Source organism: Pogona vitticeps, chromosome 5 (assembly GCF_051106095.1).
Source record: "Pogona vitticeps strain Pit_001003342236 chromosome 5, PviZW2.1, whole genome shotgun sequence".
Taxonomy (NCBI): Eukaryota; Metazoa; Chordata; class Lepidosauria; order Squamata; family Agamidae; genus Pogona; species Pogona vitticeps.
Genome location: NC_135787.1, coordinates 136,689,284 through 136,761,372, shown reverse-complemented (window position 1 = coordinate 136,761,372; position 72,089 = coordinate 136,689,284). Strand labels below are relative to the sequence as shown.

The 72,089-nt window shown below is 40.2% G+C and overlaps 2 long non-coding RNA genes across 2 annotated transcripts; both read left to right on the top strand.

Annotated features, from left to right (window-relative positions):
- The first annotated feature begins 26,426 nt into the window (after nucleotides 1–26,426).
- Nucleotides 26,427–33,253, top strand: LOC144583301 (uncharacterized). Its single transcript, XR_013537013.1, has 2 exons — nucleotides 26,427–26,667; nucleotides 31,553–33,253. It is a non-coding gene; the product is annotated as an uncharacterized LOC144583301 (long non-coding RNA).
- Nucleotides 33,254–55,048: 21,795 nt separating this feature from the next.
- LOC140707384 (uncharacterized) lies at nucleotides 55,049–58,940 on the top strand. The gene is made up of 2 exons (XR_012087408.2): nucleotides 55,049–55,165; nucleotides 58,009–58,940. It is a non-coding gene; the product is annotated as an uncharacterized LOC140707384 (long non-coding RNA).
- The last annotated feature ends 13,149 nt before the right edge of the window (nucleotides 58,941–72,089 follow it).

Below are 72,089 nucleotides of genomic sequence, written 5' to 3'. Positions count from 1 at the left end.
TAGGTTGAAGCACCATTTCCCATTGAAATGCATTGGAATGTGATTAATCTGTTCCAGCCCCCCCCAAACCAATACAGTGGTGCCTCGCATAACGAGCGCATCGTTTAACTACGAATTCGCATAGCGATCTAATTTTTTAGATCGCTAATGCGATCGCATTGCGATGTTCTGTATAGGCAAAACATCGCATTGCGATGATCGGTAAGCATTTCACTTACCGATCTTCGCATTGCGATGTTCTTTTAAACAGCTGATTGGCAGTTCCAAAATGGCCACCGGGTGCCCAAAATGGCTGCTGCAAGTGTTTTCGCGCCCTGCCCTCGCTTACCAAGGGTGCGAAAATGGCGGCGCTATGGAGGAACATCGCTGAATGGTGAGTTTTGGAGTCATAGGAATGCATTAAACGAAGTTTAATGCATTCCTATGGCTTTTTAAGTTCCGTTTAGTGATGTTTTTGCATAGTGATGATTAATCCGGAATGGATTAATGTCGCTATGCAGGGCACCACTGTATATATATAAAGACCACAGCAACCCTGTCCAAGGGCACTGGGGCTTTAAAAACAAACAAAAACAAACAAACAAACAAACAAAAAACAGCACAACAGCCCCCCATGAAGGTGCTGGGGCTTTAAAAACAAAAACCCAAAAATAAACAGCACAGCAGCCCCATCCGAAGGCACTGGGGCTTTAAGAACAAGAAAACCCAAAAATAAACAGCACAGCAGCTCCCTCTGATGGCGCTGGGCCTTTAAAAACAAAAACAAACATCCAAAAATGAACAGCACAGCAGCCCCATCCAAAGGCACTGGGGCTTAAAAAACAAACAACCCCAAAAATAAACAGCACAGCAAGATGAAAAAATAAACACACCAAAACACAAAAAAATCACAGCACAGAAACATAACCTCCTGCCAGCCCAAACCCACCCTGCAAAACCCTGTAAATGTACTTACTCAGAACCAGAAAGCAGCATCAGGCAGTCCCAAGCCTCCAATGACAATGCACACTCTCTAACTGCTGGGGAACAGCCTCTTTCGCCACCTACAGTTAGCAATTTCAATTTCCCGCCTTTCCCCCCTTCCTTTTTCTGTTCCTAAGTGGAAGCTCCAGTTGCAAGTAGAAGCAAAACTTTGCAACCGGAGCTGATTGTAACTTGAAATGGTCATAAGTAGGGATGTTCGTAAGTTTAGGCACCACTGTACTAGTTTAAGTCAAACAAGTTCTGTTTTAGTTTTTTCTAGATAGGAAGCCTATAAAATCAATATTGGAAAGTCATCTGCGAAAACCTTTTCTACCAAGTTTTCGTAAATTACAGAGCTCTTTGCATATGCATTAACCTTACGCTTCTTATCATCCTGAAACATTGATGTGGATGAGATAACTCCCTTCAATCCTCTATTTAAGGCAGAGGTAAAGAACTAGAAGCCTTTCAGATACTGTTGAACTCCGGCTCCCATTGGCCCAACCAGCAGGGCCAATGGCAAAGGGTATTGAGAGAGACAACTTTCCACGCAGTCCAGAACCATGGTGAATCTACGTTGTGAACAAGCTTCATGCACAGAGGACACTTCCACTTTCTGACTAACTTTTCGTGAAGAGGGCGATGGAGTTAAGGCAGGGGTAACTGTTCCTCACACATTCAGATTATCTCTATCCTGAAAGGCTGGATAGGGTTGCAATTGTTCAGTGCTTCCTGATTTATCTTGGGTGTTGTCTGAAACTCTGCTCACACTTGCAAGAACATTACAAATCCTGTGGTTACAATGGCACTTCAAAGCTTAAAAGCATCAGTCCTGCTTTCAGATAAAGTGGAATGTGTTCCTGGGTATTTGCAACAAACATTTGCAAAACCTGGGAATTTATTGGAATGAGATGACTGCTTCATCTTTAAACATCTCTGTTCCCTAGTTAACTCATATTCATCCTCCATCAGGGTTGTTAATCTGGGGAGCAAGAAGTATGTTTATGTGCCTGGAGGCCAGTAATGTTTGATTTCCCATTGATTCTAACTGGAATGTTTTTAAAGTTATGCCATCTCTTGCAAGCATAAAATGGCAGCATTATGCTCTTCTGGGTGTAACCTCTGAGTGAGCAGAGCATTCCAATTTAAGGCCACACTTTTTCCATTATAGTCCATTATAGATACTCATTTCCTCCTTGCCCTGGTGCAGTGTTGTTGCTAACGCCAATTTTATTGCTGTAACAACACAGCATTTTTTAATCTGAAGAGAACAGGGCAGTGATCTGCTGGTATATGTAGGTGTAATCCTTTGGTGTAATCCAGGGACGATTTCAATGTTTACAGGTATGCTGTTAATCTCAAGTATACAGGTACTTAATCTCAAGTATACCTGAGCTCCCCAATTTTGGCATCTTCTCTTAACGCACACAACAATGACTCAAAACACAGCACCATGTCCTTTGTTTCTATTATACTTTCCTTATATTATACTTTCCTCATTTTATTCCTTAGCTTTTTGTAATCAACTTTCTTCCTTAGTGGATTAAAATATACTATGTCTATAAATACATACATGTGTTTATACAAACACACATACATCACACACACACACCATTTCATGCTGTCAGTTCATCCTTCACCAGTGGAGTAAGACTGATGACTACTAAATACCTTCTCAGTGGCTGTTTCTGCAGTTGTAGGATAGGATCTTGGGGTGGGGGGAAGAGAGATTCAATTAGCACCTTCTTTACCATCTTTCTAGGGACGTGGTGGCGCTGCGGGCTAAACCGCAGAAGCCTGTGCTGCAGGGTCAGAAGACCAAGTAGTCGTAAGATCGAATCCACGCAAGGGAGTGAGCTCCCGTTGCTTGTCTCAGCTCCCGCCAACCTAGCGGTTCGAAAGCATGCAAATGCAAGTAGATAAATAGGGACCACCGCGGTGGGAAGGTAACAGCGTTCTGTGTCTAAGTCGCACTGGCCATGTGACCATGGAAGATTGTCTTCAGACAAAATGCTGACTCTATGACTTGGAAACGGGGATGAGCACCACTCCCTAGAGTCGAACACGACTGGACAAAAATTGTCAAGGGGAACCTTTACCTTTACCTTTACCTTACCATCTTTCTGGAACCAGGGGAAGATTTGTATGTCTGTGGGTGGGTGTGCTGCATCCAGATATTTTAAACAACCTATATTTTAAACAAACAAAATCTCCCCATACTTCATAGGCTTCAGTGCAAATGATGTAGGCTGTTCGGGTAAGCTAACTTGGAACTTAAGCTGCTAGGTTATTTTATTTCTGGAGGGAAGACAATTTATGATGGATGGGGTGTGTGTGATATGTTTATTTAATATTTTCTTTTCATTTCCATTTGTTTTCTAAGAGGGCCAAGAAACATATGATGATGGATGTCCATAACAATAGCAACAACAAAAGCAACAACACACTCAGGCTGAGTCCTTCCAGTTTCTCTCAGAATGAAAAAAACCCTTACTCTTTCCCTCTTCTTCTTTTCTTTTGCTCTTTAATCATTAATATTGGAAGTGGTGGAACTCAATTCCTTCTCTTATTCATGATGCTTCATTGATATCATTAGTGCAGATCTTAAGATATGAATGGCTCCTTATTTGTACTCATGTCTAAAATATGTATCATGTACAAATGAATACACTAGGGCACCAGACTTCACTCCTGCCTTATCATGTTGGTGTACAGATCACAGTAATGGGGTGGGGGTGGGGGTGGAGAAAGACTGAAGAATGTTCTGAATCAGGCCACATCTTTTGATAGTATTATAAGACTCAAGGAAAAACAAGAGCCCGAAGTGTCATTTTGGCACCTGGGGCATTCGGTCTCTCACCCGCTCCACCACAAGGCATTGGCCAATCCTGCCCATGAAAAAGATGGGGTCTGTGCTTTGAAAACAGGGAACGTGAATAGGCAGGGACATGTCATTTATTTTCCTAGTGCTTATCAATAAATTCATCTCTATATTTCAGTGAACTCTAAAAGTGCAAAGCCCAGGTTGATCCACCCTAGTTACAGTCCTGGTGAGGGCAGATGATGGAAATTGGCAGAGAAGTAATGAGCAAAATAGAACACACAAATAAACATCACAAGGTGGCTGATCCCCCCCCCCACTACCCCATTCGTAATATTTAATGGAACAACAGCAACAGTGTTTCTAGGCAAATATACGGTACTTCCAAATGTTGAAATTCCAAATCCCATTATCTTAGTTGCCTTCTTCTTCTTCTTCTTCTTCTTCTTCTTCTTCTTCTTCTTCTTCTTCTTCTTCTTCTTCTTCTTCTTCTTCTTCTTCTTCTTCTTCTTCTTCTTCTTCTTTCTTAGTTTGACCCAAGCAAAGGCATAGGTAAGCCTTATTTGTATGCACAGTCTATTTTGGTACCTCTTCAGTATGAATTGGAAAGAAACAGAGAGGCCCTGACTTGGCTGTAGCTGGTTTGATAAGACCCCATGATGGGTAGTGTATTATGTGGCGTGAAGAATATTGCCTGGTGATGACAGATGGCTTTGAGACATTGTTCATCAGAGGGGAAGTGAAACGGAACATTACTCAGGGAAGAGCACAAATAAGGCTATAATCGGAACTCGGCAGCAAAATAATAAGGAGAAAACAGCCAAAGCACATATAATAGAAAAGATAAATGGGGATAAGAAAGCTTCTCAAAGGTTAGAAAAGTACCAGAGCAATCCCTTTTCCATAACAGGCATCCTCTTCAAGACCAGCATTTAGCAAACATTGTGGAAATGTAGAAGAGTAACAGATAGGAAAAAAAACCCTAAAGGAGCTATATGATATAAAGCACAGAAGGAGGTAGAGGCTAAGCTTATCATGGTCTGACAGTAACAGTTAAGATGACACTTAGCTGGAATCAATTTTCTTACATCTGAGCATCTTCCTGTCTGAAATCCTGCACTTTTCAGGTTGAAGATAATACAAAAAGTTTATTCTTTTTATTTTGAAACTCTTGAGATTTTGTAACATGTGGGATGAAAGATCGGCTTTCCACTCACTAGTTATGTTTCTTCCAGACTATGACACAAATTCAGAGTAGCGCCAAATCAGGAACAACTTTTTATTCTTTTCAGTAGTGGATGCTTTTGTTTCTTTGTTTGTTTGTTTATTAGCTATTTTTCCGAACTGAGCATACTTTTGTAATGAAGCCATACAGAGGAAGGAAGGAAGGATTTCATTTTTGTCCATGGACCCTTTGCTTGGAGTTTGACACATCAAACTTTCTGCAGAATTGTTTTATTGGTCTTTTCACTTTGTAGTCCTGAAGAGCTGTTTGAAATCTCCTGATGTTGGTGATCTCTGATAGAAAGATGTAAATTCTCTTCTCAAAATTCTCTTTGCACATAAAAAAGAGGGTGCTTTTGAGAAGTACTTTATGCATATCAAAATATAATATTACTCAGGGGGATGTGACATTTTACTTTTAAATCATACTTTTGAAACATACTTTGCTGTGTACGTGTCTTCAGATGCCATCAAGGAAGTTGCAAAGAATGTGTTAGAAGGAGAGGATTTCTTTGGGGTTGAGCCACGTAACAGGATTTCAGCCATTGGATCTTGTGTTTTATTTATTATTTATTTATTAAAAATATTTTTACTCTGCCTTTCTCCTTAAAAGGGCCCAAGGCATTTTGGTCTTGCTGTGAGTCATATCCAGTTCCATCTCTTCATGTGTACCAGTAGCATCAGTGCTGGTTCAGATACACTGTGAGGACAAATGTTCCAACTGGATAAGTCATTATCCCCTTGGCCTACTTTCTGGAACACTGGGGGTGGTTTGGGGCTAGGTGGTATTAGATGAAACTGGAGATGGGGATGGATATAAAAACGGATCAGTTTTTCCGACAAATATAGCCAATTCGTTAAATGTCAGTTGATCCGTATTTGTGGGTTCCAGAGACCCCTGCAAATATGAAGCGAAGAATATTTACCCGTTTTTATTCGTACTTCATATTAAAATAAACACATTCTTCCTACTGATCAGCAGCAGAAAGGCAGCCACCACCCCACTCAGCCACCCAATACCACTGCCTACCCCCACCCTCTTCCTTTCCCTACCTTAGCCCACTCCCATCGAGAGCCCCTTACCTTAATCGAAGCTGCCAAGGTCTATTGGCCTAGTCTGAGTCACGACACATAAAAGGGAGACTGGCTGACCTTTGCAAAAATGGCAGCTGCAGCTACCCTACCCTAAATGAAGCCACATCCGCCATCTTTGCAAAGGGCAGCCAGTTCACTTTTTTACACTTGGTGGCTGCCAAGGCCTGATGGAGACCTTGGCAGCAGCTATTAAGATAAGGGGGTGTCAGTGGGAGTGGGGTGGGGGCTAATGTAGGGAAAGGAAGGGGTGGCTGGGTAGGCTGTGGGGGTAGCTAGCTGTGGGGTGGTGGTGGCTGCCTATCGGCCTCTGATCAGTTGATCGGGGACCAGTAGACAGAGTAGGCTTCTGTGTAGTGTGGTAAACTCCCTGAGGGGACCCAGTTTGTGGGTAAATAACTCGGATGTCCGATATCCAATCTTCACCAAAGTTGGCAAGCATATTGGGGAAAGTTATAGGAAGCTCTGTTGTGATTCTGGACTCTCTAAGTGGGGAGCTTTCCTGGAGGGCTCCTCTTTGTGAATATATAACTCAGGGGTCTGTGATCCAATGTTCACCAAACCTTCAGTTGTAGAAAAGTGTCTGAGGATGCTTCACTGCAAATTTGGTGTCTGTAGGTGGTTGGGGTCCAGTTTTATAGCCATGTGAAGCAAAGACAGATCGACGGATCAATTTGTTGATTTGTCAAAGAACATTCGTATATTCGTATCCATTGATCCGTTAACCTTGATGGATCACAAATCAAAACAGATCACATTTTTTATTTGTCCCCATCTCTAGATGAAACTATGATACCATTGTTTTGGATCTGAAGATGCCTGTACAGGATATGTCAAATAATTAACACTATCCTGTGAACTGTTCTGTGAGCACTAATGCAAAACTTAACACAATAAAGAAGCTGGAAATGTGGCATACTATACAAGGAGGGCATATCACTGCATATTGAGGCAATGAGCACATGCTAAGTCTTATGTCCAGCAAGACCTAAGACAACCTGCAGCCTGCAGATTACATACCCCTCCTGGATGTGGAGTGAGTGGCTTTCCCAGATGCTTTTGGAGGCTGGTCCTTTAGGGCAAATGAGGCACTGGTTAGGGCCCCTGTATTCTGCCCTGCTGAATTTCTAGCGCCCCCCACCACTCTGTTTTTCTGTTTAAGGGACAAAACAGGAAAAGAAAATGTATGAAATTTCTTAAAACAAGAAAGTCAGGAAACACATACATGAGAATACTTGGTTTACATGTATTTACTTTTACTGAAAAGTTTATTTCTTCTTTTTGTGAAAAGGGTAATTTGTCAAGCCTAAAATACTATAGGCATATTAGATATTCCCAAAGTGTAGATGCAAATTTTAAATGATGAATAACAATAACTCTCTCTCTTTCTCTTTCTCTTTTTCTCTCAGCTAAAATGATAGTCCCCAAAAAATAACCTTAGTATTCTTTAAGATTTCTTTCTCTTGCACTCCAGTATTAAAAAGAAATTCTTGGTAAATTTTAACGGTGCCTGTGTGAATACATGTGCATAATACGACTTCATTCTATGATGACTTCATAATATTTAAAAATGGATATAGACCAAAGAGTGTGATTAAAGATAATTTATAGTTTTCATTAAAGCAGCTACATTTTTCTCAAAACTAAGTGCTATATTATTAATGGAAATTCATGATTGTTATTAATTGCACACTTTAGAACTGCCTTTCATTTAAGTCTGTCATCAATTTTCCATACCAAAATGATCTGTTCTGATTCCGAACACTCTGAACTCTCCATTCCTCTTAAATTTACTTAGGATTTTCTCTACTGGCTAGCCAAGCTAGACTTTGGTTTCATACTAACCTGCTTTCAATCTCCATCATGCACGCACCTGCTCCAGCTTCCATTTTACATAGCCTCTCCTCAGGTAAATACAATCACAGAGATATTGCTTTAAATGTTGTTCTTAAATAGTGAACCATTGTACTGACACCAGTGGTAGTACAAGCATTTCCTGATCAGTTTCTGCTTCTGCCCCAAAGAGATACCTGGAACCCAGTTTCCTTTCACTGACAGGAACTGTTTTGGGGTTCATGTATACACATTGGCTCAAGTCCTGTTGCTCAGTGTAGTAAGTCATGTTAGAGAAGCCCACTGAATTAGTGGAGATTTGGTGAGTCAATACTTCTTAGGTCCCATTGATTCGAGTGGGCCTACTCTAGTTAAAGCTTCCTTTAGCATAGCTACTTACATCTAATGTAGGCCCATTTGAATTAATGGAACTTACTGTGGAGCTGACTCACCAAATCTCCACTAGCTGAACAATTTAGGGTAACTTTACCACACTAAGCAAGATGATTTCAACCATTGAGTCAAGCAATCATAAAAAGAGTAGCCAAGTAGCACTAGTAGGTGCATATGATACCAGCTGGGTTATATGTTCCATAAGCCCACATTTCAATAACACCATTAGATCCAGTTAGGCATAACTACCTATTTAGCACTTGAAGGAGAGGCACCTAACACTGAAGTAGCTAGTACAACAAGGCCAGTGGAGGTGATGGCATTCCAGTTAAACTATTTAAAATCTTAAAAGATGAGGCTGTTAAAGTGCTACATTCAATATGCCAGCAAGTTTGGAAAACTCAACAGCGGCCAGAGGACTGGAAAAGATCAGTCTACATCCCAATCCCAAAAAAGGGCAGTGCCAAAGAATGCTCGAACTACTGTACAATTGCACTCATTTCCGATGCTAGCAAGGTTATGCATAAAATCCTCCAAGGTAGGCTTCAGCAGTATGTGGACTGAGAACTCCCAGAAGTACAAGATGGATTTCGAAGGGGCAGAGGAACTACAGACCAAATTGGTAACATGCACTGGATTATAGAGAAAGCCATAGAATTCCAGAAAAACATCTACTTCTGCTTCATTGACGATGTAAAAGCCTTTGACTGTGTGTACCACCTAGAGTCGAACACGACTGGACAAAAATTGTCAAGGGGAACCTTTACCTTTACCTTTACCACAACAAACTATGGCAAGTCCTTAAAGAAATGGGAGTGCTTGACCACCTTATCTATCTCCTGAGAAATCTATACATGGGACAGGAAGCAACAGTTAGAACTGGATATGGAACAACTGATTGATTCAAAATTGGGAAAGGAGAATGACAAGGCTGTATATTGTCCCCCTGCTTATTTAACATATGCAGAATACATCATGAGAAAGGCCAGAATGGAAGAATCCCAAACTGGAATTAAGACTGTCGGAAGAAATATCACCAACCTCTGATATGCAGATGATACCACTCTGATGGCAGAAAGTGAGGCGGAATTAAAGAACCTTGTAATGAGGGTGAAAGAGGAGAGTGAAAAAAACAGTCTGAAGCTCAACATCAAAAAAACTAAGATCATGGCCACTGGTCCCATCATCTCCTGGCAAACAGAAGGGGAAGATATGGAGGCAGTGACATATTTCACTTTCTTAGGCTCCATGATCACTGCAGATGGTGACAGCAGCCCTGAAATTAAAAGACGCCTGCTTCTTGGGAGGAAAGCGATGACAAACCTCGATAGCATCTTAAAAAGCAGAGACATCACCTTGCCAACAGTCCGAATAGTCAAAGCTATGGTTTTTCCTGTAGTGATGTACGGAAGTGAGAGCTGGACCATAAAGAAAGCTGACCGCTGAAGAATTGATGCTTTTGAATTGTGGTGCTAGAGGAGGCTTTTGAGAGTCCCCTGGACTGCAAGGAGAACAAACTTATCCATTCTAAAGGAAATCAACCCTGAGTGCTCACTGGAAGGACAGATCCTGAAGCTGAGGCTCCAATACTTTGGCCATCTCATGAGAAGAGAAGACTCCCTGGAAAAGATGCTGATGTTAGGAAAGTGTGACAGCAAGAGGAGAAGGGGATGACAGAGGATGAGATGGCTAAACAGTGCCATCGAAGCGACCAATATGAATTTGACCCAACTCTAGGAGGCAGTGGAAGACAGGAGGGCCTGGCGTGCTCTGGTCCATGGGATCACAAAGAGTCGGACATGACTAAATAACTAAACAACAACAGTATGTGTTGTGGGAAGGATTATTCTTACACATGGAGAGCCCAGAAACATTCTAGCTAAGTGATTCTGGCAGTTGGAGTCCAAAAAGGAGATTTTCCCCCCCAAGATCTGTACGTACGAGTATATTTTTAAAATAATTACATGGCTTAACACTGTCTTAAAAATGTTCCCAAGACATTTTGGCAGGCATAGTGTCACCAATATCTCTGTATAAGTCTATATAACTCCAAAATGAAATCTGATAGTTATGTTTTATAAATACTTTCAGCCATTCTAGCTCTTAAGAAGATGTTTATGTCAGCAGGTGATTGTTTGTTGGTTCCAGAAAAAGATAGCTATCAGGATAGAAGCTTATATATATATATTTAAAGAATGGATCCTGAGAATTCCATTTCTTTTTTTAAAGCAATGTTGCCTATCCTACACAGAAGGCAAGGGAATACTGTCTAAGTTCATGCAGTAAGAATTATTACATTAATTTAAAAAAACAAGTCCCAACAACACAAAATAAATGTCTTATCTTTTCTCTCTCTGTGTTTGTGAAGACTGTACCTTCATTCATAATAGAAGTTATGAATGAAAAACAACAGATGCTTTTTCAAAGGTTATCTCTTACTGTAAACTGGTACCTCTCTCTCTCTCTCTCTCTCTCTCACACACACACACACACACACACACACACACACACACACACACACACACACACACACACACACACACACACACACACACACACACACACACTGTATGTAAACCACCCAGAGTAGACCTGGTCTAGATGGACGGTATATAAATAAATAAATAAATAAATAAATAAATAAATAAATAAATAACAAGCATTGGTCTTTGGTTCTCATTATCTCACATCTGGTTAGTCAAAGGTCTACAACAGGGGTCCCCAACCCCTGGTCTACAGCCCGGCACTGGGCCATGGCTTTGGCAGGACTGGGCTGCAGAGACAGATCTCCCATTCCTCCGCCCCCTGCATGCACGCCCCCCCACATGCACACACAGATGTCCCGCTCCCCCCCCCCATGCATGCTAAACTGGTCCCTGGTGCCAAAAAGTTTAGGGAACACTGGTCTACACCACACATAGGGAACCTTTAGTGCAGGGTCTCTGAAATATTGAGGCTCTTGTGTAAAACTTTGTCTGACTCTTGGATGACCTGTTTTTGACTTCTTATAATAATCATGTTGTGTCAATTTGGAAGTGGTTTCCCATTCACTCCTTCTGGGAGTGCCCTAGGACAGTCCAGCTTGCCTATGGCTACACAGACTGGCTCTTCTTCCTGAAGGCACAGTGGGGAATCAAATTCCCAACCTCTGGCTCTGCAGCCAGATTTCTAAACCACTGAGCGAAGCTGTATGCAAATCTTCATCTTCTCTTTTTCCTATATCTGTTCACAAATGTTGATCTTTATAAGCCTTTGAACCTTCTTCATGCCTTTACAATTGTTCCATCTTCTCTGTCTTTTGCTTGTGATAGCCTGGAACTTAGAAATAATAAGTGATGACACTATAGTTATCTGTATTTATAACAAGGGTATAACTAAGCCGCATTTCAAAAGTATTTTAGTTATTAGTTATAAAGTTGCTTTTTTTGTAATGAGCTATTTTCAAAATTTACTTTATTGTGGCATTTAAGGACATTTTAGAAGATTTTGAGAAGATGGTTGTCGTGGCTCTTTGGCCGTATTCTGGCTCTTTGGCTGTGTTCTGAATAAATAAACGAACTATGATTCACATCATTTCAGAACACGGCCAAAGAGACCGAAAAGCCCACAGCAACCATCAGATTCCAGCTGTGAAAGCCTTTGAGAATACATTTTGAGAAGACTTTTCAAGTTTCATGAGATACTCTCATCAGTCCTGAGTGAAAAATGAGGTATTCTGTATTATATCCTTTTTTACATTTTTGTATTTTCAAGGTAGAAAGCAGAAAGCCCACTAGATGGAACTAGAGATTATTTCCTTGTATGCTTCTGACATGACAGTAATAGCAACACACATGGCAATAACACACAATGCTACAAAATAGAAGGATTAGTGTTAATGATAACAGTGGTCCAGGAGCTACCAAATAAAGAGTAATACAGTGAGTTCCTTAATTTTCCTAACTCTGGTGGTACCAAAAGTAATCAAGGAATTGGTTATAGCCAATTCCTGGGCAGTCCAGAAATCCACAGCCCATGTGGCATCTGGTAGACTGACATATTTCTGAAAGTATGTGTTTTTTGGCTATGAAAGTAGTGGAGTTGTACATTCTTGCCTTTCTTGTTCTCAGTATTTTATGGTATTCTAGAATCGTTCCTCTCATTTGCAAGAATGACCTTTGTGAGTGAGAACAAGGACAAGGCTGTGAGGTCGCTAAGATTACACAAATGCAAAACTGGTTGATACCTTTTATTGGGCTACTAAAAATTAAACAAACTACAAACTTTTTTTCTGCACTATCCTATATGGATAGTGCAAAAACAGAAAAGGAAAGCACAATTTTACTACAATTGTAATTTAGTACAATTGTACTATTTTTCTGCACTATCAGGAAGGGATTGTGGTAAGCCTGAGGAAATAGAATTTTCTCCGTGAAAGCTCACAATGTGTTTGATTATGTATATATATATATACATACATACATACATATATACATATACATATACATATACATATACATATACATATACATATACATATATATATATATATATATATATATATATACACATACATACATACATACATACATATACATATATACATATACATATACATATACATATACATATATATATATATATATATATATATATATATATATATATATATATATATATATATATATATATATATATATGTATATGTATATGTATATGTATATGTATATGTATATGTATATGTATATGTATTTATTTATTTATTTATTTATTTATTTATTTATTTTCATAGAGTAAGTCCCTCCCAGGGTAGACTCATTTGATCCAATTGAACATACAGATGAACGGACCACAAAATCCCCACTGATTTAATAGGTCTGCTTGAATGCAGTTTACTATGCTAGATGACAGGATTTCAGCCAGTGTTACATAGGGTGTGCTGGAAAGAGTTGTTTTGCTGGAAGCGATCTCCTTTAAATGATCACACCCACAGTGTCATTCATAGGGAGATACTATTGGTGTAACAAAAGCAACTTCATTGTCCTATGAACTACGGTTCGCATCAATTTCTAACAGCCATTCACCATTCGAAGGTCCTATTTTCCACATGCCATGGTATAAATACTAGTAGTACCGTAACTACCAAGCTACAGCACAAGCAATCAATTACTTATTCTGCGCATTCTGAAAACCATTTGTGAAGTGTAATCTATTATTTTAAAACTCACTGTTATATGGGGAATCTGAATTATGGTGGAGACCTCAAGTTGTAATAAAGGAGAACGTCATTAAAAAATTCAGCCATCTCTGAAACATAAGAGAACTAATTATTATTTTGTTCTTCCAACATGTTCTCAGACTCCTGCGGCTTCTAAATATTGAGCTACTGAGTGTCCCTTATTGTTTTTTCTCCCATTGACATCATATTAAGCCTAAAAAGCATTGAACAAGTTTTAGTCAAGGATCCCATCCTCTGCTGACTTGTATCTGAGCCAAAGTATGGAACCCTTTGAGGTTCCTCCATTAGTGGCCACCAAGACTCAGAAACAATTGCCTTGCCACTGTGCAAATTGCTTTTCTGAAACAATAAGCAGCAAATTTATTTTCACTGCACAGCAGAGTATCAGCAAATCGTCTTTCCATTTTATACAGAGTGTGGTGCATCAGAGTCCTTAGTCTATGTTCTACCATGCAGTGCCCTAGAGAAGGAAATAGGCATGAACACAGCCACTTGCATTCATGGCAGATATGTGTGGTGTTCATGGCAAATTCCTTAGCTTTACATGAATATATGTCTTCATATAATGAGACAGCCACAGAACTTCAGTGATGCTAATCCATTTGAATGTTAATTTCCCAGGGAAAATTCACTCACTCCTAATGGGTGGAAGAGAGTATTTCAGAAAATAATGAAAGAGAAGATTGACATGTGTGGTGTCTCTTATATAATAATGGAAAGCTCCAAATTAGAGGCACTTGAGGTAGGACAACATCCCAAAATAACCCACTGAATCTTTTGTTTATAGTGAAACACTTTTTGAAAAAAAGTTAGCATGGGAATCTCAGTACATTTTATTTCTAGCAAAGAAGGCAAAATACCATTTGAAAGCCCCACATGATTCCTTGGTCATTTAGGGAACGCTTTTGGAGAATTTCCTGATCAAAGAGTTTCCCTCGTAGCAGAGACTATAAAAGGAGAAGCTGTCAGAGAGCCTGGGAAGCCTGAGAAGAAGACAGAGAAGGGGCATTTTGCACTTGGTGCAGCTTCCAAACCACCTTCAAGGGCAGCCTCATGTAGCGAGCATTGCAATAGTCAATCCTCGAGATTACCACTGCATGAACCAGTGTTATTAGGGATCTTCTGTCGAGAAGGGGATGGAGGTGTGCAATCTGCCTCAGGTGGAAAAAGGCAGATTTGGCCATAGCCAGGACCTGTTTCTTCACCAAGAGGGCCGGGTCCAGAAGCACACCCAGATTTTGCCCCTGATCCTTCAAGGAGAGTGTGACCCCATCAAGATCAGGTAACAGACCTCTTAGCTGATCAGGATGCCCTCTCAACAACAGAATCTCCATCTTGCCAGGATTCAGTTTCAGCCAATTTGCTCTCGCCCAGTCCATAACTGTGGCCAGGCAACATTCTAGGGTCTGTACAGCTTCCCCTGCTGAAGAGGAAAAGGAGAGATGGAGTTGCGTATCATCAGCATACTCATGACAGCAAACTCCAAATCTCCAAATGACCTCTCCCAACGGCTTCAAGCAGATGTTAAACAGCAAGGGGAAGACGATCAACCCCTGTGGAACACCACATTGTAGTGTGCCCGGAGACAAAACAGCTTCCCCAAGCTGAACTCTCTGGCATTGCCATTGAGGAAGAAATGGAGGCAGCATAATGTTAGACCTCTGATCCCCAGTCTTGATAACCGATCCAGGAGGATACTGTGGTCGACAGTAGGAAAGGCGGCAGAGAGGTCTAGGAGGACCAACAGGGTCATCCTCCCCCGTCAGCCTCCTGTAATAGGTCATCTAGCAGGGTGACCTCAGAAGTGTCTCAGTCTCATGACATGGCCTGAACCCTTATCATTTGTGTTTGTTTCAGTAAAGAATCTTTACTGAAAGCGCTCAGGGCTGGGACAAATGATGTCACTGCTACTGTAAATTCCAGATACGTATGGACAGGTAGTGCTGAGACAACCAGTGACAAATACCTTCCCATGTGCGGACCGGGATGATCAGATTAGAATAGAATAGAATGACCCAGGACAGTCGCAGAATGACTGTGGACAACCCTTAAATAACGCTAGTAGGGTTGCTAGGTGAGCAGCTTCCCATTCCATGAGATGTCAGAACCATATCTGAGACAAGGGATAGCCCTTGTGACGTTACAGGACATTTGTTTTGTGTAATAATTGCAAAATAGTGTGATTGAAAGAGTGTCAAAATGTGCATTTTCTCCCTTATAGTCTAAGATGTCATGTATGCAACACACGTACACCTTCACACTAAGCCAAAGAGCCCTGGCAGCAGTTGGGCATGGGGAGGAGACGGGAGCCAAGCCGCTTCACACAATAACATCAGATTTTATCTTCTTCTAGCACCACATACCTTGAGATTTTTCTCCCCACCTGGTGCCTAGAGGAAGCACAGCAATCTTCTGAGACTTTAGTCAGTACCCTGACACTGGGCAACTCTAAACCCTAAGACTCTAGTCTGTTGACACCATTTACTGCTATGCAGTCATGGGTATGATTAAGGATAAATAAACTGCATAAAGATTTGGAGTATTCAGGCTCTAAATGAGTAATTTGTGTCTTCTGTTGCTTGTAAAACATAGCTCAACTTTCTAAATTACAAATGTAATAATGAATAAAACAGGTTGCTACCATTGCATGGCTGGTCATGAATTAATTGTTGTTTGGTATTTGTAAATTAGAGCTGGCAGAGTATTCAGTGCTTTGTTTATTTAATTTTTAAGTAGAGCAAAATAGATATCCTGGGGGCAAACTCCCACTTTCCCCATTTATTCAGCTTCATTGGCGTTGATCATAGATGAAGTCAGCAGATACAGAGGAGGAGAAGCAAGGGAACAAGTACAGCAAACAAGAAAGGGACTCTGCTTTGTGTGAAAAAAAAGTGAAATATGACTAGGGAACTTCAACCTGTAAAACAGGACAGTGTCCGTAAAGTTTAGTGTGTTAATATTATGGAAGCAGATCCAGTCCCATATAGTAATGAAAACTCATAAATAAACCCTAGTTAATGTGGTGACAGCATGAAAAGGGTTGATACTCTGGTGTAAAGAAAATAATCTTACACTTAACATTTAAAAAATTAAGAACTCATAATTGATTTTGGGAGGAAGAGAAATGTACATTTACCACTGTACATAAATGGTGAGGAAGTGGTGAGGGTTGGTAGTTTTAAATTTCTGGGCACTTACATCTCAGAGGACCTCTCATGGACTATAAATGCCAACATGCTAGTGAAGAAGGCACAGAAGAGGCTGTATTTCCTGAGAAAGGAGCATTTTGTGCAAAGATGGACATGATAAAGGACAAATATGGTAGGGACCTAACAAAAGCAGAAGACATCGAGAAGACAAGAAATCGGGCCTTCTCGGCGGTGGCTCCTCGCCTCTGGAACAACCTTCCCCCTGATATTCGCGCGGCCCCCTTGCTGGGTATTTTCAAAAAGCAACTAAAAACATTGATGTTTTGGCAGGCCTTCCCTCCTAGTTAATTCCTGATCCCCTCCTCTTTTCTTTCCTAATGTTTAACCCAATTGTTGAAAGTTTTCTTTTATGTAATTCTGTTGTTTTTATTGTTGTATCCCGTGTTGTAAGCCGCCTAGAGTGGTCTATCGACTAGATAGGTGGGATATAAATAAAATAAATAAAATAAATAAATAAGAGGTGGCAAGAATACACAGAGTAATTATACCAGGAAGATCTGGATGTCCCGGACGACCCAGATAGTGTGGTTGCTGACCTTGAGCCAGACATCCTGGAGAGTGAAGTCAGGTGGGCTGTAGAAAGCTTGGCTAACAACAAGGCCAGTGGAGGTGATGGCATTCCAGTTGAACTATTTAAAATCTAGAAAGTTTGGAAAACTCAGCAGTGGCCAGAGGACTGGAAAAGATCAGTCTACATCCCAATGCATCAAAGAAGGCCAATGCCAAAGAATGCTCCAATTACTGTACAATTGCACTCATTTCACACGTTAGCAAGGTCATGCTCAAAATCCTACAAGGTAGGCTTCAGCAGTATGTGGACCAAAAACTCCCAGAAGTACAAGCTGGATTTCGAAAGGGCAGAGGAACTAGAGACCAAATTGCTAACATGTGCTGGATTATGAAGAAAGCCAGAGAGTTCCAGAGAAACATCTACTTCTGCTTCATTGACTATGCAAAAGCCTTTGACTGTGTGGACCACAGCAAATTATGACAAGTTCTTAAAGAAATGGGACTGCCTGAACACATTATCTAATTCCTGAGAAATCTATATGTAGGACAGGAATCAACAGTTAGAACTGGATATGGAACAACTGATTGGTTAAAAATTGGGAAAGGAGTATAACAAGGCTGTATATTTTCACGAAGGCTTTCATGGCTGGGATCTAATGGTTGTTGTGGGTTTTTCGGGCTCTTTGGCTGTGTTCTGAAGGTGGTTCTTCCTAACGTTTCGCTAGTCTCTGTGGCCAGCTTCTTCAGAGGATAGCACTCTGTGCTCTGTTGTAGTTGGCTTTGGGAGTGCAGTATTTATGGCTGTGAGATAGGCTTTTGTCTTTTTCTGTAGATGGGTGATTAGTGTGTATTGTTGTGGGTGTATTGTTGTGCTAAGGAGAAGAGTTTAGCTGTTCCTGTGGTTGATGGGTGTTATTAGCTGGTCTTTTATGTGTAGTGATCCCTGTCCTTGTGGCTGGGTAGAGTTTGTTCACCTTTTGCACTCTGTATTTGAGAGCTGGGAGCCAAGTTTTGTTGAGCTTCACACTTTCCTCTCTTTTGTTGAAGTTTTGCTGGTGCTTGTGGATTTCAATGGCTTCCATGTGCAGTCTGACATAATGATTGCTGGTGTTGTCCAGTATTTCAGTATTTTGGAAAAGAATTTCATGTCCAGTTTGTTTCAGGGCATGTTCAGCTACTGCAGATTTTTCTGGTTGTTTTAGTCTGCAGTGCCTCTCATGTTCTTTGATTCTGGTGTGGATGCTTCGTTTTGTGGTTCCAATATATACCTGGCCACAACTGCAAGATATCCGATATACTCCTGCGGTGGTGAGGGGGTCCCTTCTGCCTTTTGCTGACTGTAACATTTGATGTATTTTTGTGGTGGGCTTGAATAGGTTTGTAGGTTGTGTTTTTTCAAAAGATTCCCCATGCAGTCTGTGACTCCTTTGATGTAGGGAATGCTCATCAAATTTGCAGATGACACCCCTTTGATGTATGGCAGAAATACTTTATTTGTGGCTATATATTGTCTCCCTGCTTATTTAACTTACCATATATGCAGAATACATCATGCGAAAGCCAGGACTGGATGAATCCCAAACCGGAATTAAGATTGCCGGAAGAAATATCAGCAACCTCAGATATGCAGATAATTCCACTCTGATGGCAGAAAGGGAGTAGGAATTAAAGAACCTCTTAATGAGGGTGAAAGAGGAGAGTGCAAAAAACAGTCTGAAGCTCAACATAAAAAAACTAAGATCATGGCCACTGGTCCCATCACCTCCTGGCAAATAGAAGGGGAAGATATGGAGGCAGTGACAGATTTTACTCTTTTGGGCTCCCTGATCACTGCAGATGGTGACAGCAGCCATGAAATTAAAAGATACCTGCTTCTTGGGAGGAAAGCGATGACAAACCTCGACAGCATCTTAATAAGCAGAGACATCACCTTGCCAATAAAGGTACGCATAGTCAAAGCTATGATTTTTCCAGTAGTGATGTATGGAATTCAGAGCTGGACCATAAAGATGGCTGACTTCCAAAGAATTGTTGCTTTTGAATTGTAGTGCTGGAGGCAGCTCTTGAGAATCCCCTGGACTGCAAGGAGAACAAACCTATCTATTTTGAAGGAAATCAACCCTGAGTGTTCACTGGAAGGACAGATCCTGAAGCTGAGGCTCCAATACTTTTGCCATCTCATGAGAAGAGAAAACTCCCTAGAAAAGACCCTGATGTTGGGAAAGTGTGAAGGCAGGAGGAGGAGAAGGGGATGACAGAGGATTAGATGGTTGGACAGTGTCATCGAAACTACCAACCTGAGTTTGACCAAACTCCAGGAGGCAGTGGAGGACAGCAGGGCCTGGAGTTCTCTGGTCCATGGGGACACGACTTAATGACTAAACAACAACAAAACTAAATGTCATCTCAATTGCACTCAGTTCATGACATACAGTATATTTACAGAATTTACTTGGTGTGTGTGTGTGCGCGCGCGCGCGCAAAATGAGGCATGTACATGTTTTCCCATATTTTCCATCATCAATGACAAATGTAACCCCTGTGTCTTGAAATGGTGGGTCACTGGAGGGAGCTCTAAGTGCATGATAAAATGAAATCTTTGTTTCCAATTGTTGTAAAGAGGCAGAGCAATCAAAACACAGCCACCCTGCGAAGCACCGTGCATGTCCAAGGGTAAATCTCTGAAGAATGCTTCATGTGTTTGTGGAATGACTGGATGCTAGGACGGCAGCTGGTAACATTAGAGGGTTCTGACTGTCTGTATTGCAATGGTCTGCGGAGAGTGGATTTATAGGATGCAGGCACCGAATAAACAAGCAACTGTTTATAATTGTAGTTTGTATGAAGGCTATTACTAACATGAATGGGGTTTGCATAATAATTATCTAGTAGGATTTAAAAAAGGCAAACTTTGTTTTATTGCTTTAAATGACTGGCTAGGAGACAGATACTATTGCTAATTTTAAGAAATAATTTGATCCAGGCCCTCTGCCATGTTTAACTCCCTTCACAATCTCAACATGTTCTCAAAGGAGGAGACAACTGTCAGCTATCGTCTTTTACCTCTCACATCCTAAAAGCCCTATCCAAACACCCATGCCACTGCATTTCTGATGTGAGCAATGTTTCTATTAGAGACACCCCTCCTCCCACTTTCAAGGCAGCCAGGAGGCAATCTCCTCCTGTAGGACAATAGCTAGCCATTTTTGGACTTATTATAGAACACAATTAGCATTTATTTCAATGGCCAAAGTGGATGCCTGTAAGCATAGAATTGTGTTTTATAATAAGAGACTCGAGGCCACCAGATAGTATGAAATGGAAATACAAGTGTTAGCCATGCACATTCTTTTGTTGTATGCATTTCATTGGAGATTAATTTCTCTACTTTTACATTGCCAGAGTAATTTTTATTAACTTTGCGCTGTGGATCTAGCAGATTTTTTCTATTGTACATTGATACAGATTATGAGAAAAAAAATATGAATTATGACTAGAACTTAATGAACTTATAAAACACACAGTGGAGCATTACTGCATTTGTTATATGTGCACTTTGTTAAATGTATTACATTCAATAAAGTTTGAGATGCCCTATTGTGTAATAAAATGCTTTATTATCTTCACTGAGTTGATAGGATTAAATACATGTTTGAGGGGAGGTGCTATCAGATTTGGCATCCTGTTGATTTCACAGGAATCCACTTTCAAAGAAGGGATACAATATTGAGACAGTGCTGATGAACCATTTTGTTTAACTATTTCTAGGTTGCATTTGCTGTCACTCACACAGTACTCAATCTAAGAGGCAGGGCAGAGCTGCCTTCAAAAATGTGAGGTCACAGATATACAGTATATATATGGCATGTGTATCTTGAAGTATTCATATGTGAAATTATTAGGGTGTTTCAAGGAGCAATGCAGTTATCAAAGCAGGATTTGAGAGCAAAGGACCAGGTCCACACTTGGCTTAAGGACCAAAGCAGCTTCCAGATTAGGGATGTGAATCTCGCATTTAGAGAGGAAATGGTGGCATCATTTCCCCCTCCTGTTACTGAGATTTCAGTGCAAAATATATTCCATTCTGAAAGCTTGTGTGGAATTTCATGGGATTTCTTGAAGGTTCTGTGGGGATTTTTTCCTGGAAGGAATACCAAGGTGTAGAGGGTTATTAAAAGTCATGTAATGAATGAAATCTCTTTTTACCATGAAAGGACAGAAAAAGCATCAAGCTGCGCAAAATTCTTGTACTTTCTCATCACTGCTGTTCAGGTTTATAAGAAACAGCATCAAATTGCATGGGATCTGGTATTTTTTTATATAGAGTAACAAGGGGAAATGAAAAACAATGTAAAGGGAAGAATGAGGTTGGGAGTTCATTTATGTGGGAAGTCAAGTGCAGAGAAAGGAGCCTCGAGGCTCAGTGGTTAAACTGCAGTACAGTGGTACCTCGCTAGATGACGACCTCGCAAAACAACGAATCTGCGTGACGATGAGGTTTTGCGATCACTATAGCAATTCGCAAAACAGTGATTCCAATGAGCGATTTTTGCTGGATGATGTTAGGGTCCCTGCTTCACAAACCGATTTTTGCAAGATGACAATTTTGCCACTGAGTGGGGCTTTGCAAAATTGGTGTTTTTGGGACCGATGCTTCGCAGGGTAGCCATTTTAACAGCTGATTGGGGCGGGTGGGGGGCAAGAAATCAGTGCACCATGGCCGAAACCTGTTCGGTCGCATTGGAACACCCTCCTGGCCAAGGATCTATAGACCATCATCTTCAACTGCCTCATGGTTACCCAACCCTCATCCACCACAAATATCTGGTAGGCACGATGAACCCTTTATGTTCCACCGATTCCCACAACTTCAACCATGCTGAAGCACGAGCCATGCAAGCCACGCGGTCACGACCCCCCTCCCCCTCCTTGCTCTTAAAATACACTTAACTGTAGATAAAATTAAATCAAGTTAAATAACACCAAACTAAATGAAAAGAATTAAAAATATTAAAACTGGAAAGCCAAACAGAGCAATATTAATAAGCAAACCGCAGGAGGAAGCCGATGCTACCCTCCCAGTCTCCCAATAATTGTGAATCGTAGGCCTCAATGACGCCATTCGCAGCAGAGCTAAGTAGCAGAGCTCAATCCTTTACCAGTGCCAAGAAAGGAAGAAGGTGGAGAGAGGGGGGAATGTCCCTTAAATAACCTAGGGTTCCCCCCCTCTCCTCCTACATCGATCTTGTAACTTGAATGGAGTCTCGCACTATCTGAGGGTGGAGGCAAAGATGAGCCGCGCTGCTGAAGCTTGGCTCAGCAGCGGCACAAGCATTTTCTTTTTAAAAGAACAGTTTCACAGCAGGAGTTACAGGAAACTGAAAAGTGGCACACCTCATACTGAAGATGTGAAGTCTGCCTAAATAAAAGGAACTAAAAAAAAGGAGGCATGAGAAAAGAAACAATTGTCTTTTAAGGTTGTTAGAATATAATTCCAGCCTTCAGTTCAATAACGAGTGTCTGTTTGCATTTTTTTTTCTTCTTCTTCAGATTTGTTCAAGGTACATGAAGTCTAAACTGCTCCTCTGGAAAGATGCCCGCTTACCAAATTGTTTCTGTTACGAATATAGACACGGTTTTTTACAAACTCTGATATGCTCTAGTCCACTCTAACTTCAACCGTAAATAGACTTTGCCTTCTGTGTAGTGATTCCACCTCTGAAATTGGAAATGCAGAAGGTCATTGCTTTTTTAGCCTCAACACCCCCCAGTGATCGACTTGAAATGAATACACTGTTGATATGTGTATTCATTTCAAGGGGTGTGAGGACCATCACAGCAAGCTGTGTGTGTGAATGTTTTTAATGGAAAATGGTGCAATCCTCTGGCAATCTAGCTTGCATTTCCCCCAAAACACCTGACTCTGTGTCTTCCCTCATGACGGTTAACATTCTTTCCCACTCCTACTTATTTTAATGATGGAGCTGCAGCAGGGTGGACTCATCATTTCCTGGAGCGATAGCACGGTTGCTTTTTTCATGATATAAGAGGAAGTAGATAAGTCCACCCGAATTCTGAGAAATGTAGGCAGTGGCTGGAAAATAGCACTGGTCCTGATAGCATGGTATTTTCAGTTTGGATCCTGCGCGGTGGCAGCATTTAGTTCCTATGCCATGAGGGGATAATTACAGTCTGCAACCAGTTCTCTTAAGATAAGATAAAAGAGCTAGTGCCAGTCAGAGTGATGTTATATAATTATATATGAAAACCTTGGGGAAGCTTTCCTCCTGTATAATTTAAATCAGTGAGGCATGACAGTTATACAGAAACTTGCAGATAATTCTGTTTTCTAATAGAAATGTGGATATGAAGATAAGCAGTGATTAATCTTAATCGCCACTAATAGTATAATAGGTTCTCGATGTTATATGACTATTTCAAAAAAATAATTCGAAGTCTTAGAGTTCTCTGATGGCCTGACACAAGAAACAAAAAGTTACTGCATGACAGGCCAGCACCTCTTCTCTATATGTTTGTTTGCTTAGAGTGTTTGGTTTTTATTTCAGAGCACAATGATTCTTGTTTGCTGCCTTGAAAAAACTGGGTGCATATGTGTTCCGTTCAGAATCTAATGCAAATTTGTCTAATATTCACTTCCACTACGTGAATCATATAACACATTTATTTTTTTGATTTTGGCAGTTCTCTGAATTTTGTGCTGCAAAGTTAATGGGTGGAGGAGGTTAAAAAGTAGCAGGAACGAGGAACAGTGAGAATTTCCTTTCACTTTGTTGCTTATAAGGGATTACATATAGCTATGGCAGAAACTGTTTAAGGTTCCTAAAAAACCTAAATGTGAAAAAGAAAACCTGACAGTTTCATATATCCAGGTTTGGGAGTAAAACCTGACTTACACCCTAACTTGGAGTACCAAATCTTTCCTTATTAATAAGACAAGACAAAATATTTTCTTTTCACCATGATACAGCAAGGTTTGTGTATCAGTTCCAGAGAGACTGTGTACTGTATTTCTGTGACTGGTTTCAGTTCATTTCTGTAAAGTGTGCAAAACAGAACACCACAGGAAGTGCTGTTTTTTATATGTCTAGCAAAAATAGTAGCACGGGATGGGTTGTTTGTGTCTTTGTGATCAGAGTGTCTTTTTGTATTTGCTGTTCATGTGTATGTGAGCTTGGTTCCATAAAGAGAAAAGGACACCACTTTTGTGCAGAGATAGGAGTTTATGCTGCATAACATATGTTTTGAGAAAATATACAAACAAAAACCCAATAGCTGTCTCAGTATTATGATAGAGGTAAGATTTCTTGAAGATGCTGGAGAATTTGCAAGATGCCATCTTGCCGTCTTGAGATGGGCAGTCTTGTCCTTGTCTGAGGCTGCATGTGCCTGGCAAGCTGACCGTTATGCTTGTAAATAAGTCAATGTCATTGAAGATGAGGAAAAGGGAATCCAAGGACAGGTCAAGGCCGTACACACAGAAGACTGTAACAAGAGTTTGTGAAGCAGACAAAAGAATAGCCACAATCTAAGTCATAATCAGTCCATAAATCAACACCATAGTGCGTTGACAATCCAACCAGTGTGCAGGATGAAGTGAGATCAAATCAGATAAGGAAGAAAGAGTGCTAGAAACTGGGAGCAAAGAACAAGAAGAGATAGGAGTATCATTTTCAGCAACTAAGCCGAGGTTTGTGCTGTGTATTTATCTTTTTTTAAAAAAAGAGCTGAGATTGTGTCTGCAAACACCTTGCAATGTTTTTCTGCATGAGCAACAACAGTTAAAATATTCAGTTTGTTAAGCACTTTCAGGAGAAATACATTCAGCTACACTTTGTTCACAGCCCTGTTGAATGTGATTTGTGTTATTTATTTAGGCATCAGTAAGTATGAGGCAACACCATGGATAAAGAGGTAGATTGCTGTAGACCAGTGTTTCCCAACCTTGGGTCCTCAAGTGTTCTTGGACTAAAACTTCCAGAAGCCTTTACCATTGGCTATTCTGGCCAAGATTTCTGGGAACAGTAGTCCAAGAACATCTAGGGACACAAAGTTGGGAACCACTGTTGTAGGCATTGATACACAGGCAAGTAATAAGTCTCTTTTGTAGAGCTGACACCCAGCCTCAACATGTGCATGATGAAAGCTCTATGTCATTATCAGAGCTGATGAGAATGGAGTCCAAAGGTTTACTTTTCATGTGGAGTGCCAGTTTCCTGTTGCAACTTAGAGCACCAGATATGCTTAAATGCACTTACTGTCAGCAGTAAGATTCCCTGTCCATTTCAATGGTGGTGGAAGTACCTTACCACAGGTGTATTTCATCATATGCTCAGAATAGTCCCCTTAATTGTAGTGATTAAAGACATCTCTGTAGGGGAGCTATGTACACTCTAGAGCTAGGAGTGAGCCAAGAAATGTCAGCGTGACATGTCTCCCCTGTTCAAATCACAGATCAGAGTACCCCTCATTGAAGTGTGGACATTTTACTTTAATTAGACTATTCCAGAGGTCCATGGATCACTATTTAAATCTAAAACACGTTGGCTTTAAAAATATATTTTTGTCCTGCTTGGGCTGTTTGAAAAGATTTCAGATTTCCTCAGCTAATGAATGACTCTATCCATATTTATCTTCCTTCCAACTATAGCTGAACCTAACTGATCAACCTGGCTTGAGTCCTCTAAGAAAGAAAGGGAGGGGATCAATTCATTTTAGAAGACTGGGAAGTGAGGGGGAGGGGGCCTATTCTCGTTCTGCTCCTTCTTCCCAAGCTTCATTTAATTTTCGCTCAAGGTCAAACAATTTTTCTTTCATTTAATGTGTCTTTTTGTATAAAGGGCTATCATAGCAACATTCTGTAATGTAACTGATCATTTTTCTATTTTAATCTAAGCTGATCCTTGGCAATTCATGGTTCAATTAGGAACACATTTATGTGTGTCTTTATCTAAAAGTCCTTCTTATTTCTCTCTATCTCTCTCCCCGCCCCCTGTCCTTGTTTAATAAGAGTAACAGCCTAGCATTTTTGTTCAGACGGGATGTTTTTAGTAGATCCAGCATGGCAGCACAGAGGGTTGTAGAAAGTAAACAGTGATCACCCAAATAATACATAACTGGCTTGTGTTTCTATGGCGAGTATCAGGGAGAAGCACAACTGAACATCTAGCAAAATCCACATCTCAGGAAAAGGATCCCTGATGACTCTCAGAGCCCTAGTTCCACTTATTCTTATCCTCCTTGTTGCCTCTTCACCTGTCTTCTCCAACTGAGTTTGCAAGGTGAGAGATGCCTCAGGAGATGGAGCAGCAACTTTCATTACACTGAAGACAAAGGTTCCCATTCTGCTGCCTGAGATTCAAAACAACTGCACTGCTTCAATGAAGGTAGGAAGCTGGGTAGCTCTCCCATTCATGCTGGTATCTTTCTCTTCTAAAACTTTTTTCTCCCTAAACATTATCACCATATAGTGAGATCTGAACACCCATAATACAATAATTGCAACAACACACAATCGGCTTGGAATTTCCCCCCCACTCTGCTCCAAGACGAGCACTTATTTTTGTACTATGCATGCAAGAAGACCTCAGCAAGCATGGCCAATGCGTTTTCTTGAAACTGTATTTTGATCTTGGTATGCCTTGATTCCTTTCATGCCTTAACAGCTTTTGTTCTATTAAATTGCCATGCAGCCTGAATCCCATTCTGGTGAGAAAGGCAGATAGAAATCGAATGAATAAATACATTCCTCTTTCTGCCTTGAGTCTCAAGACCAAAAGACAGGTGCAGGAAATCCTCTGTCATCTTGCAGGTGCCTCTGGGTGCTCCGTTCCTCCCTCACTATGTGTCTCACTAGTTCCTGTTTTGATTTACCCTAACCTATCTAATGGCCCCATCAATTGTTTAGCAGGTAATTGTTGATTCAGGACAGCATAGCAAAAAGCAGGCAGCCTTAGTCCATCTGGCCCTGCCTAAAGTCCCCCCCCCCCCCCGCAACTAACAGTGCCTGTACTGAATTCTAAACTAGCATATGAGATTGATGTTGTATCTTGACCAAATCACAATCATGCCAGAGGAGAGTCAAAGCTGATGTCACTAGACCACGCAAGCCCTGCTCCTTGACCTTGATTTCAGGACGTTGTGTGTGTCAACATGCAGGCTGTGCAGGCTTGCTTCCCTATGAAGCAGGATGCAAACGCTGACCAAACACTTTGTATCAGGCAAGGTACATATGTTTTATTAAACCCACAATATGAACATATGAGACTGTTCTTACTGCCTCACACCATCTAACTCAGTGTTACCAACACTGACTGGCAGCAGTTGTTTCTAGCAAGGTTCTTTTCTAGCTCTGTCTGGAGGTGCTGGCACGAAATCTGGGCCTCTGCGAAATCAAAAGAGTTCAATATGCTCAGGGAGGTATGGGCAGCATATTATATCATAGTAACAGTGAATAAAATTGGCTGGATAGCTCAGTGAGTTAGCGATCTGGCTGTGGAGCCAGAGGGTGGGAGTTCAACTACTCATTGTGAATTCTGGATAAGCTACACAGTCCCAGAATGCCATCAGAAGAAGGGAATGGGAAACCTCTTCTATTCTCTACCTAGAAAACCCTAATGGTCATCCTAAGTTAGAATTGACTTGATGACACACATTTATTATTAATATTCAATATGGCTCCTGGTCCTGCTTGACTTAGTTGTTTTATGAAATTGTGTTTTTTTTTGCATGTGTCCTGTTTTGATCACATTGGTCTAAATCCAGCTCTCTATTCCTGTAACGAACCTGACTGTAGGCATCCTTCAGTCTCGAAAGACTATGGTATCGTGTAACAAACCACACCTATTCTTTTTCTCTCCTCCCAAAAGTGAGTTTCATGTTCTTTTAAAAATGTCAATAATTTCCCACAAAGAAATACAAAATGAGATTAGTGTCATGTGATATTTTGGAAATACCATTGCAGCCAGGGTCCTGTTTCAAACTGCCCAGAAAGATATTTTGTTCTGTTAACCTAATTCTAGTCTGCTGCTAATGGTCATAAGTGAAAAGATACTTAGAGATAATGCTAACATCATTCCTTAAATATCTCATATACTTTGAAAACCCTATTAGGTTCCCATAAATCAGATGCAAGTTGATGGCCCATACCCTAAAATGCATCACTTGAGGATATAGCCCTCTAGTTTATTAAATGTGTATATGTTTTCATGTATGTTTAAACATATTATGAAATTCACATTTGTCACTGTCTTCCATTTCCAAGCTGTGTCTGTAATTTTTAAAAAATATTTTATTATTTTTCCATAACAAATACAACAATACAAAATACTAATACAATCTAAAACACAGTGCACCCCCATACCCACGGGGCCCTTTGGAGCAATTCATTTATTACGAACCTCCTTTCCAAAATGATATTGATTGTTGCTTAGAGGCTTTCCTCTTTCCTTTCAATAGTACAAATTAGAGTTAAATTCAATATCTTTTCCAAATATATCACATATTTCCTTAAAAATCAATTTCCAAAATTTCTGAATCAATTTACACTCCCACCACATATGATAATACATGCCGATGTTTTCATCACATTTCCAGCAGGCCTTAGCATAATCTCAATTTATTATGTTCAATTTCACCGGAGTAATGTACTACCATAAACTAATCTTTAAAAAATTCTCCTTTATTCTTACTGACATTAATCTTAAACCTCTCATCTTCTAAATTTTTATCCAATCCTCTGTTCTATTTTCTGTCTATTCCCAAATTGATTTCAAACCTTCTATTTCAATCTCATTTTCCTCCTGATCCAAAATTAGGTCGCTCCTCCCTTTCTCAAAGGATCCTTCTGCATATCTTCATGTGATGAAAGAAATTGTTCATACTTAGTGCATTCTCTTCATTTGCCATTAGTCCTCAACCATTCATTAGTCCATCTGTCTAACTGGATATAATTGTACCATGATAATTTTTCAGTTAGAAGTTTAACTATAATCTGATACTTTGATCTCATTTTAATCATCCAATCCTTCAATCTGGCAACCTTTTTATCCTTAAATAAATCAACTAAGCCCTTCAAATTTGCTGGGAAATTTTCTATTTCAGTCACTAGTTTTAGTGGTGAAGTAAAGGGACAAAACCTCTTTTTATATCTGTTCCAGATATAGTAGTATTAGGCATCCTTCAGTCTCGAGAGACTATGGTAATGTGCTCTGAATAGAGGTCTTGGAGCAGCATCTAGTGTGGCTGAGAAGGCCAATATGAGAGTCACAATCCTTTCCACACTGAAGACAAATACAATCTGTGCCCTGTCCAGCTCCCTGATTTTGCTGGTTTTGGGACTGCCTCTTTGCCTTGGCCTGCTGAACAAGTGTCTTTCTTCAAATTGGGAGAGGTCATGCTGTACCACCTGCCTCCAGGCTGAACGCTCAGATGTCAAAGTTTCCCATCTGTTGAGCCCCATTCTTAAGGCCTTCAGATCCTGCTTGCAGATATCCTTGTATCGCAGCTGTGGTCTCCCTCTGGGGCACTTTCCCCACACAAATTCTCCATACAGGAGATCTTTTGGAATCCGACAGTCAGCCATTCTCACGTCAGACATTTACCATGTTTCTTAAAAAGGGGTTATTCACCTGATTTATTATAGTTCTTTTTATTATATTAAACAAATGTTTTTTCAATATTCCATTGTATTTCTGAAGATTCCATATCCCACCAAATTAATCTTCCTTTGTTATATATAATATCTCCAATAAATCTTAGTTGATTCGCTATATAATAATTTTTTTATATTAAGAATACCTAAACCATCATTTTTGGAGTCTTATACCAATATCTTTTATTTATTCTTGATTTTTACCTTGATTACAAAAGCCATTAATTAGTCCCTGCCATCTTCTAATTGTATTGGGAGCATAATAAATAAAAAAGTTATTTTTGGTAATATTTTCATTTTAACCAGAGCAATTCTCCCAAACCATGAAAGTTTCAGTTTAGAGTACTTCTGCAATTTATCTTTAATCTTGCTTTTTAATTTACTAAATTTTTCTTCCTTTAATTTCTGAGTCACTTTAACTATATTTATACCTAAATATTTAATATAATTACACATTTTAAAACCATATTTATTTGCAAACTTTTCTTGTTCCTATTTATTGTGATTAAACATCATTACCTGTGGGGTTTTTTTTGCCAATTAATAGTTAATCCTGTTATTTCCCCAAATTTTTCTAAATGATTTTTGATTCTATCCATATTTTCTAATGGATTTTTAATCATTTGTAATGAATAATCAGCAAATAAATTAATCTTAATTGTATCATTTTAACCTAATCCTTTAATTGATTCATCATTTCTTATTCCATTACATAACAGTTCTGTGTCTGTTATACATCCAGTAAACCACCACCTGCTAATTTCTCCACTCAGAATGCAACTAAAATGTGGTGATACTTCTCTGGACTATACCCTATATAACAGTTATGTGATATTGCAATTCCGTTATAGCGAAAAACTAACTTTTCATTTGCTTCTTTGTGTGGCCATCAACACACAAAACCTGAAATGACTAAGAGCTGGGTAGGGGACCTTCAGATAAATCTTCAAGGACAGTTGTAGCATTCTGGTGAGAGTCCTTCGGAAAATATTTCACAAATGAAGGAGAGAAAAGCCAGTACAATATTGTGTGCATTTCACTCTATAACCTTTGTTCTAAGAGAAAGAAAAATGGAGCAGATAGTGTCACACAATGAAAGAACAGACAGTGCACAGGATGCCAGAACACTGTAGACAGTTTCACATGTTGTACAGACCAGTTCATCAGCTGAGACACATTAGACCATGGTATCATGTTACTTTAATATCTTGTTATGTCACACCATTTGAATGAGACTGTATCTAAAACCATTAAAATGAAAGATGGTGTGTTAATATGCTGAATATAGATATTATACATCTGTACATTTCTCCACAAAGAGAATAGAAATACTACAGTAAGAGAGGCCCACCTACTACTACTACTACTACTGCTGCTGCTGCTGCTGCTGCTGCTGCTGCTACTACTACTACTACTACTACTACTACTAATAATAATAATAATAATAATAATAATTACTACTACTACTACTACTACTACTACTACTAATAATAATAATAATAATAATAATAATAATAATAATAATAATAATAATAATAATAATAATAATAATAATAATAATAATAAATTTCTCAATTTTCGGCAAGAGTCCAAGTTTTGCATTTATGTTGTTCCACTAGCTTTGCAGAAGCCTGTCCTGGTCCCTCCACAGCGTCTGCTGAGCACAAGAGGCCCAGGGGCTATAGCATCTGACGCGACACTTAATGCCTTGGGTGACGACCAATCTGGTATGGATTTCTGTTTATTTCCTCTCATTATAATCAATGGTTGGTGGACACAGTTGGTCTGGCTTCTCAGCTGGGACCTGTCTGGCTTGGGAGACCCTTCAGCATAGCTCTCAATCTCTCTGAAGCATGCAAGCCCCTCTGTCTGTGCCCATGTAGTTAGACATGACAGAGTGGACAGATTACAAAGTTAGACATGATAGCGTGGCAAGATTAGTGCACTGGTCCTTATGCAAAAAACGTAACTTGCCAGTGTCCAAAAATCCATGGAAACATCAGGTAGAGAAGTTGTCAGGAAATGAGGAAGTCAATATCTTGTGGGATTTCCAGATCCAAACGGATAGACACCTTCAACATAACACATGAGACATAGTAGTAATAGAATGAATAGATGCCTGGATTATTGACATTGCAATTCCAGGGGATGCCAGAATTGAAAATAAAGAATTAGAAAAACTAACAAAATACAGAGACCTGGCAACTGAAACATCTCACCTCTGGAAGAAACATACGTCTGTGGTACCCATAGTCATTGATATTTTGGAAACAATATCAAGAAACTTCACACAGTACTATAAGCAGTTGCAGATCTCAGAAATCACACCGTCAGAGTTACAAAAACCAACAGTATTAGGAACAGCATACATCCTGCACTGATATTTAACAGATACTTAGGTTTTTGGTTAAAACTTGTATCTGTTATATAATACCAGTCAATGTTTTTATAATGTTGACTATGCCTGCATTTCTTAACAACAACAACAACAATTGTTGAAACAATTGGGAGAGGGGCCTTGAGTCATTTGTGCTTGCTTTTCTTATGAACTCCATGGGTTTTTTGTTTAGTAACAACTTACCAACTTTCCCACTCTGCTTTTTGGAATTTAGAGAAACAAAAATAATAATGTGTATGGTGCCCTTTTTGCTTTGTATCTTTTTTTTTTTTTGCTTCATTAAATGAGCCTGCATTTCCCTGTTCAGTTACAAATTTTGGAAATATGTTAGCTATTGCAGGAAATCAGTCTACTAAAGGTCTGTCTTCTGTGTTCTGGAGTTCAGAGAGACACACTAAATCTGATAAGTAAAATGCACACAGGGAATAATGGCCCTGGCCTTTTCTTTCAAGAACCCAGGTCACTGCCACACACTCTAACAAAATCTCTTCCTTAAGTGACAATTTATATTCTCTTTGTCAACAAGTTTCTGATTTTGCAGAAACTGACACCAGCCTATTTTGATATTAAAGGAAAAAGTCATCTGTCAAGCTTCACAGAAATCCTCCTCTCTCACATCTAATAAAAAGTGCAAGGATAGTCAAAAAGTAGAGGTTGCTATGTTGTTCCTCGATCTTCTGGGTGGAGATATCTCCGGGTAAAAGTGGATATACACTAATCAAAGTTTTTGCAGACGTTCTCCCCTAAGTGGTGAAAGACATTTGCTGGTCATAAGAGGTGATTTTCCTCACCCACTTGGATCTTGCATTTAGCATGCCTTGTCAGTGAAGAATAAACACTTACTTAATTTTCAATATTGCCAGTGCTATAACTTTGTAGTACAAGTACAGCTTAAGTATGACTAAATCTGAATCTACCCCATGTACATGAAAAATTCATACAATGTGAGAAAGTTTTTTTGGACTGAACAATAGTAACACAATGCTGATGTCACATGCCAGATCAATGCAAGGATTGTATATATGACTGAAATCCAGTAGTAAGTTCCAACTAGAGTAGATCTATTAAATGAGTGGGGCACCAGTGAGTCACCCCCACTGTGAGTTCCATTGATTCAATGGGCCTACTCTAGTTGTGACTTGGTACTGGATTTCAGCCACCATATTTAAGTAGTAAGAAAGCTGAGGGACAGAGTGTGCATGTAAAATTGTCATAGAAGATATTGCATAGAAATTATGTATGTGGATTAGAGGCATTTTAAAAAAATGGGACAGCCACTTAACAGGCATAGCTTTTAACATATATCTTCATTTCCAAGTACATTTAATTGCTCCTTGAGAAGTTCTATATGTTTTCTGATTGATGGCAAATAGAAGTTCAAGTGCTAGAGCTAAGATGAAGTAGAGAAGATTCATGACATCTCTAATGGAATACATGGGCTTGTTCATGAAACAAAAGAACAATATTCAAAACAATGTAAAAATTCACATCTTACAGCTTCTAAGTGTCCTCAAGTAGAGTTAGTAATTGCTTCCACATCCTTGAACAAGTAGGAATCTATATAAAAGGATCAACTCCCAAGATTATCAGATGCTGGTTTCTTGACATTGAATAACTGTTTGGTTGCTGTGTATACATTGCATTACTGTAGCCGTACTTAGACTTAATTGAAAACATTCTTCCAGTAATTGAAATATTTTATTCTCTTTGATTAAAGCACTTTGTACAATCCCATAAAACCACTCTTGGACTTTTGGTAGAGACATAAAGAATATTCATTGACTTCCTCATTGTTCTCAGTTTGGGGATTCCTGATATGGCAGATGTCCCTGATAAGGAATTCACAGCCCATCCAAGATTTGCAATTCTGCTGTGAAACGCCTGGCTTTCCCTCCTTTTTTTGTCTGGTAAAATTAAAGATATGTACAAAAATGATTTATGCCTCTGCAGAAAGCTTCATTAGTCTCAAAGAATTTGTCACCCAAAACCAGCTGAGCAGCTTCCATGTCTTTCCCCACAAGTCCTGCCTGCCCAGAGATTCCTCTTGATGGACAGCTATAGGGACCGAACATTCTAACTAGGTGACTACCTTATGGAAAGGTCTAACAATGTGCTGTGTCCTTACTTTAAATAGTGATGTTTGCCAAAATTATTGTGTTATGTTCTAGGTGGCACTGATGGGGTTGTTCTTGAAGATTATTGCTGGACTCGAATGTTGGTTGGAAATTCATTTAGCCAACCTACAGGGAGCCACAGTGCTTACCACAGTTCACAGCTTAGTCCTAATAATTATTTTCAGCTGTGGACTCAGTTCTTTAGTAAGTGAAGCAATAAATGCCTCTAAGAATCTAAGCAGCTTTCCATCAGCCTAGTGTTACTGCTGTTCAGCCCTGAGCATCATGATAATCGCCTCTAAAACAGCTGAACTATCTATAAGGAAATGTATCTACATGGTTACAGACACACTTTATCTTTATTTTAAATATATATTATCTCAATTGCCTTACTGTTAGATTTTATTTTGACATGAGGACTATAGCAATTGTAAAGCATGGAATGATGGGGTGGGGTGGGAAAAACATGATGCACTTCTGATTTCTATGTATCTTTTCTCTTTGCAGACTGAGATAAACAAGTGACGATAAAGTCAGCTAAAATTTTATCAGCAGCAATTAAAATTAGGCCTAATATGATTTTAAAATAGTAGCCTTTCACAGATCTAATTTTGGCACTGGCATACTGTATGTATATGATATATATGCACTTGTTATTTTGATTTTAATTTGCTGATTTTATACCTTTGTAAATTTTATATTTCTCTTGCTAAGGCCTATGGCTAATGCAGATATAATGCTATTGTGATGCATTTCACAACTGAGGTACTGCATATGGTCCTCTAAAATCCACATCCTAAGCTCTCGAAATCCAGGGACTAAAATGAGAAAACTGAGTATTTAAAGAGCACCTGACTATTGGGACAGTTTTGCGGTACTTTACTTCAATATCCATTTCCCAGGTACTTTGATGAAATTTTAGGAATAACCTTGCTAAGAATTTATGCAGAATTATTATCACAAATTATGCAGTGGAATTTCCTGTATTCAGGGAGATCACACGGATGGGCACAACCAGAGTGCAATGGAAGAAGCTGGTTCTGGGAAACTCTCCTTCATGATCAAAGTATCTCCCCTTTGCAACTTTTAGGTATATTTTGATCTCTAAAAGTTCTTCATACGATTAAGACCAAATTGGTGCTGCTACAGTCAGGAAAAAAAATCCTGCCAAAAATTTGTAATGTGGATGGAAGGGGCTAGACATGCTTCTTTTAGTCCCAACATAGTCTCAATGTGATCGGTCTGTCTATCTGTTTGCTGTATGTATGTATGTATGTATGTATGTATGTATGTATGTATGTATGTATGGATGGATGGATGGATGGATGGATGGATGGATGGATGGATGGATGGATGGATGGATGGATGGATGGATGGATTGTTTGCTTTCTGAGCAAGCTGGATACCTTAAAAAGCAGGTAGCAACAAACACTGAGAAGGCTTGTTCAACAGATTTCAAGGCTTCCTTAACTGAGATTTCATCTTCAAAGTGTTCCAGAAGAAACAGAAGAGGCAAGGTAGTGTTACCTCATATACTTGACTGCTTTATGTCCACATGTGTATCACAACCTGATTTGTTTACTATGCCCAAACCTATTTATCATGCCTTGACTTGGACATACAGTTATATATTATGAGAAGAGATTACTAATTCACCAGTGATATGCCTTTAAAATGAAGATCAAAAAGAGTGATTCTTTTCAAGTCTCTCTCACCAGTTGAGAATTCTTAGCCTGACAGCTTCTTTTGAGAGATGCTCTCCTTAGTGGATAATTCTGATTGACACACCATCATTCATTCACAGAATTAGTACCAAATTCCAAACTTTTACACCTGGAGGGAAGACATCAGATTGGCACCTGCCTCACCACCTCTGGGAAGAAACAGGAATGTCTTACAGTTAGACCACCTCTTGTCTGAAAGCACTGCTTTCTTACTTAACAGTATTTATAAAAAGGTTTTTCAAGTACATCTCCTTATTAACCACATCCAGAAGTGTCTGCTGTTTATCTTTAAATTGTGTGTGTGTGTCCTGCACCTCCCACCTAAAATACAGTGGTGCCTTGCTTAACAACAATAATCCATTCCAGGAAAATCACCGCTAAGCGAAAATATCATAAAGCGAAATTAAAAACCCCATTGAAAGGCATTGAAACCCATTCAATGCGTTCCAATGGGGTAAAAACTCACTATCCAGCGAAGATTCTCCATACGGCAGCCATTTTCGCTGCCTGTATAGCGAGGAATCCGTCCCTAAGTACAGCGGGAAGCCATTTTAAGCACCCGGCAGCCATTCTGAAAACCCAACAATCAGCTGTTTTTCATCATCGTAAAGTGAAAATCGGTTCCCGAAGCAAGGAACCAATCGTTGTTAAGGGAAATTCTCCCATTTAGACCATCATTTTGCAATCACAATTGCGATCGCAAAAAGATTGTTGTAAAGCATATTCATCGTAATGCGGGGCAATCGTTAAGCGAGGCGCCATGGTAACGAAAAATGAGAATGAGAGTTTGAGGAGAAAATAAGGTACTACTGTATCAGACTTAATACACTTGTCTGGAGTGTATGGCTCCTTTAATAAAACATGGTGTAAGTTACGTCATGCAGTTCTGCTGTTGTCATCAATGATTTAGGGTGAATTAAAAGCTTCCCTCTCCTTCATTGATTGCTGCCTTGTCGTGGCGAAGGAGCTTGAGTAATTCAGAGAAGCTAGGCCTATGCCATGCAGGGACACCCAAGACGGACAGGTCATAATGGAGAGTTCTGACTAAATGTGATCCACCTGAAGCAGGAACTGGCAAGCCACTCCAGTATCATTGCCAAGAAAAGCCCATGAACAGAAACAAAAGGCTAAAAGATATGACGCTGGAAAATCATCCCCTCAGGTCAGAAGGCATCCAACATGCTACTGAGGAAGAGGGGAGGACAAGGACAAGTAGCTCCAGAGCTAAGGAAGTAATTGGGCCAAAGTCCAAAAGACGCTAAACTTCAGACATGCCTGGTAGTGAAAGGAAAGTCCGATGCTGCAAAAAAAACTTCTGCATAGGAACCTGGAATGTAAGATCTTTGAACCTTGGTAAGCTGGATGTGGTCAAACAGGAGATAGCAAGAATAAACATTGACATCCTGGGTGTCAGGGAACTAAAATGGATGGGAATGGATGAATTCAATTCAGATGATTATCATATCTACTATTGTGGGCAGGAATCCTGTAGAAGGAATGGAGCAGCCCTGATAGTCAACAAAAGAGTCGGAAAAGCTGTATTAGGATATAATCTCAAAAATGTTAGAATGATTTCAATACGAATCCAAGGCAAACCTTTTAACATCATAGTAATCCAAGTTTATGCACCAACTACTGATGCTGAAGAGGTTGAAATTGACCAATTCTATGAAAACTTATAACACCTTCTACAACTGACACCAAAGAAAGATGTTCTTCTCATTATAGGGGATTGGAATGCTAAAGTAGGGAGTCAAGAGATAAATGGAACAACAGGTAAGTTTGGCCTTGGAGTTCAAAACGAAGCAGGGGAAAGGCTAATAGAGTTTTGTCAAGAGAACAAGCTGGTCATCACAAACACACTTTTCTAACACAAGGGGCGACTCTACACATGGACATAACCAGACGGGCAATACCGAAATCAGATTGATTATGTTCACTGCAGCCAAAGATGGAGAAGCTCTATACAGTCATAAAAACAAGACCTAGAGCTGACTGTGGCTCTGATCATTAGCTTCTTATAGCAAAACTCAAGCTTAAACTGAAGAAAGTAGGAAAAACCACTGGGCTAGTCAGGTATAATCTAAACCAAATCCCTTATAAATACACAGTGGAAGTAAAGAACAGATTTAAGGAACTAGATTTGGTGGACAGAATGCCTGAAGAACTATGGATGGAGGTCAGTAACATTGTACAGGAGACAGCAACAAAAACCATCTCAAAGAGAAGGAAATGCAAGAAAGCAAAGTGGCTGTCCAACGAGGCCTTACAAATAGCAGAGAAGAGAAGGAAAACAAAATGGAAGGAGATAGGGAAAGTTCCAGAAAATTGCATGCAGACTTCCAAAGAATAGCAAGGAGAGACAAGAGGGCCTTCTTAAATGAACAGTGCAAAGAAAAAGAGGGAAATAATAGAAAGGAAAAAACCAGAGATGTGTGCAAAGATGGGCAAATAAAGGACAAAAATGACAAGGACCTCACAGAAGCAGAAGACAGATAGTGTGGTTGCTGACCTTGAGCCAGACATCCTGGAGAGTGAAGTCAAGTGGGCCTTAGAAAGCATGGCAAACAACAAGGCCAGTCGAGGAGATGGCATTCCAGTTGAACTATTTAAAATCTTAAAAGATGACCCTGTTAAGGTGCTACACTCAATATGCCAGCAGATTTGGAAAACTCAGCATTGGCCAGAGGATTGCAAAAAAACAGTCTACACCCCAATCCCAAAGAAGGGCACTGCAAAAGAATGCTCGAACTACGGTACAATTGCACTCATTTCACATGCTAGCAAGGTTATGCTCAAAATCCTACAAGGTAGCCTTCAGCAGTATGTGGGCCGGGAACTCCCAGAAGTACAAGCTGGATTTCAAAGGGGCAGAGGAACTAGAGACCAAATTGCTAACATGTGCTGGATTATGGAGAAAGCCAGAGAATTCCAGAAAAACATCTACTTCTGCGTCATTGACTATGCAAAAGCCTTTGACTGTGTGGACCACAGCAAACTATGGGAAGTCCTTAAAGAAATGGGAGTGCCTGACCACCTTATCCATCTCCTGAGAAATCTATATGTGGGACAGGAAGTAACAGTTAGAACTGGATATGGAACAACTGATTGGTTCATAATTGGGAAAGGAATTCGACAAGGCTGTATATTGTCTCCCTGCTTATTTAAATTATATGCAGAATACATCACACGGAAGGCCGGACTGGAGGAATCCCAGGCCAGAATTAAGATTGCCGGAAGAAATATCAACGACCTGCGATATGCAGACGATACCACTCTGATGGCAGAAAGTGAGGAGGAATTAAAGAACCTCGTAATAAGGGTGAAAGAGGAGAGTGCCAAAAATGGTTTGAAGCTTAACATTAAAAAAAAAAAAAAACTCAGATCGTGGTCCCATTCACCTCCCGGCAAATAGAAGGGGAAAATATGGAGGCAGTGACAGATTTTTCTTTCTTGTGCTCTATGATCACTGCTGATGGTGACAGCAGACATTAAATTATAAGATGCCTGCTTCTTGGGAAGAAAGCAATGTGAAACCTTGACAGCATCTTAAAAAGCAGAGACATCACCTTGCCAACAAAGGTACGCGTAGTCAATGCTATGATTTTTCCAGTAGCGATGTATGGAATTCAGAGCTGGACCATAAAGAAGGCTGACTGCCAAAGAATTGATGCCTTTGAATTGTGGTGCTGGAGGAGACTCTTGAGAGTCCCTTGGACTGCAAAGAGAACAAACCTATCCATTCTGAAGGAAATCAACCCTGAGTGCTCATTTGGAAGGACAGATCCTGAAGCTGAGGCTCCAATACTTTGGCCATCTCATGAGAAGGGAAGACTCCCTGGAAAAGACCCTGATGTTTTGAAAGTGTGAAGGCAAGAGGAGAAGGGGACGACAGAGGATGATCTGGTTGGACAGTGTCACCGAAGATACCAACATGAATTTGACCCAACTCCGGGAGGCAGTGGAAGACAGGAGGGCCTGGCGTGCTCTAGTCCATAGGGTCAGAAAGAGTTGAACATGACTTAAAAACTAAACAACAACAAAAATCTTCCAATTCCTCCCATTCCCCAGATTCTAAGATTCCTTAGGAACACCATTCATCCTAGGAAGACTTTGGGAGCTGTGGAAAGGAGATAAGCAATGCTTTAAGCTGGAAAATTGTTGCCCCTGTTCTGATACATAAATAAATATGACAAAATAGGTATCACTGAAACCTGGTGGGATGAGACTCATGATTGGAATGTAGTTATTGGAGGGTATTACCTATTTCAGAGGAACAGACCTAGTAAAAAGGAGGAGGAGGAGCTTTATATGTTAAGAGTGCTTATACTGGTGAAGAAATCCCGGGTATAAATCTAGGAAGTCAGGTTGAGAGCATCTGTGTAAGAATTAAGGGGGAGAAAAATGTGAAGGATGTCATTGTGGTAGTACACTACAGACCCCCAAGCCAGTCTGAGGAGTTGGATGAAGCCTTCCTGGAGCAGATAGCGACACATTCAAAAGGGAAGGATACAGTAGTAATGGGAGATTATATATAACATGCTGATATATGTTGGCAGTTAAACTCTGCCAAGAACACAAGGTCCAACAAATTCCTTACTGGCCTTGCAGACAATTTCATGGTCCAGAAGGCAGAAGAGGCAACAAGGGGAACATCTATTTTAAATCTACTCTTAACCAACAGAAAGGACCTTATTAATGAGGTTGAAGTGGTGGGAGCCTTAGGTGGGAGTGGCCATGCTGTCTTAGAATTTGTTATACAGTGGAAAGGGGAAACCAAGTGTAATCGCACATGCATTCTAGACTTCAAGAAAGCCAATTTTTGTAAATTTAGGGAAATTCCATGGACAGAGGCACTAAAGGAGAGGGGAGTTCAGGATGGATGGGAATTTTTTAGAACTGAGATACTAAAGGCATAATCTAAGACTGTTCCAACAAGAAGGAAAAATGGGAGATGTCTAAAGAAATCAGAATGGTTGACTAAAGAACTTTCAACTCATCTAAGTGTAAAAATAAACATGTACAAGAAATGGAAAAACAGGGAAAGCACCAAAGAGGAATGTAAGCAAATAGCCAGTATATGTACGGGGATGGTAAGAAAAGCTAAAGCACAGCATGAACTTAGGCTTGCTAGAGAGATTAAAGATGATAAAAAAGGGATTTTTTAGTTATGTCAGCAGTAAAAGGAAAAAAGAAGGAAATGACAGGGTCTCTGTGTGGAGATGATGGCCACTTACTAACAGGGGACAGGGAAAAGGCAGAACTACTCAACACCTTCTTTGCCTAAGTTTTTTCCAAAAAGGAAAGTAGTGCTCAACCTGAGGGTTGAAGAGCAGGTGAAGTAGTGTGGGAACTGGCAGAAGTAATATCAGAACCACTGGCAATAATGTTTGAGAATTCTTGGAGAACAGGGGAAGTCCCCACAGATTGGAGGAGGGCAAATGTCCCTATCTTAAAAAAGGGGAGAAGACACAAATAATTATTTTCCTGTCAGTCTGACATCAGTTCCTGGAAAGATTCTAGAGAAGATCATTAAGCAGACAGTTTGTAATTACGTAGAAAGCAATGCTGTCATTACTAGAAGTCAGCACAGGTTTCTCAAAAACAAGTCATGCCAGACTAATTTGATCTATTTTTTTAATAGAGTTACAGGCCTGGTGGATGAAGGGAACGCTGTGGATTTAGCAGATCTTGATTTCAGTAAGGCCTTCAACAAGTTTCCTCATGATATTCTTGCAACGAAGCTAGTAGAATGTGGGATAGATAGTGCTACTGTTAGGTGGATTTGTAATTGGTTGACCGACTGAATCCAAAGAGTGATCACAAATGGCTCCCCTTTATTCTGGAAAGAGGTAACTAGTGACTAGTGGGGTGCCCCAGGGTTCTGTTCTGGGTCCCGAGTTATTCAGCATCTTTATCAATGATTTGGATGAAGGAATAGAGAGTATGTTGATTAAATTTGCAGATGATACCAAATTGGCACGGGTTGTTAATTCCCCAGAGGACAGGATTAAAATTCAAAATGACTTTAACAGATTACAAAGCTAACAAAATGTATTTCAACAGGGAGAAATGTAAGGTCCTACAGCTAGGCAGAAAAAACGAACTGTACAGATATAGAATGGAAGACACCTGCTTAGACAACAGTACCTGTGAAAGGGATCTAGGAGTCTTGGTAGACCACAAGCTGAACATGAGCCAGCAGTGTGATGCAGCTGCCAAGAAAGCCAATGAGATTCTTGGTTGTATCAATAGGAGTATAGTTTCTGGATCAAGGGAAGTGACAGTACCACTCTATTCTGCTTTGGTCAGACCTCGCCCGGAATATTGTGCCCAGTTCTGGACACCTCAATTCAAAAAGGATGTCAGCAACCTGGAACATGTCCAGAGGAGGGTGACTAAAATGGTTAAAGGTCTGGAAGCCACGTCCTACGAGGACTGGGAATGTTCAGCCTTACGAAAAGAAGGTTGAGAGGGGACATGACAGCTATGTTTAAATATTTGAAAGGATGTCATGTTGAAGAGGGGACAGGTTTGTTTTCTAGGGCTCCAGAGACTATGACATGGAGCAATGGTTTCAAACGACAGGAAAAGAGATTCCACCTGAACATTAGTAAGAACTTCCTGATGGTCAGAGCTGGCAATGGAATAGGCTGTCTCAAAGGTTGGTGGAGTCTGGAGGTTTTTAAGCAGAGGCTGGATGGCCATCTATTGGGAGTACTTTAATGGATGTTTCCACATGGCAAGGGTTGGACTGGATGGCCTCAATGGTCTCTTTCAACTCTATGACTCTGTGAGGCTCCCAAAGGCTTCCTAGGATGAAGAGCATCCCTAGGGATCCATGAAACCTGTCAAGAAGGGATGGGAAGCTTTTAAATTCTCCCAAATATCTACATCATGGCTACAGCTGATGACATCACTGGAGTAACTTATGCCAACAGAGTTCAAGCCATTGCATCAGACAAGAATGTTGCTTTTTGACATTTGGCATGGTAGTGAATATTTTCTTCAAAGAGAGAAGAAGCACAGTCCATTCACATGTTTGCATACTACATGCTAAAGCTTTCCTGTTGATGTAAATTGGACTGAAAATTGCTTTACTTTACCCAGAATGTAGGTGTGGATTACAGATATCTGTATACATGTGTGGCAAAAAAAATTTCAAACCCGTTGGTCAAACTAAATGTCCTGTGATTAACCCCTTTTAATTCCCACAGTGGGACTGCTTTTGTTGTGTTTCAAAATCAATCATCACTCTTTCTTGTTTGATATTGTATTGAAGAAAAAATAGTTTTGAAATTTATATGCAGTATTGACACATTATTCCTAACATTCCACTTATTTACACAATCTACCTAATGCATTTTATGTATTTTATGAATTCCTCCCATTGAATAAGTATTTTGTGATTTTAAAATAAAACTGTGCACATATTAGCTGCTCATATTTTAAAGTATGAGGCTAGTTTTGTGTGCAGTGTGCACTTCATTTCTTCAAAATATTCCTCTGGCTCTTGAAAATATGTACCTTCTCTAAGTGAGGGGTGTGTGTTCTGGCAATCAGTCTTGGCAGCCATGCAAACAATAATGTTGCTCAGGCTGTCAAATTCAGTGAAACTGTGTTCCATTCCTAATTTGAGATCATTATTTTATGATTGTTGCTCAAAGAACTGCTGGATAGCTCAGTGGTTTAGGTATCTGGCTGCAGAGCCAGATGCTGGGAGTTTGATTTCCCCCTTGAAAGGGGCTGGACTTGATGATCCGTAGGGTCCCTTCCAGCTCTGCAGTCCTAAAATGATGTTGATGAAGAAATTGTACTAACAAAAATTTGTGCCAGCCAGCCAAAAGACGGCAGTAATAACCAGCCTTCACAGAATTGAAGACTGGTTGTTTTGAAAACACTTGAGCAGTTACAGATAAGAATGTGACAAATAACCACAAATTCCCTCATTCCTGACCAAAAAAAAAAAAAAACAAAAAAACAAAACACCCCACAATGTGTTTCTACAGATTGAGACACTTTGTAAGAAAGAGATAATCTGCTGCCAAAGCTTTTAAAGGAGAAAAGTGGGGTAAAAATATTTTAAATAGAATAACTAATTAAATAAATAATGCTCCTGTGAGAGAGAAGAAAACGTGGCTTTTTTGGCCAGGAATAACAAACACAATGGGTTTTTTTTCCTTTGCACAAAATACAATATTATTATCCAAAATATTTTTTTTCTGTGGAAAAGGCACAGCTGCTATTTTTCTAACAAACTAGCAACTAAGCAAATAACCCACAATGCCACAACAACAACTCTCATGTTTTCTCAGTGGGAGAAAAGAAAAAAAATTGTTTAGTCCAGAAATAAGCAAAGATTTACTTCTCTCTAGCTACAGATTCTTCAGGAATCTGTTCTGTGAAACTTCCAACTGGTCTGTACCTTCTAGACCAACAGGCCGATCCGATGATAGTTACCTCTCAGATTTCACACTTCTCTGAATGCTCCCAGCTCAAAAATGCCTTTTAAAGTACACATTTTAAGATAAATCTTTGGAATGTGTACTTTGAGGGATAATGCTTTAGAAGCATGTTTAATGGTGGAAATAACTTTAAGCAAATTTTCTTGAAGATGAAAAGAATCATTTGCAGATGAATTAAGAAATGAGATGGAATAGATTTATGAGCGAATCAAGAAATAATGAAATAATGACTAGGAAACACTGTGCGGGTAAATAAATAAACTAAGAAGTAGGGAGGTCTAGCAGAGTCTGGTCTTCATTGAAGAGATGTTCACACTGGCAATGTGAACAAGTTATCTCTTCAACGAAGGTGATAACTTGCGAGGAGCCGGGCAACATATCCAAGGACTTTGCCCTGGGCTGCAGGATTTTCTCCTGACATTAGTGTTGCCAAGTATGGTAGTTGTCATGTGCTCTCAGGTAACCTCTGACCCATGGTGACTCTGTAAATGCATGTTTTGACCTCTCAAACACCCTGGTGTGGTGATTAGCAAAACAACAGCAGCTCTTTCAAGTGTGTCCACAATGGCACAGTAATTGTGGACTTCAGTCAAGTTGCAAAGCTGTTTGTCTGGTGGGAAACTATCAAAAGAATGGGTAATTCTTTGTAAAGAGGGGCTTAGTTGGTTCCCTGTTTTGTCCTGCTCCTGACAGATAAATGTGTTTCATTCAGTCAGGCTTTTGGCAAACAGACGCATCTGTGACCAAAGACAGTCTTACTGATTGGCTGTTGGCTGTGGCTTTTGTAAAAGACTTTTGATTTGCTTTTGTGTTATATTTCAAATCAAGAGTTATTTTTGATAATACAATTTATTACTACTAACTACTTTGTGACTTTTGGTGGAAAGGGGGACCGTAATTTAAATAAATTAGTATCAGTAGCAACACAGAAATGAGGTGGCTCTAATACTGAGGTAAGATATAGCACAGATAATTAGGGGCTATTATGCAAGGTCTGACCAAATAATATCAATCAGACTCCAATGAAAACCTGCAAACATAGTGATCATTCAAGTATGCTGGAAGTACAGATCCTGAAGTAGATTAAATTGAAACCTTCCATGCAAGCATCCAGTAGGAAATTGACTGCACAACCAAACAAGGGATGCTTATAATTGTAAGTGATTGAAGCACAAAAATAGTAAACAAAGCAGAAACAAATATCTTTGGAAAATTTTGGTATACAGGTCAGAAACAAACCAAAACAAAGACTCATAGAGTTTTGTGGAGCTAACAATCTGTTTATTGTAAAAACATGCTTCAGGCAACTGAACAGATGACTGTACACATAGACATCACCAGAGGGTCAATATAGAAATCAAATAGACTACATAAATGGAAGCAAGAGATTGAGAAGTTGTATTCTCTCTGCCAAAACAAGACCAGGAGCACATTGTGGTATTGATCATGAATTATTAATATTCAATGTTACAGTAAAATTAAAAAGAAAATTAAAGGATCCTATCTCCCTAAAGGATGAATTTAAAGTCTACATAAGAACAGATGTGCATTACTAAACTCAATTGATTCTGAACCAGAAGAACTGTGGATTGAAACCAGAGATATTATTAGAGAAAAACGCAAAAAGATAATTCCTGTAGTAAAAAGAAAAGAAAGACCTAGATGGATGATGGAACAAGCACTTAAAATTGTAAAGGACAGGTGACAAGCAAAAGTAAAAGGTAACAGAAGCATAGCCATAACTTTAAATGCAGTTTTTCTGCAACTGTCACACAGTGACAAAGAGAAATATTACAATAACCAGTGGAAAGAAAGAGAACAACAAAAAGGGGGAAAATAAGAGAATTCTTCCAGAAGATCTAAGAAATCAAAGGGAAATTTAAGCCTGATTTAGGAATACGAAATAACCAACAGAGAAGTGCAGTATCTGACTGAGAAAAAAGAAGGAGAAAGTGGAAACAGTGTACTGAAAACCTATACAGAAGAGATAAAAGGATGGCAGTCTCTTTTGAAGAGGAACCCCATGATGAGAAACCTGTTGTTCTAGAAAGTGAAATGAAAGCTGCTCTGAAAACACTGGAAAGAAATAAATTACAGGGGTAGATGGGATATCAATAGAACTATTTCAAGAGACTGAATCTGTCAAAATCCTAACATGAATATGCCGACAGACGTGGAAAACAAAACAACAGCCCACAGACTGGAAATATTCAATATATATTCCAAAACCCAATAAAGGAGATGCCAAGGAATGCAACAACTATAGGACCATTGCTCTAATTTCCCATGAAAGCAAAATGATGCTCAAGGTATTACATCAAAGGCGTCTACCTTATGTGAAATGAGAAATGCCTGGTTTTCAAGCTGGATTCTGAAAAGGAAGAGATACTCAAGATTAGATTGCAAATATCTGCTGGTTACTGAAGCACTCCAAAGAGTTTCAGAAGATCAGTCTGTGCTTTATAGACTATAACAAAGCTTTTTATTCTGTGGATCATGAGCAGCTATGGATTGTTATGAGAGAAATGCTTGTCCTGATGAGTAACCTGTATTGTGGACAAGAAGCTTCTGTTAGGACAGAATATGGAAAGACAGAATGGTTTCTTATAGGCAAAGATGTCAGACAAGGGTACAAATATATCTCCCTATCTGTTCAGTTTGTACATGGAACTTGTCATATGGAAGGTCAGACTAGATTCAGATGAAGGAGGAGTGAAAATTCATGAATATTTTAAGATAGTACAGATGCCACCATTTTACTGGCAGAAAGCAGCAATGGCTTGAAACTTTTGATGAATGTGAAAGAAGAAAGTGTTAAAGCAGGACTGCAGCTGAATATTAAAATGACAAAAATCACGACTACAGGAGAACTTCACGACTTTAATGTTGACAATGAAGAAATGGAAATTGTTAAAAGATTTTTTGTACCTTGGCTCAGTCATCAATCCAAATGGAGACTGCAGCCAAGAAATAAGAAGAAGGCTGAGACTTGGAAAGCCAGCAATGGAGGAATTAGAAAAGATCATCAAGAGTAAGGAAGTGTCACTGGAGACAAAGTCTAATCCATACTAGTGTACTCAAAGTTACTGTGTATGGGTGTGAAAGCTGGACAGTGAAAAAACTGATAGGAAAAATTGATTTATTTGAAATACATTGCTGAAGGAAAGTGAAATAATACCTTATTACTTTGAGTTTCAAATTTCCAGGCCCAATGAATTGTATCCAAGAGTACTGAAGGAACTGGCTGAAGAACTCACAGAACCACTATCTATTATTTTCTTGAAATCATGGAAGATGGGTAAAAGTGAGAGAGGACTGGTGGAGAGCTAACGTTATCCCTATCTTCAAAAAGGGCAAAAAGAAGGAACCTAGGAACTATAGAGCTGTCAGACTGACATCTATACCAGAGAAAATTCTGGAGCAGATTATAAAGCAGTCATTCTGCAAGCAGCTCGAAACCAATGCACTAATAGATAGAAGCCAACTTAGATTTGTCAAGAACTAATCCTGTCAGACTAATCTTATCTAATTTTTTAAATCAGGTTACCTCCCTCATACACAGTGGGAATGCTATAGAAGTAATGTATATTGACTTCAAAAAGCTTTTGACAAAGTGCCCCATGATATTCTGATTAGCAAACTAACTAGGTCTGGGCTGGATAGAACAAGTGTCAGGTGGATACACAGTTGGTTACAGAATCATACTCAAAGAGTGCATATCATTGGTTCCTTCTCTAGCTGAGTGGAGATAACAAGTGGGGTACCCCAAGGCTCAGTCCTAGGCACAGTGCTCTTCAACTTTTGAATTAATGATTTGGATGAGGAGATGCAGGGAATGCTCATCAGATTTGCAGATGACACCAAATTGGGTAGAATCGACATGGCTGCAAAAAAGGTCAATGCTGTTTTAGACTGCATTAATAGCAATATAGTCTCCAAATCCTGTGAAATACTAGTTTCCTTCTATTCAGTACTTGTTAGGCCTCACCTTGAGTACTGTGTTCACTTCTGGTCACTGCACTTAAAGAAATATGCTGACACATGGGAACAAGTTCAGAGGAGGGCAACATGGATGATCAAGGGACTGGAAACCAAGATCTGTGAGGAAAGACTGAAAGAACTGTGCATGTTTAGCCTTGAGAAAAGAAGACAGGGGGTGATATGATAACACTTTTCAAATACTTGAAATGCAGTCATACAGAGAAGAGGCAAGATCTGCTCTCAATCACCCCAGAGTGCAAGACATGTAATAATGGGCTCAAGTTACAGCAAGCCAGATTTTGATTGAATATCAGGAAAAACATCCTAACTGTTAGAAAAGTATGACAATGCAACCAATTGCCTTGGGAGGTTATGAATGTTCCAGTGCCAGAGGAAATTAGAGAACCATGGTGCCTGGCTGAAAACAACAGAATGAACTTCAACAGGGATAAGTGCAAAGTACAATACCCAGGAAAAAGAAACTAAATACACAATTACAAGATGGGGGATACCTGGCTCAGCAATATCACAAGTGAGAAGGATCTTGGAATCATTGTACAGCTGAATATGAACAAACAATGTGATGTGGCTACAAAAAAGCAAATGCTATTTTAGGCTGCATTAACAGAAGCATAGTCTCCAAATCTTGCAAGTTACTACCCTGTTTCCCCCAAAATAAGACCTAACCTGAAAATAAGCCCTAGTATGAATTTTCAGGATGCTTGTAATATAAGCCCTACCCCCAAAATAAGCCCCAGTTAAGTGAAACCCCACCCTCCACTATTGTGCAGCAACCATATTACATGACTGTATTTGAATAAATGTAGATTGTTGTACATGAAAAAATAAAACATCCCCTGAAAATAAGCCCTAGTGCTTTTTTTTTGGAGCAAAAATTAATATAAGACTCTGTCTTATTTTGGGGGAAACACGGTAGTTCTCTATTTGGCACTGGTTAGGCCTCATCTTGAGTATTATGTCCAGTTCTGGTCACCACACTTCAAGAAGAATGCTGACAAATTGGAACGAGTTCACAGGAGGGCAACAAGCATGATCAGAGGTCTGAAAACCATTCCCTATGAGGAAAGACTGAAAGAACTGAGCATGTTTAGCCTTGAGAAAAAGAAGACTGAGGGGAGATATGATAGAACTTTTCAAATACTTGAAAGGCTGTCATTTAGAGGAGAAGCATAATCTGCTCTTGATCAACCTAGAGTGCAGGACACACAACAATGGGCTCAAATTACTATAAGCCAGATTTTGGTTGCATATCAGGAGAAACTTCCTAACTGTTAGAGCAGTAGGGCAATGAAACCAATTACTTCAAGAGGTGGTGAGTGCTCCAGCTCTGGAGGCATTCAGGAGAAATTTAGACAACCACCTATTCTTTGATCTGTATTTCTCCATTGAGCAGGGAGTTGCACTCAATGGCCTCAAAGGTCCCTTCCAACTTCATTATTCTATGATTCTATGATCTGTCAGATATATGTTGATTTTGATTCCTGTGTTGAGCATGGGGTTGGACTACATCATCATAGGTCCCTTCCAATTCCATTATTCTGTGATTCTGCAGATGTGCCATTTTTAGTGAACCATGATGCTGAGGATCCAAAATTATATAGTCTGGTTGTCAATAGATTAGCCTATTTGGAAACAGGTAATAGAATTCTGTGCCACTTCAGAAAATATAGGAAAATATATGCTGCTAACTTTCAGCAACAGGAATTCTAGTGCAGCCAGAAGTACCCCAGAGCTGAATGACGGTTAAATTTTACCTTGTACACCATGGGAAGAAGTAATGAGGAATGAATTATGTAAATAAGGTGTCTTCTTTTTTTCAAGGAGCTTCAAAATTTGACCACATGGAATGTATCCAGTACTTTTTCTATGTGTGCATTTCTTTTTGTCCTGGAAAGCAATTTAAGAATCTGTGCTAATAGAGAAGGGTTTTTAAAAAGGCAGTTCAAGATAAGACTTGACCTTGCAACTTGCTTCAGTTGTACTGATCAAAAGAGGTCAGGACCTGTTTTCAGCACTGTAGCATTGTCTCTTTTAATTTCTCATCTTTCGATCCTTCAACTCTGTTGCAAGCTGTTCCCCAGAATCCTGTCCTGCACAGCTATATTTCATCAACTGATGGTCTATAAGCCATAAAGTTGGGAAGAAACTGATTTATCCCCAACATATGCAGCTTTAAATTCTGATTCACTTGTTTAAGACTGGAAAAAGATTCATGCAGGAAAGGCTTTAGCTTGACATCTTTAGTACTTTCAAAAATGTAGTTAGAGTTGTTACATTTGTATTCCACTTTTCCCACCAATGGTACGTAAACCAATTTAACCAGATAGATAAGACATTGGTAAAACAAACCACCAAAAGCAGCTTGTTGAACAAAATACATTTATATTTGCTCTAATAAGAGAGCTAATGATGTTTGTAAGCTGGTCTGAATAAAATTTGCCCTTGCCTGCTGACAGAAGGTCACCACCTTATTTGCATAATTAGCAAGCAATTTGCATAACATGCAAATTAGCCTACTTGGATTTGATGACTTGTAATACACTAGTCCTATCCTAACTAAAATTGTGGACAGCATAGTGAATATTTCTTCCATTCTGGAGAAAGTATTTGGCAGATTTGGTCTGTGTTTCAGTAACCTGACTGATTAAACCTTAGGGTTTTTAAAGTATATATGTATGTAGGTATTTCAGTTCTGTGCCACATTTCTCCCAGGGAAAGAATCCAAATAGCTTAAAAACACAACTTAAAGCCCAAGATTGCAACATGGTTACAAAATTAAAAAACAATTGAACATGTAACAATATGTAAAAGATGAGTAATTTAAAAACTGATTCATTTGAAATGTGGTGCTGGAGGAGAGCTTTGCAAGTACCCTGGACTGTTAGAAAGACAAACAAGTGAGTTGTAGACCAAATCAAACCTGAACTATATCTGGAGGCAATAATGCTGAAACTGAGGCCGTCCTACTTTGGGCACCTCATGAGAAGACAGGATAATCTGGAAAAGACAATAGATAGAAAATAGAAGGCAGCAGGAAAAGAGGGAGACCAAATATGAGATGGACTGACTCCCTAAAAGAAACCACAGACTTGAGTTTGCAAGATTTGAGCAGGGCTGTTGAGGACATGACATTTTGCAAATCACTTGTTCATAGGATCACCATAAGTTGGAGGTGACTTGATGGCACTTAACGACAACAATTTAAAAAAACACTCTTTAATCACATTGTAAAAGAAAGATAAACATACAGCATTTTACAATAAGACTTCTTTTTAAATTTTCAATTTCAATTTCAGTTTTGCTAAAAGGCTGGTCAGAAGGTAAAGTCTTTACCTTTTGGGCAACAGAGGAAGGACCAGTTTGGTCTCCTCAAGTTGAGCATCCCACAACTTGAGAATAGCCACCAAGAGCTTCCCTCCCCATTGCGTCCTTACCAGCTATGCCTGTGAAAGAAGTGGGATGGAAGATTTTAAAGCACTCCAAATTGCACCTGGACCAGCAGCCCCTTAATAGGGGAGTGGTATGATTTCTGTAACTTCCCATGGGCAGCAGTCTGGCCACAGAAACTAACCAGAAAAAGCGATGAATCGAGATGATTTGTGGTTCGCTTTGTGACCCAGTTTGGGGATCCTGTTTTGCCCTTGGTGCTTCATTTTGTTTTGGTAAAACATGTGCATGCCCACCCGCTTCCCACTGCCCCCGTTGCCTCCCTACCTGGTCTTATTGCCTGTGCTGCTGCCTTTGCCGCTTCCACCATTGTCAGATTCTCTTCCAGGAGCCGGGCAGAGCAGCTGGCAGTGGGTGCATGGGCACAGGCAGCTCCGGGGCTCCTGCAAGGCTGCAGTGGTGAGATAGGAACAGTAGCCCCTCTCTCCCAGGCACGATCCAAAAACTGAACCATGAACCAGCTCAGTTTTCTTGTTGGTTCATGGTGGTTCCACAGACTATGCACTCCACAAATGGATGCAGCTTGTGCATGGCTTTTAACTGTGCAAACAAACTCCTGGTCACCACTGAAATGTGGGCATCCAGGTTTAAGAATGAATTGAGGACTAACCCAAGCTGCAAAACTGAGTTTTCTTGCAAATTCTTGTGTTCTAATCTGCCCTTTCACTGACCATTAGCAACTCTGTCTTGTCTGGATTGAACTTTAATCCAGTTTTGTTTGCTTTCATCTAATCCACTGCTAACATCAAGCAGTAATACAGAACTGAAACAGCTTCTGTAGAATCAGATGGGAAAAAGAAACACGGCTAGGTGTCATAAGCATACTAGCAGCACTGAACCCCAGAGCTCTGGATGACCTCTTCCAATGTTTCATGTATATGACAATAACATATGTATATACCATAATATATGTATATGTATATATTAATAGCACGGGGGAGAAATGAACCCTGAGGTACTCCAGGAGTCATCAGCCAAGGTGTCAAAGAGGAGATTTTGAGCACCACCACCTCCACGATGATGATGATGATGATGATGATGATAACAATAACAATAACAATAACAATAACAACAATAACAATAACAATAACAATAACAATAATAACAACAACAACAACAACAACAACAACAACAATAATAATAATAATAATAATAATAATAATAATAATGATAATGATAATAATAATAATAATAATAATAATAATAATAATAATAATAATAATAATAATAATAATAATACAGTGGTGCCTCGCTTAGTGATCGCTCCATTGAGCGATGAATTCGCATAGCGAGGGGGTCCGGGCCATCGCTGGAGCGTTCGCTCAGCGATGGCCCCTATGGCGTTTTTTCGCTGTGCGACGATCGCTACGCGATTCGCTTAGCGATTTTCGCACAACGAAGCGGGGGAAAACAGCTGATCAGGGGTTCCAAAACGGCCGCCGCAACTTTTCCCGCCGCGCCCTCGCTTTGCGAGGGCCCGAAAATGGCCGCCCCTATGGAGAAGCTTCGCTCAACGGTAAGTTTAGGGCCCATTGGAACGCATTAAACCAAGTTTAATGCGTTTTAATGGTTTTTTTTTTGTTCCGTTGAGCAATGTTTCTCATAGCGATGGTTAATCCGGAACGGATTAACCTCGCTATGCGAGGCACCACTGTAATAATAATGTGCCATCCAGTCAATTTCAAGTTGTAGTGACAATTTTTAGGAGTTTTCTAGGTAGAGAATACTCAGATGTAGTTTACTATTCCTTTCTTCTGGGGGACATCCTGAGACTGTGCAGCTTGCCCAAGGCTACACAGGCTGGCTATTCTGGGATGCACACTGAGGCATTGAACTCCCAACCTCTGTCTCCATAGCTAGAGAGACCTAACTCATTGAGCCACTGCAAAATAATGCATCTAAAACCCATCCCAGGGAGGCAATCCGGAAGAATTTCACCACTCAGTTTTTTGTTGGTTCATGAAAGCTGCTAAGAAATCTAACACATCCAACAGGGACACACTCCCCATGTCCAATTCTCAGTGTTGTGTCAGAACTTGATAAGGATAAGAGGAAACTGTGTGTCAATGGGATATCCAGCAAGGCAACCAAACCTGTCTCCTCAAAACCTTGATGAGAGGAAACATCTTTGTGGGAAAACCCTGCTCAAGGTTGTTACCTGTCATCTGTTTTCAGTGATGAGCAAATTCTCCTGACAGGGAGCAGCAGCTCCTGACGGGCGGGGTGACCACTCATTCTGCCTTTCTGCTTAGAGTTAGAGAATTAGATCATAAGTTCAAAGACTTTCTCTGGCCAATCCTAGTGGAAATTAGGTAACCAGTATCCTATCTGAATTCTCACAACATACAATGTAACCCTTGCTATGTTAATAAAAGAGTTCTCAAGGTGCTTTCTTGAGGCTCTGCTGGTGGACATCTACCTGTCTTTGCAACTTCTCCCTAAAGCTAATTGCCTTCCTATTGTTCTGTGACCACCTACACAGCTTAATCTCTCACTCTTGGCTGGAGATGAGGAACCTTGTTAGGCTTTCAAATTTTTTGCTCAGGTTGACACACCCAAAATAAATGAACAAAAACACAGTGAGTACACTTTTCACCTCCAATGCAGATACAACCGATTTGTTACAGAAGCAGTATGTAAAAAAAGTGGAATGAGCCGATTTTTCCCCCATTCATGTGCAAGGCAGACACTTTCACCAGCTATACTTCATCATCCACATTGTTTGACAGCTGAATCTAATTGTTAGTTAGCAGAGCCACCTTATCAAAGGGGTTTTCTAAGCATAGACTTTACAGCTCCTGTTCATTTGGTAAGTCTACTGTAGCTAGAGCTAATAATGAGAACTAGCATGTGGTTCTTTAAAATATGAAGAAACGTGAACATTTTGGTAATGTTTGTATCTAAGACTGGCTTTGTTTTTTGAATGGTCATGCCCATACTTAGTCCTTTTTTTTCTTTAGCAGTTATCCATGTATAAGAACTCTCTTCGTGTTCTTGGAACTTCTTATAAGTTGGAGAATACATTTGAGCCTCTCGGTGTGGTTTCTGATAATTCTGAAAGATTTGGAAGAAGATGCTTGTGGTAAGCATTCTAATCTGTCCTCCACCAGACTTTAGTAACAGCACAATTTAACTTAGACAGAAGCTAGATGGACGGGTTTCATAATGTACCCCATCCCTCTTGGAAATATTTAAAACTGAATTGGATTGGTGTCTTACTGATGACTCTCCAGTTCTACTGCAAGGCCACTTTTTTTTAAAAAAATGTAAACTTTTCTTCTTCTTCAGTATTCACTAATTTAACATTTATTTAAGAGCTCTTAATGAGTGGCATTTGACTCTCATGACTGGTATCCCAGAGCCCACCTCTGGGTTGCAGCTGGAGGACAGATACTGTGTTTAGAGAATCTCTAAAAGTAACTAATGCTTTGAAGAAGCAGTGACTCAGCAAGGAGGTGCTGAAAGCTTCATTGCTTGCTCAAGCAACAGAGCAGCTAAGGAGATCAAATAGTGGGCCAGAAGGCAAGGCTATGGGGATGTGGTTACCTCAGGCTACCTCCAGATACCTCACCACAGAGGGGAGAGTGTTGAGAGTTTGGAATCCTGTTGGTAAGTCCTTTAAGCCAGACAGAATGAGTCCAAGGAGAGGTTCACTGCAGAACTGGCAGAGAGTCAGCACTGAAAGAAAGCAATGAGGAGAAGCAAGAAGACTGAGGTTCAGCTTAAGCCTTTCCCCTCTGTGCCTGATAGCTCTGTGTCAAGAAGGTAATCTTTGTCTAGATCACAGTATTTTATAACAAGAAGAGAAATACAGGGCAAACACTTCCCTGTAAGTTCAAAGCAACACATATAATTTGCAGGGCATGTGGCAAGTTACTCTTCTCAATGTCTTTTCATTGTGTTTTAACCTCTGCACTAAGTTTAGGACCTACTGCCATAAACTGGAGAATTCAACTCTCTCTCTAACCTCCTGGGCATTTACATTTCCAAGAAAGCAACTCTTTACAATCCATTTCAGGCCAGAATCAGCAAATCCTAATGAATGGCACAAGAAGTCCAAAGTTCCAAATCTGATTCACTACCTTTCTGGTTCTCCATAATGACACTGGGAGCCATCATTTCTCAACAGGTCCTTTGTTGCCACCACAGCATCAATCATTCTCAGGTTTCCAGTTGAGTTCCTTAGGATCCTCAGGGCTCTATTGTTAATCTTCATTAAAATATTACTGACTTTCATAACCAATTTAGTTTTGATTCTGTATAAATCAAGGCTGCTAACAGAGGACATTCTCATTTCTCTTTGTAACTGCCACTGGCTTTGGATTTGGGGAACATCATCACCGTAATCACTCAAAGTGCCTTGAAAATGCCAGTCTTGTCAGGATGAAATTGGCAATCGCAATTCAATCATTGTAGCAACAGCCACAAAAGTTTATCTCCAGCTTGAAAACTTTGCCTTCTTTCTCATTTTCTAAGAGATAACAGGCACAAAGTGTGGCATTCTATGCAAATGGGGACTCATCAGTTATCATTTCAACAGACCCTGGGTGTGTTTTTAATTACTATGATAAACTGCTGTTCTGCCCTTGCCCTTGTCCCACACCCCCTAGGGAGCTTGATGGAGATTCTTGGCCCTTTGGCAGATGTAAATAGGGAAGGTTTGGTGTCAGGTGATGAGGAGGAACAAAGAGATGGGGGAGGAAGCAGGGGCCAAATCTCACTAGAAGGATGTAGAGATAATGAAAAAAGAAGGGAGAAGCTTCAGCTCCACAGACACAATGGGGATTGAAGATGAGAAGAGAGGAGAAGCAGAAAAGGAGCAGAAAAGAGGCCATCTTTTGTGCCACTAGAGAAGTGGACTATACTCTGTAGCCAACCTTGAATAGGGGTCTTGTTAGACTTCTCAGTGGCTAAATGGAAAGGATGTAGTAGACCTTTAGCCCTCCGATGGCCACATTTATGTATTCTTGAAGGCTTTCACGGCCAGGATATGATGGTTGTTGTAGGTTTTTTGCGCTGTTTGGCCGTGTTCAGAAGCTTGTTCTTCCTAACGTTTTGCCAGTTTCTGTGGATGGCATCTTTTAAGGACAGGAGTCATAACTCTGTCTCTGCTCTGGTGCAGTTTTGTGGGATAGCTGAGTATTTAGTTGAGATCCCACAGCTATAAATAGTCAACTATCCCACCAAACTGCACCAGAGCACAGACAGAGTTCTGACTCCTGTCCTCTGAAGATGCCAGCCACTGAGACTGGTGAAAAGTTAGGAAAAATAACCTTCGGAACATGGCCAAACAGCCAAAAAAACCTACAACAACCATCCCCATTTCTGCTTGCTGCCCAGTGAAGACATAAGGACTAAAAGTAGCACCAGAGATGGAAGCCGAAGAGGCCAGGGAAAACCTGACACTATCTAGTAGCTGGCACTATAAGCATTTAGCATGGTGTACTGTTACTCACTGAAAGGAAAAATCCTCAAGCTGAGGCTTCAATACTTTGGCCATCTCATGAGAAGAGAAGACTCCCTGGAAAAGACCCTGATGTTGGGAAAGTGTGAAGGCAAGAGGAGAAGGGGACGACAGAGGACGAGATGGTTGGACAGTGTCATCGAAGCTACCAACATGAATTTGACCCAACTCCGGGAGGCAGTGGAAGACAGGAGGGCCTGGCGTGCTCTGGTCCATGGGGTCACAAAGGGTCAGACACGACTTAATGACTAAACAACAACAACTGTTACTTTCCCTTGCGTCCATAGTAACAAATGTTTCTTGTCTAACATGGAAATCTAACTCTCTGATCTTCCATCTTTTTACTTGGGAACAACACTCCATAAATTCAGTTTAGCTGATTGTTGCCTAAATATGTATTGGACTCCACTGTGAAAGTATACTTAATGAAAGTATATTTGTTTATTTTTTCTTCTTGCTAGAGAATCCTGGTTCTGACTTCATCAGGATGGCTACCTGAGTAATTTTAAAAACAGTTTATCTACTATAGGGAGATTAGAATAACTCTGGAATACTAGAAGTGGATTATTCCTCAGGAATTTCCTTAAGCGTAATTAATAAAAAAAAATTAAAAGAGGAGAACTACAAAGTCTGTATAGGAGCTAACCACTGTACTAGTGAGAACTGAATACAGTGGGGTCTCGACTTACGAACGGCTCGACATACGAACGCTTCGACTTATGAACCACTCTCATAGGAATACATGGACTCGACTTACGAACTTAGATTTGAGTTACGAACTCTTTTTTCCCTTTTTTTTAAAGCTAAGTCATCTTAGGTTAAAAGGAAAAAAGAAAAAATATCCCCCTCTAGTGGCAGAAGGCGGAATAGCAGCTTCCCATTAGTTTCTATGGACGAAAAGAGCAGATACGGATTAAATGGTTTTCAATGCATTCCTATGGGAAATGCAGATTCGACTTAAGAACTTTTCGACCTGAGAACTGCCTTCCAATACGGATTAAGTTGGTAAGTCGAGACCCCACTGTAATGTGGCCCTGCCCACAGTCTTAGAATCTATGATAGACACCAAGACATGGGAAATGAAAAGTTTTTGACTGCCTTTATTAAAGATCAAGGTGACATCCTGCTGTATCAACAGCAGAACCATTCTCTTTGGAATTTGTTCTGTGTCTCACTTGGACAACTTAGTCCATTTGATATTTCTTTATCTAAAACATTTTATCCCACTTTTCTTCTTAAAAAAAAGAGGATCCAAGTCTGCTTAACTTCATTAAAAACACAATATTAACAGCTGAAAACAATAAATTATTCAAATATTGAAGAAAAAGTAATAACAGTGCATTAAAAATGTTAAGTAAAAGCATTACGGGAAACAGATTTAGAATCAACAAAATATAAACCATCCCATTTATTGTGTTCTAGACAGTCAGTCGATAAAGAAAAGCCGGCCTCAAGAGAAAGGTCTTTGCCTGCTTAGACTAGCCAAACCAAGCCAGTACCTTCCACCTCCAACCCCACATATCAGGTCATAAGGAGAGGCTTATTTCTCTCTCCCATTACCTTCATAGGTGCATTTGGTGACCTGCTCTGTTGCTGCCCCCAGACTTTGGAACTCCCTCCCACAGAAGGCTAGACTGGCCCCATCTCCGCTGTCCTTCTGCAAGCAGGGAAAGACCTTTCTCTTCAGCAAGCTTTCTTTTAGCGACTGGCTGCCTGAGTAAGGGCTTCGAAATGAATTGTTGTGCCTTACTGCTTTGAATGTGTTTTGGTGTTGCTTATGTTTTCAGTATGGTATTCATTTGATCTTTTTCATATTTGTACACTCGTTGTTGTTAGCTTTATTGTCTTCTAACAATATAAACTACCTTGGGTCCTTTTTAGAGAGAAAGGTGTGGTAAAAATGTTTTAATAAATGAATGAAATATCAATGCAAATCTATTAGTTGATTACCATACTAATCTAGCTAGCCTACTGAAGTAATTTTTTGCTCACGGGAAATGTGGAAGGATGGAAGCGACTTTCACTCACATGAACTGGGGTGGAGAGCAACATATGTGTTTTTGAAAAAAAAAAACGTCAAAGAATCGTATCAGGCACAACCACTGAGCTCTCCTTTGTTCGCCTGATGCTTGGAAAGTTACCTTACAGTCCAGTGGGCCCTAAATAAGATGTATGCGGCTTGGATTGAATGCACTGCTGATTTAGTTGCTAAGCAACTGGTATGATGTGCCTGGAACTCCTGCTCTCCATCTGATATTAATGACTAGGTAGCAGATCTCCTAGAACTGGTATGTCAAGAGCAAATGACATACACCTGAATGAATGCTTCTCCCAGATGTAAGCGCATAGGAGGTGACTTGTCAGGTGTGCTTTGATTACTTTGATTACAACACTTTCATCCCAAAACAGCAATTTTTGTAACCTTGGACTTTTAACTTCTGGCTTTTTTTGACACAAAAAACTTACACCTCATTCTTTTCTTCTTACCTCTTGTTTCCCTTAGATATTTTATCTTGTTCCTCAGCTTCTTACTTTGCCATCTGGATATAAAACATTGTATTTTCCATTCTTCCACACAGGCCTTTCACAGAAGGGAATGAACAGAAATTATTAGACGCTTCTGTTCTTTCTGTTAGGTTTCAGTCCAATCAAGCAGAAAATATATCTGTATTTCAAGTATGAAATTTACATTACAATTTCTTTCAAGTACTGCTGTTGCATTTTTTGCAACAAAAGTGGGGACACTGGAAAAAAGAGGCCGCTGTTCCTTTTAAAAAGGCCCTCTTTGCCCTTGGGTGTGTTTATGAGTGGAATGGTGTGTGCCAAAATCTCTTGGAAGTGCATTTTTACTTGTAAACAAAGCCCTACAGCTACCATTGGATAAATATATTCAGGTTGAGGTGCAGACCCTGGTGGCTTTGGGAATTAATAGCATCCTGTAAGAAGTGAGGGCTTCCTGCCATTGTTGTAAATGATGATAATGATGACGACGACGACGACGACGGCGACGACGACGGCGACGGCGACGATGACGATGACGACGACGACGACGACGACAATAATAATAATAATAATAATAATAATAATAATAATAATAATAATAATAATAATAATAATAATAAAGCAAAAAAAAATCTGGGCAATGGATCATTAAGCAGCTCTTGAGTTGAAATACTTTGTATTTATTTTCATAGCATATACGAAGAGGAATCATCATGAGAATAGAGACGTCTTTTCTGGAATTTGGTTTTCCAAACTTTAAGGAACTGGCTATTTCTCTACTCATCAGTGGCCAGATATTTCCTATGATCCAAGGTTTTTGCACAACTCTTACTGAGCTCATCTGCACAGCAAGGGTCAGAAATGGATAGTAATATTTTGCAGTTGGTGTATTAATGATCAAATTATGGTGGGCTTTTCTTGAAGATTAAGGGAATTATGTTGGTTCTTTAATAAACTCATTATATTGCGGATCTTTTTATCTTTGGCTCCTTGTTATTTAGCCATTTGCAAAGCCTGTTGCTAATTATGTTTATGTGAAAATGCTTTTTTTTCTTTCCGAGGGTGGCTGGGTTATAATTTTACAATCCAGCATGTGTAATACTAATTTGCTGCATAAATGATGCAACACATCAGCACTGCTCTAATACAGTGTTTAAAAAAAGACCCTTTACTTTCTGTGCCCTTCCATATGAGTAGAGAAAGTGTTTAATTTCTTAGTATGGGATAGTGAAAGAGGAAGGAGACATACCAAATGCGGTATCTTCAAGTGCATGTGCTATTTGGATGCAAGGGTCACACCAAGTGGCATACCAGACTTCTACCAAACTTAAATGACCCTCTTTAGTTCACACCAACCTGCTCCAAATTAGGACCTGTATACAAGCCCTCAGAATACTTCTCCACTTCAAGAAAAAGAAAACAAATACGTAGACCATTCTCTATCTCTATCTAGTGTATCTATCTCTCTGTGTATATGTATGTGTGTGAGAATCTCTCTCTGTAGTAAGTTACTGCTTAATTCCCCCTTTTCTCCAGTACAGAGAATATACACAATATAGGTTTTATTCATATTATTTCAATAGCCAATGCACTTTCTTTACAACTCATCATTTATCATCTTAAGTGCAGCATTTCTGAAAAGATGAAATGCCTGCTTAAAACCCACTGCATCAGCTTTAGGAGTGGAACATTTTATGATAAATGAGAACAAGTTATAAGTCTAACTGCATCCTTCGTACTACTGTCATCTGAAGCCTACGGGAGCTGACAATCAGCATCAAAGAACGGGGACTTGTATTTCCTCTACATGTTCTGACAAGTTTAATATAATTATTTTATCATCACCACTTGGCATCTCATTGCTACAGGCCATGATGAAATAACATGTGACAGTTAAGAGAAGAGCATCACATTTATGTTGTGCCATGGCATAATAAAGCACCTGGACTTTTTTTTTAAATCCTAGGTCATTTATTTTTAATGCAGAGCTAGTGAGTGAGCAATCTGGGTCTTAGAAAAGTACAAAGGGATTTGAGTAATATAATCCCTGCCATACCAACAATTGACTGAAATGAAATTTCGTAGGACAGAAGAAAAGCAGATGTTTCTTCCTTGCATGTTTTATGAAGGATATGATTTGTTGAACTTCTCAAAACATTTAATAGAGCATTTACAAAGCTGGAGCTTCTTAAGCTGATGGTAAATAAGGAAGTATCTATTAATGATGCTAAATAGAGGAATTTCAAGATCTGGATTTATCACAGAGGAATCTAATAAAAATAGCTAGAATAGATAGACCACTGATTTTCTTCTCTTGACTCTTAGATTTTACGCTTCTCATTGTAGGATTTGTTTTGCCCTTGCAGTAGTTCAAAGATTAAATTCTAAGCAGTCCTTATTTGAGAGAATAAATACACAGAACCATATGAATGTATGAATTTTTAAAAAATAAAAACATTCTTAAAGCTATTCAAGGAGAAGTAAGGAATATGTTGCAGTCACTAGCTTAACAGGAAATGTTAGCATATTGAAAAGGGATTGAATAATGAAGAGCTATGTGTGGTTGCATGGAAGGGAAAGCTCATGCACAGATCCTTGCTGTGATAAGTGAAAGGTTTCAGAGTCTTTCCAAATTCTTAATACTCAACAGCTGTTTCAGAGCAGAACTGGCATAAGAAAGCTTCATTCTAGTCTCAGAAAAGGCAAAGAGACACCTGCCACATTAGAGGTTTAGCAATGATGTGCTTCTTTAGTTCTGTGAACAAGATCACTCTTGTGTCACTGCTTGCTGGGTCTATTATTTGTCAGCTCCTTTACTGAATCTTTGGTTCCTTCTCTTCCTCCCTCTGTGTTACCTGGCTGAAAGCTGAAATATGACTTTGGCGCCTGGCAAAGAGATGTATGGCCAGGAACATATCATTCTTCAGTGTAAAGGTAGAGATGCACATATGCATATATACCTTCTCAGCAGCGGCATCAAAAAGAGGAGAAATCAGGCTTTGGATGGATAGTATCTTTAATACCTTTAAACATTGCAAGCAGAAATCTGAGGAGACCCTAAAAGTAAAGGCACACACCACTGTTGTCTTTCCTTTTACTGTCAAGCCAAAAACTGAGGGTGAAGGGCAGGTATCAAGCACTGAAATTTTCAGCCCATGGATTTCTTCCAAGAATCCAAGAGTTTTTCCCAATGAATGCTTGTAGCATTTTTGCTAGTCTCTGTCCCTCTGCCCACCATGCTGTTTTCAGACATGCTTGTTCATTGTGGGCCTCAGCTGAGAAGACTAAAGACAGGGAAATACTCGGAAAGGAGTAAGAGGAATGCTACTAGTTATGGGCAAGGAATTAACTTTGGTAGATTTTTAACAGGGATGCTTCCTACCTGGGCTGAGGAGGGAACTGATTTGCTTTGTTTTCCAGAATCTACACATTAAGGGACAGATGTGTGCCTATATAAATGAAATACTGTAATAGATAGTTGCCTTTTGACAGGACAAATTGTCAGTCTCCTGCAGCTGGACAGCTGGAGTTTGAAAGCATGAACCAGAGTCATGGGTTCATGCTTATTTATATGCTTATAATTCAAGTGTAAAATAAATTGAGTTTTGTTTTGTTTTTAACATACCTTTTGTCAAAAACCAACCCTAGTTTATGTTGTCATGATGATGATGATGATGAAGAAGAAGAAGAAGAAGAAGAAGAAGAAGAAGAAGACCTTTGTTTTAAAAATACCAGTGGGGGAAGTAAGCGAGAGGAACCATCATAAAGTGAATGCAAGAACAGTAGTCAAATTTAGTCTCTAATCCCATACTCATTTATTTGAAATAAGTCCCAATGAAATGCGCTTAATTCTGATCAGGAACATAAAGTCTTGCTTGTCTGAAGGATGGTGAATGGCAAGTTTGGGGGACTGCCACTTAGAGGATCCCTCATCATTGCCCACTCTGGCCAGCACTGCTAAGATTTTCTACCAGACAACATTTGGCATACATTTAGACAAAACATGATAAAAGTGCCTCTGAGGATGCAACATCACACTGCTTAAAATACAGTCCTTAAGCCCAGAATAATTCACTCAGATTGGACCTATGTGATATAGTGGATAGAGTGATGGATTAGGACTCAGCAGACGAGGGTTCAAATCCCTGCTCAACCATGGAAAGTCACTGGTATGTGTGTGTGAAACTACTAAAATCACTCCTTAAATATCTTGCTTACCTTGAAAGCCCTATTAGGGTCATTAAGTCACTTCTGACTTGACAGCACACAGCACATAACAAAAATCAGATTGGAATGCCTAAGGCTACAACTTTATTGCATTTAGAAGAAAACAAGATTTGTTGGGGTATTTTACAGTGGTGCCCCACATGACAATGATAATCCGTTCCATAGAAATCGCTGTCTTGTGAAAACATTGTCTTGCGAAAACCGTTTCCCCATTGGAATGCATTGAAACCCATTTAATATGTTCCAATGGGGAAAAATCATCCTTTTGCGAAGATCGCCCATAGGGAAGCCATTTTGTGAAGCACTGATCAGCTGTTAAAATGGCTGTCCTGCGAAGCATTGGTCCTAAAAACACCCGTTTTGCGAAGTGCCAATCAGTGCCAAAATCGTCATCTTGCAAGAAACGGGTTGCGAAGCATGGACCCAAACACTGTCCAGTGAAAATTGCCCATTGAAAACACTGTTTTGCAAATCACTATAGAGCACAAAACCTCATCGTCATGTGGATTCGTTGTTTTGCGAGGTCGTCTAGCGGGGCACCACTGTATTATGAAGTTGCATTTCTTCTGACAAGCAGTTATGCAATTGAGGTGACTTTGGGTTCAGTTTTTTGGAGGAGGTCCAAATTGCCTCAGTGGCACAAAGGATCTTTTAGCAGCTTTGGCTGGTTTGCTGCTATGGCCATAACTGCATAGGGATACCTTAACCATAGCAGTCTTTGTTCTGGTTACTTCAGATTAGATTACTGTGATGTTGTGGACAGGGGGGATCTAAAAAATCATGTGGGCACAGTGATGAAAATGCTGACCATTGAAAATGAAATTAACTTCCATCTAAGACCGATTCACTGGTTTTATAATTTTCACGTCTGGGTACATTATAATTATATAATTATGTTATTATTAATAATATAGAAGTGTGTTATCAACTGAGTTCTGTTTTATGGAGACCAGTTCCAGGAACAGAGTGTTACATACAGCACTGATGTTACCTGTCTGTCATGGGTTGGAGGGAAAGTTCCATCCTATGGGGAGTGGAAGGCGGGACATCAGGAGGAGGGGCTGTACTGTATATATATGTGGAGTTTGTGTGGAGAAGTTAGAGAAGCTGGAGAAGAGCTGAGAGAAGAAGCTTGAGTGGGAGTCTGTGTGTCAGACAGGGTACTACTGTGTGTCAGTCAGTACCAACCTGATAGGTTCAGGTGTCTGTAGGGTTAGCCAGAACTGATAGGTTCAGGGTCTGTGCTTTAGTTAAATGCGTTCTGTGTGAACCAAACTAGTGTATGTATGATTGAGACTAAGCCACGTTACTGTATCTTATTCATTTGATCATTTTATTTTCCCTGTGTGTTATGTAAATAAACCTTGTTCTGTTATTTGTTAAAAATCCATCCCTGGTCTGTGTGACTTCTTATAGGGAATGGTTGGTGGCAGCTTAGTGAAACTGTGGCATCCTCCAGTAGGTCTGGGTTTGTCACATTGATTGGTGTCCAGCGTGTGGGATACGACTGGTCCAGTTGTCCAGTGGTCCAGCAAAGCCTTGGCAAGTGTGCCCAGAGCAAGGGGGGTCTAGTCAGGGACAATCTGAGGGCGCGTAGGTAATCTTCTAGGCGTACCTCACGGGGAGGTGCGCTAGTGGAAGAACGTGCCAACTGGGGAGACTAGATTAGGGAGCTCTGAGGCAACCTGTTTTGGCGGGAAAAAAGCTGAGGCAAAACTGTGTGAAGTAGCAGTGATCTAGCCTGCCTGCTGAGAGGCCTAGCAGAGGGGGGTGGACTCTGGCTGGCAACAGTTGCAAGTTAGTGCTGAAGAACAGCAGCAATCTATAGAAGGCTGGTTCTGAGGCAAAAGAGAAAAAAAAAGTGGTCGCTTTATTTTGAGGCTTGACTTGTGAAAGCAGCCTGTTCTGGGGGGGGATTATGCCCTTGACTCGAAGCCAAATGGCAGAAATGGGTGAAGTGAAAGAACCCCAGGTAGACCAAGGTTCTGAGGAGGAATTTGGCTCAGTGCAGGAGGAGAGCACGGGAGAACTGACCTCAGAACTTAGAAAAATGCTCCTAGCCCAACACCATGAATTTAGGATGAAACAATTGGAAAGGGAGGCCAGAGAAAGAGCTGAAATCTGTCAGGCAGAGGCAGATGCCAAGAAAAGGGGAATGGCCATGAGGATGAAAGAGATGGAACTGAAACACCAAATTAGAATGGTACAATTGGAACTGGATTTCCTAAATAAGTTTATTAACAATTTATCAGTTGAAGAAATGTCAAAGAAAGAAAAGTATGAGGCTCAGGTCAGACAAAGTGAGCAAGATCTTGAAAAATATAATCAGCAAAAAGACATTAAATTAAAAGAAATCAGAGATAAGACTGAAGAAAAAGTAAAAGAGATAAAAGCTAGGGCTGAGGAAGAACTTTTACAGATCAGGGCTGAGTTTGAGGCTAAGCAAAAGGAGCTGGATTTGAGAATAAAAGAGAAGGAATTGCAGCTAGAAAAGAAACCAAAAGAAGGCACACAGGTTAAGGCACAACGTCAAAACCTGAATTATTCTGAAGAAAACATGAGGGAAACATGGGACCCTAAGTACTCCAAAGGGTTAGTTCAGAGCCCGCCAAAAATGGGCGGCCATTCTGTTGATAAAACTTCTGGGCAGAGCCAGTCCAGGAATCAGATTTTGGAGGGAAAACCAAAACCAGATGAGAAAGACTCAAAATACAGCAGAAAATGTTATTTCTGTCAAGGAAAGGGCCATCTAATCTCAGAGTGTGAGAAATTAAAGCAGCTAAAAGGAAATATGCCTCATGATTTGAGTGGAACCAAGCCAAAAGCTGTGTTCTGTGTCCAGAAAGAGCAAAGCTCCTTGTCACTGAGGGAGCCTGTTGCCATGGCTACTCAATCTGGAACAGTTACATCTGCTGATCAGGCTGAGGAAAATGGTCCTCTTGTGGAGGTCAAGCGCTGCTTGCTAGTGAGAACAGATTCGCAGTTGTTTGAAACCGCAGGGGTGGACGTAGGAATACTTGACCATCAGTATAGGGGGCTGAGGGATACTTGTTCCCAGGTGACCCTGTGCCATCCAGATATTATACCTAGGGAGTATATAATCCCGAATGAGAGCATGAAGGTGGCAGGGATTGAGGGACAGGTGATCTCACTGCCAGTAGCTGAGGTACCTGTGAGCTTTCAAGGCTGGAGGGGAGTGTGGCGGCTAGCGATTTCATCGACTCTGCCAGCAGCCGTGCTCGTGGGAAATGACCTGGCTGAACATGTGAAACGGGTGCTAGTGATTACACGCTCACAAGCCACCACAGGGACAGTTCAAGGGGGTATTGATGAGCCCGAGACGGAAGCAGAGGGGAGTTCCGAAGCTGTGGTGGAAACCTTGACCACGGACAGCAGATTTGGCCAAGAGCAAAAGGCAGATGCCACTCTCCAAAAGTGTTTTGAACAGGTGACAGACGCCCAGCTAACACCTGAAACCCCAGTGAGATTTCGAGAGAAAAAGGGGATTTTATATAGAGAGACCCTGAGGAATATCTCAAAAGGGGGAGATGGGATCAGAAGTCAGCTAGTGGTACCTGAAAAGTATCGCCCCATGATCTTACAAAGGGGGCACTCTGACATGTTTGCTGCGCACTTAGGGGTGAACAAAACCCAGCAGAGAATCACACAGAATTTTTACTGGCCTGAAATAGGGAAGCAGATCAAGGAGTTCTGTAAACAATGTGATGTGTGTCAGAGGCAGGGGAATAACCGTGACAGGACCAAAGCAAAGTTGTGCCCTTTGCCAGTGATTGACACTCCGTTCAAATGCATAGGGGTGGATATTGTGGGACCTTTGCCCAAGGCCACAAAGAGGGGGAACAGGTTCATTCTCACCATTGTGGACCATGCCACGAGGTACCCTGAAGCCATACCCTTGACTAACATTGAAACTAACACAGTGGCAGATGCCTTGGTGGGGTATATGTCCAGGATGGGATTTGCCTCAGAAATAATCACAGATTTGGGCGCATCGTTTACATCGAAGCTCATGAAACGGTTATGGCAAATCTGTGGAATTAAACACAAGGAAACCACTGCCTATCACCCTGAAAGTAATGGGTTAACGGAGAAGTTCAATGGGACTCTGATGCGCATGATTAGGGCTTACTTGGCAGAGAATCCAAACAATTGGGACCAGAAGCTGCAATCCCTTTTGTTTGCTTATCGATCAGTGCCACAAGCCAGTACCGGGTTCAGTCCGTTTGAACTTTTGTTTGGGAGAAGGGTGAAAGGGCCCCTTGATTTGATCAAACAAAATTGGGAGCAGATCACCCAGGATGACCCACAAGATGTTGTGACATACATAGACTCTTTAAGGAATGACCTAAAGAGAAACCTAGAGCTAGCAGCAGAGACCCTGCAAGCTCAAAAGGTCAGAAAGAAAGCTTGGGATGACCAGGAAGGCAGGGAGAGGCACTTTAACCCAGGGGAGGAAGTGCTTTGGCCTAGGCCCTGCAAAGAGAGCAAGTGGCAGCTGGGTAGCCCAGAAATAAAATACTTGGGTCACATAGTAGGGGGAGGAGTGATAAAACCCCTAGAGGCCAAAATAGAAGCCGTTCGTGATTGGCCTAGACCCAAAACCAAGAAAAAAGTCAAATCATTTCTTGGGTTGGTGGGCTACTACAGAAAGTTCATCCCGAGGTTTAGCGAGATTGCGGCTCCGCTGACTGATCTGACGCGGAAGAAGACTGATGACCGCATCCCGTGGACCAGCGACTGTGAGGAGGCGTTCCAGAGGTTGAAGGAGGCCCTCATCAACTATCCAGTGCTGCGTGCTCCAGACTTCGACCGGGAGTTCATCATCTACACCGATGCGTCTAACAGCGGGGTAGGAGCAGTTCTTTGCCAGGAGGATGAAAATGGTGACCAGCATCCAGTGTCCTACCTGAGTAGGAAACTCCAGTAAGGTGAGAGACATTTGGCAACCGTGGAAAAGGAGTGCCTGGCCATAGTCTACGCGATCCAGAAGGCCAAGCCTTACATCTGGGGAAGACATTTTATTCTGTGCACTGACCATTCACCACTGCAATGGTTAAAGACAATGAAATCCCACAATAGCAAACTTATGAGGTGGGCTTTAAACCTGCAAGACTATGACTTTGAAGTGAAGGTGGTCAGAGGGTCAGTGAACTGGGTTGCTGACGCCTTGTCAAGAAGACCTGAAGAATGAAGACGGCGAAAGAAACATGGACTATGTATATATTTTGATGACAAAAAGTTAAATGTACCTGTGTATTAAACATGATTGATTTGTATGAATAAAGGTAACTTGATGTATTGAAAATGGTAAATGTTTAACTTAGAGTGTAAGTATAAGTAAGTATGATATTGTATGTATAACTGTTTTTGTGTGTTTTAACCAGGTTGTTTTTTGGAGAAAAGCACTTTAGCTTTCCCCCTACAAAACAACTTATAAAGAGGGGAGGTGTTACATACAGCACTGATGTTACCTGTCTGTCATGGGTTGGAGGGAAAGTTCCATCCTATGGGGAGTGGAAGGCGGGACATCAGGAGGAGGGGCTGTACTGTATATATATGTGGAGTTTGTGTGGAGAAGTTAGAGAAGCTGGAGAAGAGCTGAGAGAAGAAGCTTGAGTGGGAGTCTGTGTGTCAGACAGGGTACTACTGTGTGTCAGTCAGTATCAACCTGATAGGTTCAGGTGTCTGTAGGGTTAGCCAGAACTGATAGGTTCAGGGTCTGTGCTTTAGTTAAATGCGTTCTGTGTGAACCAAACTAGTGTATGTATGATTGAGACTAAGCCACGTTACTGTATCTTATTCATTTGATCATTTTATTTTCCCTGTGTGTTATGTAAATAAACCTTGTTCTTTTATTTGTTAAAAATCCATCCCTGGTCTGTGTGACTTCTTATAGGGAATGGTTGGTGGCAGCTTAGTGAAACTGTGGCATCCTCCAGTAGGTCTGGGTTTGTCACACAGAGTACTCAGAAGTGGTTGACTATGCTCTTCTTCTGAGGGTGCCCTGGGACTGTGCAGCTTGCCCAATGCCAATCAGGCTGGGTTTCCTGAAATGTACAATGGGGAACTGGATTCCTGACCTCCAGCTCTTCAGACAGATACCTAGCCCATTGAGCTATATATCCAGCCAATTATATTATTACAGTTTCAAAAACTGTTTTTGCATCACTCTAGGATTACTTTTGGCTGTGAAGAGCAGTACAGAAATTCAGAAATAAATGAATAGGGGAGAAAGCATGATTTTCCTGTTCAGGCATGCCTGAGTCTGAAACAAATGATTTGAACATTTTGAGTATTATACATCCCCAAATCTCCCAACCAGTATGTCTAAGGCTTAGTTGGAGATTTTGGGAAATATATTCTAGAATGATTCAAATGTATTCTAGATTGGATTCAGATGAACGAGTGTTAACTGGAGGGAAAATGTGTTACTCTCATGTATGCTATTAGCACCACATTAATAACAATAACAATAATTGTGTGTTGTCAAGTCAGTTCTGAATTCTGGGTGTTCTAGGTAGAGAGTACTCAGAAGTACATTTACCATGCCCTTCTTCTAGAAGCATCCTGGGGCTATGCAGAGGGCAGTTTCACAAGTTTTCATGGAAACAAGGGTGTGTCCTGCCTGTTATCTTCCTTGACAGTATCTCTTCAGTGTTGAGGGAGGCCCTTCTGAAACAAAAGCCACTAAGTCCCAAGAGTTCATGTGAAAGCCAGTCAAGGTAAGTGTGTAGCCTCATAGGGGAACTTTGAAATGAGTCTCCTTCCTTCGGATAAATGGAGCAGAAAGTAGCAATTCTTCAAGTACAACTATGAAACCTTAATGACAGCCATGTTCCCTTCTTGCCTGTCGTTCCTGCTGCACCCACTTTTTCTTGCTGCAGCCAGAGCCATTTGGTATAAGTGTAGCTTTTTCCCCCCTTTCAAAACATACTGACTTCACTTATTGTACATGCTGCAATTTAAAAAGTCAGTAGAATCAGCAGGAAACAAATTGTCCTTGAAAAAGGGAACAAAGGGCAGCATTTATCAAAGCTGAATTGGCCTGCAAACTCTTCTTGTTGAAATTGACTTGTCTGATTCATGATTATTCTTTTAAATCAGGCAATCTGTGTTTAATTTAAAAATTCTGAAATGGATCTATAGAACTACATGTTTAAATGGGACTTTGATTCACTTAGCCCCAAGGACCGTTGTAAAAAGTCTGAAAAGAATCGATATTTTCCACCAGCAGCTGAAATGGTGATGGGTCGACATTAAGAAAAGTCTGGAAGGGAAAGAGCAAGAGCAAGAAGCAAAGAGAAAGAGAAGGGCGTTGAGTTAGACAACAACAACTATGAAGATGTTGTGATATATATTTTTAAAAAATATATAACTCAAAGCCATAGAGATCTGCAGCAAACTAGACCCATGCTAGCTGGGAGATTCTCAGATCAGAAGTCCAAAAGTTTTCAAAACTCTGCAGAAAAAAGGCTTCTTTGTTTAAATTGTCCCATTCCAACAGTGGTCAGAACACAAGAAAATGTCTGCTGATCCACTGATGTGTTTCCATGTGTGGCTAACCTGATGTGTTTAGGGAGCTTTGAAACAAGTTATGAAGCCAATAGTTTTCCAGCAACTTACATTCACTAATATACCAGCTGTGGACACAAGGGTCCAGATAATAGCTTTGCCTTCTTGCTGAAACCTTTTTCTCTAGCCCTTTAAAAATATTTATGGAAGTAACCTGTGTTTCAAGCCACTGCTTTTCCTTGAGTGTGATTCGTGAAAAATAGTAATAAATCTTAACCAT